The 72,089-nt window shown below is 28.8% G+C and overlaps 5 protein-coding genes across 5 annotated transcripts in view; 4 read left to right on the top strand and 1 right to left on the bottom strand.

Moving 5' to 3' along the window:
- LOC132933737 (uncharacterized) overlaps positions 1 to 2,158 on the bottom strand; it is a 2,567-nt gene extending 409 nt beyond the window's left edge. The window contains exon 1 of the mRNA XM_061000014.1: positions 1,919 to 2,158. Within this exon, the coding sequence (XP_060855997.1) occupies positions 1,919 to 2,158 (240 nt within the window). The remainder of the gene's footprint in view (positions 1 to 1,918) is intronic.
- A 5,187-nt stretch (positions 2,159 to 7,345) lies between these two features.
- On the top strand, positions 7,346 to 12,253 carry LOC132934697 (sorting and assembly machinery component 50 homolog). The gene is made up of 10 exons (XM_061001020.1): positions 7,346 to 7,766; positions 8,347 to 8,415; positions 10,059 to 10,160; positions 10,276 to 10,392; positions 10,458 to 10,669; positions 10,764 to 10,869; positions 10,942 to 11,217; positions 11,304 to 11,465; positions 11,544 to 11,664; positions 11,758 to 12,253. Exons 1-10 carry the CDS (start codon positions 7,746 to 7,748, stop codon positions 11,943 to 11,945), a joined length of 1,374 nt encoding a protein of 457 aa, XP_060857003.1. The 5' UTR covers positions 7,346 to 7,745; the 3' UTR covers positions 11,946 to 12,253.
- A 22,326-nt stretch (positions 12,254 to 34,579) lies between these two features.
- On the top strand, positions 34,580 to 35,140 carry LOC132934135 (uncharacterized). Its single transcript, XM_061000406.1, has one exon. It carries the CDS (start codon positions 34,580 to 34,582, stop codon positions 35,138 to 35,140), a length of 561 nt encoding a protein of 186 aa, XP_060856389.1.
- Positions 35,141 to 42,848: 7,708 nt separating this feature from the next.
- LOC132933801 (uncharacterized) lies at positions 42,849 to 45,017 on the top strand. Its single transcript, XM_061000079.1, has 3 exons — positions 42,849 to 43,026; positions 43,154 to 43,408; positions 44,514 to 45,017. Exons 1-3 carry the CDS (start codon positions 42,964 to 42,966, stop codon positions 45,015 to 45,017), a joined length of 822 nt encoding a protein of 273 aa, XP_060856062.1. The 5' UTR covers positions 42,849 to 42,963.
- Positions 45,018 to 50,399: 5,382 nt separating this feature from the next.
- On the top strand, positions 50,400 to 71,055 carry LOC132936482 (uncharacterized). Its single transcript, XM_061003216.1, has 12 exons — positions 50,400 to 50,743; positions 53,428 to 53,629; positions 54,335 to 54,426; positions 54,495 to 57,833; positions 57,894 to 58,091; positions 58,150 to 58,493; positions 58,576 to 58,671; positions 58,737 to 58,822; positions 58,886 to 58,991; positions 63,542 to 63,668; positions 65,046 to 65,133; positions 70,400 to 71,055. The coding sequence occupies exons 1-12, from the start codon at positions 50,707 to 50,709 to the stop codon at positions 70,488 to 70,490; spliced, it is 4,806 nt and encodes a 1,601-aa protein (XP_060859199.1). The 5' UTR covers positions 50,400 to 50,706; the 3' UTR covers positions 70,491 to 71,055.
- Positions 71,056 to 72,089: the final 1,034 nt, after the last annotated feature.

The following is a 72,089-nucleotide window of genomic DNA, read 5'->3' as shown; positions in this document are numbered from 1 at the left end:
TTTATAAAATTGATTTTACACGAGGTGTTATGTTATAATTAGGAGTAACTCCAAAGTCCCAACTGTTGGTACGCATAGACGAAACTAGGGTCAATTTTTTGAGGGGGCTAGAATTTTATCAGCAGTTTTATCGCCCCTGCGTCCCCTAACTAATATACCCATTGGCTACTAATCATACACAAATAAGTTAATATAAAACAAGGTAGTGAATTAAAACAATTTAATTACAATTATAAATAATTATAATATACCTCGACAAATTTTTAATTCAACTTTTACTCAAATAGTCAAATACAAAATATACTTATAAAGTAATACCAATTATATAAAATAATATAAAATCAATACTAATTTTCTATTAGTTGCTGACAATGTATCAATAATTATTTTTGTGTCAAGTTATTAGTTATAATATAATAAAATATTATATTATATTTTATATCAATCTATTAGTTACATATCTTTTGGTATTTACTATTTATAAATTTGAAAATCGTTCTTGTCTCATTATTGTCTGAAAACCCATTGAATAAAATAAACGTTTACAGGTTGCGCTACTAACAGATATAGTGAAAGCTACTTGTAGCAATTTATATAAATTTGTGTACACATCTTCAGTAACCACTTGTTTAATAACATCAATATCAAAATTTTCTTTAATTTTAACCCGGCAATTTTTGGCAATCAGCTATCTGCTATTTTTTACACCAAAAAACATAATTCATAACGAGTTAATGAAATAGTTTTTTGTATTCATATTGAAGCACAATAATTTTTTTTAATTAATTTCAAACGAACACGTTCTCTTCGGAATAGATGGAATGCCTCCACTGTATTCTTGCAGCTGGACGGTCCAAAGGTGCAGATGCGCCATTTGTTTTGATATTGTATTTTTTTTAACTTTGCTCAAAGACTTAATGGTTTGCGTCTGTGTGTGCCCGTTATCAGATCAACAAAGTTCTCACCATAGGATTCACTGTCTCATGAAAGTTCATATCCATCATTTGGAAATTTAGAAAGGCCCTCCCTCCAATCATCACTGTGTATAATTGACCCATTCAATACATTCAACTTCTCTTGTAATAATGCGGATTGTGATGTTTGACGGTCTCGTTTTGGAACAATAAAAATCAGCATTGTACAAAAATCTCTCCATCGACATAATTCAAATACCAATGGCCAATGGGCTTTAACACTGGTTATTGTGTTGGTATAACTTTTGAATAAATAGTGGTACATTTTTAATTGTTGTCTTAAAATTTTCGGTCGATGAGTATATTGTGTCAAAGATAATTTGTCTTAATTATACTAATAATAAATAATAATCATATATTCAAATCTTGCTACACCCAAAATATATTTTTAAAAATAAGTTCGGTCAATGTGACAAACACCACTGCCATGTAGCCGGTAGATCACTCACACGCGCTATAGGTAGATCATATACGTAAGATGTAACAACAGTACTATAATATTTTATCATATATTTATTGTTTTTAAATCTTGTAGTCTATATAAGTATGAATTTTATAACTAAAATTTAGCAAACTTATGTTATATCGATATATTATAGCTACTTACTAAAAACCCGTGAATGATTGAAAATAGCCTATCCTGGACAGGCTGGACAACAAATTCTACTAATTTGATAATTCTTACAACACAGTGTGGCTAATTACCTATCAACCTATCTATACACTAAATATAAAACAAAAAATTAAAATACCTAAGGTTTAAAATATAATAACGATAAACATTAAGACTGTATAACGTTTAAATATCCGAAAACGTAAAGCAGAGATACAATATCATTGTGAATTATGACTCATGAGCTAACAAATGTTATATTATCATGTTATTATTATTATTATTGTACCTACATATAATTATTACCATCCTACCTATTCTGGTCACTCACCGACACTTGTGCAGATTTATCCTCGTTGAGTATGTGCAGCATGCCCAGTAATTTCTTCACGTCGATCTTGTCCGAGATGTCCAAATTGGGCGGAGGGATGACCGCAGTCGGATTGTGATCTACAAGGCTGGCGGGTTTGAAATTCGTCAATTGGCTTAGCCGATCCACAGGCATGGTACCGACCTCTGCGAAAATAACGCACGTGAACATTAATTCGTAAATCATGATGATCGCAATCATAATATTATGTCTCCTTAGAAACTGAACTAGTACGTAACGGAAAAGCGTTTTTGCCAGTCCGGATATTATCTGCAGGTATAAACACCGAGTGAAGAACGACATATTATTTTTTATGTAAAATACAGAACAACGTGTTTCGATTTACAATTCGCCGTTCTTTCTATTGATTAATGTAGAATTAAACAAGTATAGTTGCTACAACTCGCATAGGCTAATAAGTTAGGCATAGGCACACTAATATGGAGAAACATTTATACTTCATAATAATAATTAATAACTATAATAGGATAATACTTATTACTTAATACCTATAAAGTATAGACTTACTTTTAATTTAATATAAAATAATATCATAATATTATGTGATACGTATAATATCATATTGAAACTTACATTTTCAAATCCTTCGAACTATTTTAGAATAGTGTTATAACCTACGCTTAAATCTCAATATTTTCATTATTACATTATTTTAAACAACTGCGTGGTAAAAAACGTCAAATGTATTTTACTAAAAATTCACAAATATCAGTTTTAAGTCAATTATCAATTATCAAATTAAAATATCAAAAATATAAGTAAGTAAATAATAATAAATCACAAATATCGAGGTATATGGTGCCTATAATATTATGCAATAAGTTATAACTGGTGACAAATTGGTATATCTCTTTCAATCTTTCCCCACTTAAATATTCTTTTACTTAAAAATCACAAATATTAGTTTCTATTCACAATTTTGTGAAAATAATAATCCTGACATCTGCTGTAGTTACATTGGCAATAAAACCAATTTGAAAAAATAAAATAAATACTTTGCTGTATACCTAATATGATATTTATTATGCTGAAATTAATTACAACTGCAGTGATTCTTGTGTAGGTATACCTTTAAAATTTTCATTTTGTCGTCATTACCATGTCATTTTAGATTCTGAGCGAAGTGATGAATGTATTGATTTTATAATGATGTGTGTTTTTTTAATTTTTTTAATTTTTTAATTTTCTGTCATTTACCTTTTGGGACAGTAAAAATGCTTGGATTTTCTTCAACAGTAACTTTCACTGATAGAAAAGTGAATCTAGTTGGTACTTTGGGGGGTCAAAAGTAAAAATGTCCTAGTAGTTATTTAAAGCGCCGTGAAAAACAAAAGAAAAATTAAGGAAAAACGGGAATTTTTACGCAAAATCTGTTTTTGAGAACATCGATTTTGGTTTTTGGTGTAACTCTAAAACAAATGAACGTACATACATGAAATTTTCAGTGGTTGTTTATATTTGCATTTTATATACACGATAAAATTTTAAAAATATTTTGATTTGTTTTGAACTGTTTAGGAACATTTTCAGTTTCCAATTTTATTAGTATTTTTTTCTATGGATGTCAATAAAACTTTATTTATTGGGTAAAAAAGCTTGAAAATTTAATACAAGACTCCTACTATATTGTTAATATGATATTTAAAAAATATTAATAAATCCTTAGTCACAGTTTTTATTTATAAGCATTTAAAGTTCAAATCTTGACAAAATACGAAAAAATCACGAAAATTAACAAACTATTTTGAGATGAGAATTCATAAAAATTTTTCTTTTTAAATCTAAGATTTGAAAATGTAATACAAGATTATCCATAAGTTTGTCTACCTTTATCAAAAAAAAAAAAAATGTGTATAAGAAAGTCATATTAAATTTTTACGAGCGTTTGAGTTCATCTTTTCACAATATTGGATATTCACTCGATTTCTCATGTAGCGGTTTTGTTATTTTATTGTTATTCGTAAACGAATAACTGTAGATACATGAACATTTTATTGAATGTTTATATTTTTATTTGCTATATACCATACAATTTTAAAAATATTTTGACTTTTTTTGAACTGCTTATGGACATTGTCAGTTTTCAATTTTTTTTGTTTTTTTTCTATGAATATCAATAAAATTTTATTTGTTGGGTTAAAAAGCATGAAAATTTAATATAAGGCTCCTGATATATCGTTCTAATAGCAGTTGAAAAATATTAAAAATACATTGGCGCAATTTTTTTTTATAAGCATTTAAAGTTCAAATTTTGACAAAATGTATCAAATTTATAATTTAATAATTATTTTGTAGTTAAAAATTTAAAAAATGTTCAACTATAATACCTAAGGATTAAAAATTTAAAACAAGTCTCCACGTAAATAGGTTATTTATAAATTACTTTATTCACAATAATATCATCAAATATACTTAGTAATATCATAGGCTGACTGACCGTTTTTCTTATACAATGATATTACATCATTGAATTCAAATTTAACACCATCCATTACAGTAACCCACTTGTAACCTACTGTACAGCAGAGCGACATCCACTTACCCACCTTTTTTTTACCTTCTATTTTGTTTGTGTTGTTTCTGAGTGGAGCGATGAATGTATTGATTTTACAATGATAATGTGTGCTTTTTTTGTTTTGTGAATGTGTACAGAAGTACAAGTAAATAGGTAGGATCAAAATAATGTTTAGATTTTCAACTTTAGTATCCTTTCCAATGGGAAAATAAATCAAGTTGGTGCATTCTGGATGTAAAAATTTAAAATCCCCCCCAAAAAAAAAAAATTAAGGAAAAACTATAATTTTTACGCAAAATCGGTTTTCGATAAAAGCGATTTTGGTTTTTGGTGTACCTATAAAAAAATTAAGGTCGATACATGAAATGTTCCTTGAATGTTTATATCAACATTTTTTATACACCATAAAATTTTCAAAATATTTTGACTCTTGTTAAGCTATTTACAATCTTCAATTATTATTAATTTTATATTCTGAGCGGAGCGAGGAAGCTATAGTGGTTTTACAATGATGTTTATTTTTTTTTATTTTTTATCCTGTATACAAAATGTCTACCAAGGAATGCTTCGATTTCAACATATAGTACCATATCTTTTAGCAAATTGGATCAAGATGGTACTTTCAAGAGGTCATTTTTAGATTTTCTCAATAGTTATTTAATGTCACAGTAAAAACTACTGACAAATTACGAAAACCACTAAAAATGAGTTTTTAATTTCTAACGCTTTGATTACCGCCAGAGCAAAGAATAAATAATAATAATAATAATAATTTTAAATATTAAATATAATATTAATTCAACTAACTGGCTATAATAATTAATAATAAATTAATAACAATATAACAAATCCAGACTGATAAACCGTCTCAGCTCAGAATCGTTTTTCTTATACAATGATATTATATCATTGAATTCAAGTTTAATACAATCCATTATACATTGACCCACTTGTAACCTACTGTACAGCAAAGCGACATTCACTTACCTGCTTTTTTAAAATTTATGTCGATATACAAATTTTTGCATGGTCAAAAAACTTTAAAACGTAGTACAATGTTCATCATAAATTGTTGTTGGTAGAAAAAAAAAAAAGTTGGTTGTAAATCCAGAATCATATTTATGAACGTCTGAAGTTCGAATTTAAAATTTAAAACATGGTTCCACGTATAAGTAACCAAATATTCAGCAAATAATAATCTTAAATATATATTATAATGTAGAAAGTTTTTTTATGGTCATTTTAAGTTCAAATTTGGACGTAATTAGAGATTTTAACGAAGAATAACGATTTTAGTCTTGTGTGTTATGTATTATAAGTATAGGTACCTATTACACTTTTTAAAATGTGTAAAACGTGCTAAAAAAATAATTGTATGCATATAACACGATTTCCATAAAAATTGTTTCTAATTAAAATAATTTAGGTATTGTAGATAGAATTTATGAAGATTTTATACGATATGGCTTTAATAAATACCTACCAATTGGGCTACGCATAACGAATATTATAAATTATAATAATATGTACCTATAGACATTGGTGTATGCTGTACCTATATAATAAACTAAAATAATTAATTTATAATTTTAAGATATATTCACCTATCTATTGTTTCTATACTATGTTTAACCTATATATTTATAAATATATTATTTTTAAGGTATTTAGTTTTTAATATAAGGTAGATAGGTATAGGTTATACCTTATACCGTCAATCGTCATACGTAAAATTAACCATACGTGTCTAGGTAATAATTACAATTGTTACAAGACCCCATAACCCAACAAACCCGTGTTTTATTATTTCGAACAGTTTAATGCCATTTTAATTATTCACAGTTATAACTATTTTAAGACAAGTATTTTTTTACAAATTTAAATACAAATACCTAGGTATACAATAGTCAATAGGTTGTATCAGAAATAATTTTGATATATTTTTGGAAATATTTATCTCGACTCCGATTGCCATAGGCCATAGTCAATGTATCTGTTAAAAGGCTTAAAATTGGTACCTATTACCTACTTATTAGATATAGTATCTACCTAGGTAAGTAGGATCATTTATTATGAATACCTACACTAGTACTAGTATACTTAGTAATACCCACAGATATATATAATTATATACAGTTATACTAATTACTATATACTATACATAGTTATATATCTGTGGTAATACATTGAGTAGGTATTCATAATCAATGGTAGGACGTAGGATGCACGTACTAAGAAACATATAATTTTACATTTTTACCATAATATGTATACCGAGAACAGAGTAAGCAGGTACGAAAAAAAGTAGTTATAAAAATGTTAAAAAGATTAGACTATGACTAATCTATGTCGGCGTGAACATAATATTACACCTAGGTAGGTGTGTTTTATGTGTGGTACCTACCCACACATAAAAGATAAACAAATGTACGACGATAAACGGATTACCCGGTATAATTTTGTAAGTGTGCCATACTATTATAATTTCGTCCTTGAGACGAACTCATAAGCTTAACAGCCAATTTTATTTTATATATAGTTACGGTGTAGGTATGCGATTTGTACGAGTAAGCATTTAAGTATATTATTATATTATTATAGTGCTCGCCACCGAACATTAGTTTTTAATATTCCGTACAACAAAATGGTGTGTTTATGACACAATAAAAAAAAAAAAAACGAGTACCTACACAAATTTAGGATTTACTAAAAAACTATTATTAAACTGATGTGGTCGAACACAGTTCATTATACGCGTTCTACCGTCCGTTGTCAATGGGGAATAAAATGATAATTAAATAATTAATTCGTATATTACAATAACAATAATAACATAAGTACTAGAGAGTAGGTAAACATTATCTGCTATCACAATCGCGGGATCGTTATCAATAAAATCACGTTATCAGTTAGTCGGTCGGTAGACAGTGTTTAGCCGTTCGTCGCTTATCACTGACCTGCTTTTTGACCTATCTCGTATCTTTCAAGAAATGTTTAGTTGTTAGTTTAAAAGCTTATATTTTTATGTTTTCATCATTGATCTTTTATTAGAAAAGTTCTATGATTCCTTTTAGAATTCACAATATAATTTAACATTATTAAAAATTATTTTTCACTTCCATTAACTAATCGGTCCCAGTTCATAATTAAATATAAATACTCAATGCCTTACTTTTTGTCTATATTTTATTAGTTGTAGGTACCTACCTATATAACAAATTTCTTTTAGCTATTAATCCATAATAATTATTCATGGGAAATCTATATGCAAAAGTAAGTAAAAATAATTTAGTTTTTATGGAATGTTTCTCTTGTTAATTTCTTCTATAGGATTAACTTCAGCCAATACCTATATTGGGTTTAATTTTAGTTACATTAAAAATTATTTTGTACAATAATACCAATCAGACGAATTAGATTATTACCTATATAATAAGCATTTATTCTATTGGTGATAAAATGCAGAATGTTGGAAATGTTTTTTTTTTAAAAATTGAAGATAGTTTTATATGATTTAATTACAAAATCATAGGTATATCAAAACAATTTTGCATACCTATTCTTTTATTATGTTTTTACATTAGGTACTCATTTTATATTTCTCGCAATCACAATAACATAATATGCCTAATGAATGTGTATTTTATTATTTATATAATTTTATATTTTCCTTAACTGATATTTTTTTGTATTATTTGTAGACATTTTTACTTATTCCCCAATAATTTTTAGTTATTAGGTAGGTATTACAATATTATTTCCTAAATAACCTATACCTTCTATGAGTTAATAAATAAGTAATACATTAATGATTTCATTGATATAAATTATATATTTTTTTTTTAATTTGTAGCCTTACCATGATTTCAATATTAATCAAAAGTTGTCACTACAAGATTTTAAATTGCTGGGAAATCAAGAAGTGAGTTTTTTAATTATCAACTATAACTATTTCATTGACAACATTGCTAACCCATAGTAATTAATCTACTAGAAGTCTCTGATTTGGTTTACTCAACATTTTATAAATTATAATATAAAAAAGTTTACACGTTGTATACCAATTTGTACTTCTGTACACATGCTGCCTAGTAAATTTTATTACCTTTGATATTCTCTTGTATGTTACCTGCTAATTAATAATAAGTTACTTAAATTGTTATTCTATGTATTTATTTAATATTTTATTGGTAAATAACATTTATAATAACACTTAAATTATGGTCAGTAACATTTAAGACTCACATCTAGGCTCTGTACATTTTACTGGTAAAAGTAAATTTAAGTAAATTATAGAGTATGTTTTTACCGTTTATTTATTTTTACCAACAAAATTGTATTATTATGATTTCAATGGTTGCTCTAGTAAATATAACGATACAATTGCGTAAAATAACAGTTAATTTAATGGAACGAAGATGACTCTTTCAATGTATGATATAATAGTTATTTAATTATATTTTTAGCTTACCTACATAATTAAAGTTCTATTGACCTTATTTGTTTAAAAAAAAAATGTTCATTTCAGAATTGTATCATTACAAACTAAAATAATTAATGCTTCATAAAACAATAAAATAACTTAAAAAATTGAATTTAAATAAAATGGGTACTATTTAATTATTGTATTCTGGCGGTAAATATGCCAATTGGCTGCATCAAAAAGTATTTACAGAACATTTATTAAAAAAATAAATTACATTGTTACTAATGTCTACTTATAGATTATATTATTATATTATTAAATACTTATCATTTTTACATTTTACAAATATTAATTTTCTACATTTATTCATTGTTTTAAAAAGTAGTACCTAGTTTATTTAATTATAATTAACAAACACCTATGTCCATCGAATGTATTGTAAAAAGTAATAACAAAAATAAACTATAAGATATTAGTTAATACCACAGTTTAATACTATCATGAATCGTGGTTAATAATTAATAGTTTATAGTACAAAAAAGTACTCAATTTCCGCCGCCAGGACCCAGAGTATAATGTGTCATAACTGATGACCATTGGCACAACTAGGGGGGGGGGGTAGGGGGCTTAGCCCCGCCACAAATATCCCTTATTGATTTAGATATAAGCCCCCTCTAGGTTATTTAAAATAGTTTTGTTAGCCCCCCCCCCCAGAATTTTAACCCTAGTTGCACCTATGCTGATGACCAATAAATGCCAAATATTTTTACAAAAATAGCATTTTTCAAATCAACAATAGGACCCAAAAATCTTTTTCTTTTAAATTCAAATTAACTAGCTAAGAAAATAGGTTTTAGGTCATAGTTTGGACTAACTCTTTAGCCAATACTAATAATAACATTGTCACAGTATGATAATATTTTACAATATTTAATTTACTTTACTTTATTACTATTAATTATCATATTACAATAATATATTGATTGGTTCTTAAATTAATTATACTTAACATAAATAAAAATTAATTAAAATGATTTTATTTATGGTTTTAATTAAATTAAATTAAAATTAATATACAATTAGTTCTTAGTTACCTAGTTTAAAAATAATCATTAATTATTATCTAAATATATTTACAGGCAAGAGTTGATCAAGTGCACATGCATGGATATTCAAAAACAAAAGATTTAATTCTTCAATCATCAATTAACTTAATGTTTACATCAAATTCTTTGAAAAATGTAAGTTTTCTATAAATACTGATACTGATACTTAAATGGTACCTTGTATACCTAAATAGTCAGATATTTTTACCATTTTAATATTTTATTTAAATTATGTGTTACCTTTTTTCAGATTATAAACAATGCAGAAATTGTTCGTAAAAATTTAATGAGCTTAAATTGTTTTGAAAATATTAGTGTTAATATAGATGTAAGTAGCGGATCAAATTCAACTCCAAATGGATATAAGGTATTTTTAAAATAACATAAAATTATTCTCATGTTTTATCTAATTTCTATTTGATGTATTTATAGGTTACTTTTAATGTACAAGAACTGACATTTGCATCTAGTATACTTCATTCGGTTGCAAGAGATAATGAAGGAATTGTTAAACTAGGTTTTAAGCTAAACAATATTTCTGGCCATGCCAATCATTTTAAAATAGAATCATCAATTGGAAATGGTGGCACTCAAAAATATGATGCTTGTATTTCCAAACATATTCCTGGAAGTATATCTTCATGGTTTGTATGAATTAAATTTAACTTAATTTAGCTGTACAATTCAGAACTTAGATTTCAATAAACTAAACAATTATTTTTTTTTTTAACATTTAAGCATTTCTGGACATATATTTAAAAAAAAGTCATACTGGAATACTGTACATGGTGTTTTCGATGAATGGGGAACTCTATTTGACTTACTATTTCTTTCACCTTATAAAGTTGGTACCTATACCAAATATTTTTGATATTATACTATAATTTATTAACTATTTCTTTTTAATTATTTTTAGAGTCATTTTAGTCAAAATTTACAGTATGAAGGTGTTATACGTGATATAAATATGTTATCTAAAGAAAGTCCATTTAAACTAAGAGAAGAATCAGGTTTCTCGGTTAAATCTTCTATTAAACATATAACTACAATTGATACAAGAGATTCCAAGGTTCTCGCTAATGAAGGCGTATTCTTTCAAATGGTTATGGAAGTAGCTGGTTTTGGCGGTGATGTTAAATTTTTGAGAAATTATTTTACTAGTCAATTTTATTCAAAAATCAGTAAAGATGTTGTAAGTTTATTATTTGCTTTTATTGATAATTATTTATTATTTATATGGAAACTGGAAATTAATATTTTTTAAAACTTTTTATGAAGGTATTTCAAGGCTCATTTGGAGGAGGAGTACTTACTGATTTAGGAACATTTAAAAAGGTTAACATGATGGATCGATTTTTCCTTGGAGGCCCTATGACATTACGTGGTTTCCAATCTCGAGGAATCGGGAACTTAAATGATAATGTGGTTGCTGGTGTTACGGTAACACATCTAAAGATTTTAAAAAATATGTTATGTGTAAACAACTATAAACAGTAAATGTATTTTATGATGTTACAGAGCTATTGGGTTTCTGCTGTCCATATTTACGTGAAACCACTTTTTGGCATGGAAAGTAACCGAATAAATGAGGCAATCAGGCTACATTTATTTTGTAATGCTGGGAATATATCATTCTTTGGTATAAAGTTATTAATATAATATAAATTATAGTACTATTAATTAATCAATATATTGTACATTGCTATTTTTAAAGTACATTTGTTATTTTTAGGTAAAGACACTAAATCCAGTTTGGAAAGAACATTTAAAGACTTCCGGTTATCAACTGGTTTCGGGGTAGTTGCTCGAATTGGTAATTCAATAAGATTTGAGTTCAATTTATGTTCACCACTTCAGTATTCAGCTGGTGATAGAATTGTTGATGGTTTTCAATTTGGAGTTGGAGCAAACTTTATTTAAAACAACAGGACCAGAATCTCTCTTTGTGCTAGTTACCTTAATTATAATAAAGTATGAATCAATCATATTGGTTTAATATAAAACTATAACTTATTAATTTATATAGTGTATCAGATACATCAGTATTATTTTACTATACCTAATTTATTGTTTTATTTATATTTAAATTTTTGTTTTTGTTTTTGTTTTTGTTTACTGTTTAATGTAATCAATATAAATGTTAAAACATGAATATTATAATTTCAAGTATAATGTACTTATTTAGATTTTGACTGATGTTGAATAATATAATAGAAAATTCATTTTTAGTTGTATTTTGTTTTTGTTTCATGACCTATGACGTTTTTATATAGTCTAAAATAATAATTAAAAAACTAAACCTGCCTACTTTTAAAGAATAATAAGTATGTTTTTTTTCAATTACACAAGTTATTTCAGTTGCTTAGGTATTTTTTATGAAAACAGTTTTATCAAAATATTAAAATATCACAAAATTATGAATAACAAATAGAAATGTATTGATTCAAACAACTCATATTTGTTCAAATTTAAATGTAAGTATTCTAAACTTTTATATTAAGTGGCAATCCGTAATTTTTTTACAATATTTTAATTATTAAGTTTTGAACATGCTTATTGGTACTTAAATATATAAAAATTTAAGTATCGCAAATAACAAACGTATAACAATGTTTTTACATTTAGGCTTTAAATTAGAAATAGTTCAGTAAGTCAATTATCGTTAACAATAAAACTAAGGACACAAAATAGGTTGTGCTGATAGCTGATAGGTACCAAAGTTGTTGTGTTATATCTATATGTTATTACTTATGTTTTGTACAAAAATGTGAGTGTTGTATTTTCTAAGTGTCTATAAATTGTTGATTTAATTATTTTTATTTTTATTTACAATGGAATAGAGTAAAATAAAAGTATATAAATTAATTAATTTGACTATTTATTAAAACTACATTGCTAGGCTGCTATTTTACAAATTACAGTATGGTAAAATGTTATTACTTAGTTAAACAAGCGACTTAAATCTGGTTTCAGTGTTGTAGATTTTTTTTTAAAAATTATTTATTACTTATAATTTACTTGGGATAATATTATTTTTATGCCATCGTATCTAATTAATGTTTTTGAATGATAAACATCTATAATAATAAAATATTATGACCAAGTGAGGTATCTGCAACACACAATAATTGAAAATTACAAATTTGATTGCTTAATCTTGATTAAAAAGTAATTTAAGATTTGATTACCTTAGAAAACTATTTAAATACAGTTAAGCTTTAAATTTATAAGAATACGAAAATTAGTTTTTATTTGCTATAGTCTGTCCGTCTCTAATACTCACTGCAACTTAAAATAATAAAATGGATTTTTAGAAGATTGCCTATATTGAATGCCTTAAAAACGGTCAGTTTCGAATCCCTTAGAATTGTAGGTGTTATTTGATAAAGGTCACGCCAGTAGCAGATCCAGAAGTTATTCGAGAGGGGGACGTGCAATTTTTCAAAATTATGAAGTAACAAAAATGTGGAGCACTGCCGTGGAGGAGAAACAAACAGAAATGTCAAAAACATTTTACTTTAATGCTGATTTTTTTTTTTTATCATTTTGTTTTCAAGAAGTAGACCCAGGATATGTGGCTAAGCAAAAATAAAACAACAACAGTTTTAATTTTTATCGAACTTGGCAATTTTTTTTATCAAAATATCCGAACCCTCCTTCGAAACTTTTGTTACCGACATCGGCCCTAGACAATAATCTTACGTTTAAATTATTGTGTACATAATAAGTCGAACCGCTTTTATTTAAAGATAGATTATTATTTATTCTATTAAATGTACAATTTGCCATGCAGTGCATTTGTAAGACTTGCGGGTTTCGGTTCCTCTTAATTGTTGGGTTCTATCGCTGAACTGCAATAATTTCATACAATGCTGAATGCTTAAATAGTCATGATTTTATCAATAATACATTATATTTATCATTCATGTTAATGTTTATTTATAACTAGCTATTCCGCCTAGCGTTGGCCGTGCCAAAGATTCGTTTTTCTTTAAAAATATACTTGTAAAAAATTGTATAAACCATATATAATTTTCTACTAATGATAATAGTAGGTAATATAATATTATGTAACCAATGGCATAGCCAAATAAACAAAAAAATATTATTTTTTCGTGAGTTGAAAAAGAATTCATGTGTGAGCTATATCTTCACTTACCTAGGTATAGGGATTGAAAAAATAAGCTATTAACATCTTCTATTGGTATACATTTGTATTGAAAACGGTCCAGTAGTTTTTGAGTCTATTAACTTCGGATTAAAAACGCGAGTTAAAAATATAGTGACCAAATATAAAAATATTACGTAGCCATTGACTTTAGCACCTCAACCACCAACATCAAATGATTTTAAATAATTAAAACATGTCATAAAAAATCGACTAACGAAAATTCAGATTCTATCATATAAAAACAATTTTTTTAGTTGTATAAATTTCATGGGTGATTTTGTAGTCGCGCGTGGTGTAGGCACATGATAGCGATTTTTCGTAATTTGTCGGTGGTTTTTCCCGTGGCATAACTATTGAGAAAATCAAAAAATGACCTCTTTAAAGTACCATCTTGATCCAATTTGCTAAAAAATAAGATACTATATGTTGAAATCAAAGAACTCCTTCTGGTAGAAATTTTGTATACAGGATAAAAAAAAAACAAAAAAGGTGGGTAAGTGTATGTCACTCTGCTGTACATTAGGTGACAAGTGGGTTACTGTAATGGATGGTGTTAAAATAGAATTCAATGATATAATATCATTGAATAAGAAAAACGATTCTGAGCGAAAACGGTCAGTCAGCCTATGATATTACTAAGTATATTTGATGATATTATTGTGAATAAAGTAATTTATATATTTACTTATTTACGTGGAACCTTCTTTTAAATTATTAATCCTTAGCTACAAAAGTTTTACTTTTAAATTTAATATATTTTGTCAAAATTTGAACTTTAAATGCTTATAAAAAAAATTGTGCCTATGTATTTTCAATATTTTTCAACTGCTATTGTAACAATATATCAGGAGCCTTGTAAAAAATTTTCACGCTTTTTACCCAACAATGAACAAATAAAATTGTAATGATATTTATAGAAAAAAAAATTAAAAAATTGAGAACTGACAATGTCCGTAAACAGCTCAAAAAGAATCAAATTATTTTCAAAATTTTTATCGTGTATAGAAAATACTAATATAAACATTCAGTGAAATTTACAAGTATCTACAGTCATACGTTTTTTATGAATTCTCAACTAAAAATACTTTGTTAATTTTCGTGATTTTTTCGTATTTTGTCAATATTTTAACTTTAAATGCTTATACATAAAAACTGTTACTAAGGATTTTTAATATTTTTCAAATGTCATTGTAACAATATAGTAGGAGCCTTGTATTAAATTTTCAGGCTTTTTTACCCAACAAATAATATTTTATTGATATTTATAGAAAAAAAAACTAAAAAAAATGGAAACTGAAAATGTCCGTAAACAGCTCAAAATAAGTCAAAAATGTTTTGGTGTATAGAAAATGCTTATATAAATATTCAGTCAAATTTTCATGTATCTACGGTCATTTGTTTAAGAGTTGCACCAAAAACCAAAATCGATTTTCTTAAAAACAGTTTTTGTAAAAATTTGTAAAAATTCTCGCTTTTCCTTAATTTTTCTTGTGTTTTTCACGTCACTTTTGAAAACTACTGGGATTTTTACTGTTGAAGAAAATCCAAGCACTTTTACTGTCCTATAAGGTGATGACAGTCACAAAAAAAAACACATCATTGTAAAGTCAATACATTCATCGCTTCGCTCAGAATCTAAAATAAACACCATCGTAAAACCACTAGCTTATAATATAAAAACACTAATTTCTACTAATTTGCTACTATTGCTATATTATAATATTGTGTAACCAATGGCAACAATTTATACCCATTAAAAAAAGGCCTTTCAGGTCTTCCAAAATTTTCCAATTTCCGGAAACTTTTCCAATTTTGCTTTCCGTAAAAACTTCATTCGGAATATTACGGGAATTTAAAAAAAAAATAGCCAAATCCGTCTAGCCGTTTTCGATTGATGCGATTACCAACGAACAACGAACAGCTTTTCTTTTTTTTATAATATAGAGAAGATTAATACCGTTAGTGCAAAAGAGCATACTAACAAACCGTTAAATTAAAAAGTATAGGTATACAAGTGGTTTTAACTTTTTCTCGACCATATTGGCATATCATTGTTCTATATTTTATTAATTTAAATTTTAAATACGGCGAGCATAAAAATATATGCACTAGGTCACCAGCATTAAGTATCTGACCATTGGACAGCTGATTGCAGATCACTTTATTTTACTTTTGTGATGTCTGAGGTAGCTTTCTGTAAACCTTAATAGATGGCGCTGTATATACGCATAAATGGCGTTGTATACTAATTGTATCACGTACGTTTATTCCTGATGGGGCCTTTACTCTTGTGCCTTTAATAAGGGGCAATATTTAGGCAATATGCAGTTTCGCTACCGCCCGTGGCATTTGTGTTAGTCGTAAATGCTGATTAAGGCGCTTGCTGCCTGCACACTTTATTCTTGTTTCGTGTCCTGCTGTGTTTTTTTCGCCGAGTCATCAATCATGGTTTTAGTTGAATACGATACAATTTTTAAATATAATATTATAATAATATTATGATTTACTTCAAACAATTCAAACAGTTCAGTGTTCTGGTTCTCGGAGACCGGAGTATTCACAATTCACAGATTTCACGATTTCGGTTTATTAGATATTATTATTTATTTTTCATAATTATTTATGATATTATATAATATTATTACATCAAATTATATCACATTTTTAAACATTTAGTTACCACGCGAGGAAAAACTTGAAATATTTCAACTCAACAATTACATTTGATTAGGTAAGAATTGTGCGATATATTCCTATGGTACAGAAGGTAGTATATCAACATAATATTATGGTATAAAAAGTATAATTCCACGAGTCAAAAGGTCCCTGTATAAGTCAGTATGAGAACACGAAGGAGGTCCGCAGGCGTCTTTAGTGTGAGAATGGTATGTTGTATGTTATGTATTGTTGTATGCGGCAGCAGTTCTCAACCTTTTCAACTGTGCGGACCACCAATTATCTAAAAAAAACGTTGAGGACCACTTACCTAATATACAGGTATAAAATATAAGCACACACACACACAAGACAATAGAAGAAATAATGTAAAAATCTCGATGTTAGTCCCAATTGAAATTTGCTGGCAGCTGGCCCTTGGCATCGACTCTTGACCAACGTGCCCGGCCCATGGTTTGGGAACCGCTGATATACGGAGTACCGGACTACCTACGCACGTACTGCCGGTATAACCAAAAATGAAAAGAACGATTTTTTGCTCAAACACACTTTACAGGAAATACTATTACGCCTATCGTACAGGTTTTACAATGATGTGTTGTTTTAAATTTTTTTTTTTTGGTTTTGTGTCCGTTGTCGATTTTTGAAGTATTAAAAATGGTTTGATTTTCATTTTCAGTAGGTATCTTGTTTGATGGGAGAACGAATCTAATTGATGCATTGGGTAGGTTTAAATCCCCAGTAGTTATCAAAACGCCGGAAGAAAACAAAAAAAAAAAATTAAGAAGAAACGTGAATTTTTACTCAACATCGTTTTTGACAAAATCAATTTTGGTTTTTGGTGTAACAAACAAACAGTAGACATATGACATTTTCAGTAAATGTTTATATTAGCATTTTATATACACCATACAATTTTAAAAATATTTTTACTTGTTTTGAGCTGTGTACAGAGTACAGACATTTTAGTGGCCAATTTTTTTAGTTTTAAATTTTTAAAAAAAAAATCTCCATCAGAAAGTCAAATTAAATATTTTTGAGTGTTAGAAGTTTAAACATTGGATATTCACTCGATTTCTCATAGAGCGATTTTCTTATCTTGTTGTATAAAAAACCGTAGGTATTTAAAATTTGCATCATATACTTAGTTTATCTTTTTCTATAGGTACCTACTTGTAAAAAAAAAAGGTTGCACTTAAATAGTTAATTCTGTAACCATAAAATCTAAAAAATATACATAAACACAGTTTTTGTTTATAGATATCTTGTAATTTTATAATATTAATTCAACTTACCGGCTACCGTATTAATAATAAGTAATAACAATATAAGATGTAAGAAATGTGGTCAACATAGACCAGTGGCTGTCAGGGGAGAATTTCATACTAAATCGTCCTCCTCCTTAAAAAAAAAATAAATACCATAGGCTACTCGCTACTAATAACATATAATAATCCGGTAATATATATAATATAGGAATTATTTTTTTGAACTAAAAAGCATAATATAATATTATTTTCGATAATATTGTGGTTTTTTGACTACACAATACCATCATAATATCATAACAAGTTATTGTTGACGAGGGTTGATGGCCACACACACGTCACACACACTACACACACTACCGTGCGCTGTCGGTAAAATGCCACCCCTGACATGATTTACCGCCACCACAGCGGCGCCACCAAGACAAAATAATTTTGTCGCCAGTGTCAGTGTGATGTGTTTGTGCGCCGTGGGAAATTTAATCAGACTGTTGAAGTATGTTGTTTGCGTATCATTAATCTTTCAGGAAAAGAATTTGGTTGGTCGCTTGCACCGGTGGAACACATAAACGCCTAAACGAGATAATCAAAAAATAAATCGTATCGTACAAAAGCGCCAAGACCCTAACTAGATAGGTACCTGACAAATTTATTATCTGATTATGACAGAGCGTCATATATAATATAATATAATATATTATAATAGGATTATATTGATGATTCATCATTCATGTAAGATTATTAACCAATTTCGAGTAACCCATACCGAAAATGTAGTTTACAAAAACAATTACAATTCTTATTTTATGCATTTTGTTTAAAAAGAGCAATGGCCAATGGTTACATACTTGCATTTTAGAGATACATTGGTTCTAGAAAATATCATTCAGACATTTGAGCTGAAATTCCAGAAAAGGAGGTTGTGTACAAATACTGCTGAATCATATTATTAAAGGCATTTAAAACACCAATTTTGTGGTGTTGCTCAGTTCATATGATAGTAATTTAAGTCTAACTAAAATTACAAAGTAAAAATATATTTAATTATGAACTCTCTTTTTTCAAACTAAAAATTAAGGGTGAGGGCATAATTTTACAATGCAAGAAATGCCAGAATGGAAAACAAGTCGAATAAAATACCTGAAAAATGTGGGAATAAAAAATCAACCAGTATAAATAGATATACTGTATTATAAGATATATTATCATTTTATTATTATAATATTATTGGTCATGATTATAATAGTTTTAATTAATATTGATTATTGAAGATTTTAATTTTTTTTAAATACATTTAGGTACTATAAAATATAATTAAAAATCCACCCATAGTATTATATAAAATATTAATATTGGTACAAATTATATTTCTTTTTTATATCATTGGTACTTTTAATATATTGTATTAGGACATTGGGTATACACCTATTTTATGTTTTATGTTGGGCTTATGTCTAAAAATTGTTTTTGGCGTAAATGATAATATTATGTAATTTTCACACTTTTGGCGCTTATATCATAATATTATGGCTGTTTGTATCGTGTCATAACAATTTAACCGCAGTAATGACTACAATGTGTATTCATTTTAGTGTGTACCTCTTTTGACAGTTTGACATAAACGCATATAGATATACCAATGAATTATAAATAAATTATTATGTTAATACGAGTATATATTATAATACCTCGGGTCTAAAAATAATTATAGTTTGAATAATAATAATATTATATTGTTTAAAATTCGGTTAGTTTTCGGTAGCCGGTTAGTTGAACTAATATTATAAAATTACAACAAAATAACTAAAATCGTTATTCTTGGTTATTTAATACGTAATATGTAATTTCCTCCAAATTTAAACATAATATAACTACGAAAAAAAACTGTGTTGTTATATTTTTGAGATTTTTATTTTATACAGAATAACTATTTACGTGGAACCTTGTTGTAAGTTCTCATTCCTTAGCCATACAAATTGGACATTTTTTAAATTTTTAACTAAAAAATAATTTTTAATTTTCAAATTTGATTAATGTTGAAAAAACTAAAAAAATTGAAATTTGAAACTGTTCTTATTAAATAGCTTAGAACAAGTCAAAATATTTACCCAATGAAAATGTCATGTATATACGGTCATTTGTTTTAGAGTTACACCAAAAACCAAAATCGATTTAGTCGTAAACCAATTTTGAGTAAAAATTCCCGTTTTCATTAATTGTTATGTTGTTTTCCCGGCGTTTTTGAAAATTATTGGGAATTAAAATTTTTATCTCTCGAATGCACCAACTATATTCACTTTCCCATCGAACAAGATACTGTTGTAGAAATTCAAAGCAGTTTTTTGCCCCAAACAGTGGTGACAGACAAAAAAAAACACACATCATTTTAAAATCAATTCATGGAATCACTCTTGGAATCTAAAATAAATATTATTTAAGGAAATATAATATTGGGATATCTAGAATAACCAGCTGACATCACTGGGCCGGGCTCGATATGATCGCCTATCTTACGCGTGTTAAAGTTATTCGTTTTACACAATGATTTACAAACCTTAAACTTTTTTTTTGATGTTTTATTTATGTAGAAATATCTGTTTTTTGTACTCAAGACAATAGATGTATCAGAATTTTAATTTTCAATATAACGTTTAGTTTTTTTAAAATAGTATTACATACGTACATACATTGTATCTAGTTACAATAGGACAGCGCGACGATTTATTTTGATACACATTTTAAATACATATTACAAAAAAACACTTTAGAAAAATGGACCACCATTTTACTAACGTTTTCAGTACATAAAAACATACCACAAACTTACAACAAAAATTAGAAAATTTACTTTAAAGGTAGGTAAATTATTGTGTGAAGGGAGTACCTAACATATTTACATGTATAATATTATAGGCAATAATTATACTGCGAGCTCAGCCAATTGACATCAAGCAACTTCATTAATAGTCATCATATTCATCAATCATTGAATCTAATGTGAATAGAAAAGTTTAATCTATACCATTATTTTTAGAATTGAACATGCATTGATCTTAGAATGATTATATTTATCCTATATCCTATATAAATAAATGGACTATCGAACACAAAAAAAAATGTTTAATTCGAACCAGTATTTCCTGAGATTAGTGCGTTCAAACAATCAAACAAATTCTTTAGCTTTACTCACGATGTAGAGAAGATATCTCCTCTACATCGTGGCTTTACTTAAATATTAGTATAGATATGTTATAGATACTAGTGATAATGCACGATTAAATTTGGTATCATAAATATTATTTAAGTTAGAAAAATTGTTTATTATTTAATAATCAAATATATCTATTTTTAACTGTTCGTAATTTTCCCCTTACTTATAAATATGATTTTACTATAAATAGATGCCAACTCAAATAAAATAATAAACATTTCCAAATATAAAATATCGAAATAGTACGCTTTAGTTTAATGAAACCTTGTCGGCAGTACATTAACATACCGTGATTCATATTTTATTTTGAGCATTCCATACCTATAGTTTTTTTTCCGTACAGCAAAGGTATTCATTAAAAATAATGTAGCAAAAATATCCATATTGAATAGAACCATAATGCCTATACATTTATTTAAATAGGTATAAATATAGTTAGGTACATAAATTATATTTTTCTTACTTCCTAAGACTTAATTTCACAAAATAGTTTTTTTAACACTTAGGTCGTATAAATTAACGAAATTAAATACAACAAAACAATATAAAAAAGAACATACTTATTATATTGTATTTAAGAATAAAGGCATCATTTAAATTTATAATTATTTGCGAGGCTCATCAGGCCAATAATGTGTATAGTATTTTTTATTAAACTAAAAAAATAAACTTTAAAATACTACAAAATAGAAAATGATACATTTTCGAAAATAAATAATTCTTCTTAACGGAGTAGAGATTATTTCGATTAAGCTTCAATGACTCAGTGTACCAGCGTATCGTTTAAAGAATGACGCTAAATAAGAGCAATCAGCGATAGGGGGACTAATCATAAAAAAACTCTTTGCCGCCCCCCACCTTTAATCACTGGAAATAGTTCGTTTTATTGTAATGTGAAAATAGTAGTACCTTTTGGAAAAAACGTTGTCAACCAAGGACTGGAACCTTTAGGATTTTTCCGGTTCTGGTTCCGATTCCGATTCTGGTTCTTAAAATTACAAAATATGGGTTCCGGTTCCGGTTAATTCCGGTTCTAACCGGTTCTTAAAAATTACCTATTGCTTATTAGGTAGATTTTTTACTCATTAAGTCATAACTTGGCCCAATCTTATAAAAGATACTTTTACAATTTTATTTAAATATAAATACAAATACATCCATTCAAAAAGTATTTAAAATACATTCCAAATACTTTTTTAATTTTACTCAATTTATTTCAGTTTGCAAAATTAATTTTATAATTGCTAATTTAAAATAGTGTAATGTTAGTTTGTTACATTCATCCAGATATTATTAGAACTTTTTGAACCTCCTTCTTAAATTTATACTGGAAAATGTAAACTAATAAAACTGGCTGTATAATAATTTTGAAATCATGTATTATTAGGTGGGTAATTAAAGAATTAAACAGTTATTAATAAAATCAGAAATTAATTTAATAATTTTAGTAGGTAAGAAATTATTAATTTAAGAAGTGTATTCAATTTTCAAAAATTATTTTAATTGATTAACAATAAGTGTACTGGGTTTAGGTCTTAGAAGTTGCTAATAACTAATAAGCAAAACTTAAAATTACAGTGTGACCATAAGATTAATTCCAGAACCGGTTCTTTCGGTTCCGGTTCCAGTCCCTGTTGTCAACATTTCGTTTTGTTCTAACTTTGATAATGATATAATCAATTATCAAGCATGATAAAATAACATACTACGATGGCATCGATCTAAAATATTGTCGGACTTGGCGCACATCATTGTATCCAGATCGCCTTATAATGCACTATGTTATATCTATTAATCATGACAACCAATGAAAAGCAAGGAACTGGATACTGAATACTGATGGTAGGTGGATAAAGAGTATGAGTATCATTAAATAATATTGTCATTATACCATGTTATTGTATCATAATATTATGATTTAACAAGAATAATGATACATTTAAAGAATGTTTAAATTCTTTAATTTACTAAGATTAATTCATTGGAAATAGTAGGTTATTTTGGTGTAACTGCTATTTTTGCTATAACGATTTTTTACCAAATATAATAATTTTTTCATGTATTTAATACATAAATATTTATAAAATGTATTGTTACGTCCAATATCCACAGATGCCGCTGACAGTTTGTTTAATAAAAAAAAATGTTTCATTTGTTTTGTGACATCCATCGATTCCCCATTATGTTTGCAGTATAATATTTTATGTCCAACTCAATTTCCTTAAAAATAAGTTCAATATGTTTCGTGTAGAATCTAAGAAACAATATAAATTAACAATGTCCGTCAATAACATGTCTTATAATTATTTAAAAATAAAATTCTTACAAATATACAAATAAAATAGAAAGGTCTCTCTACAGTCTACATATATACTGTATAATACTGGTCTTAGCTAATATAGCCCCTTATCTTAATTTAATAATAGACTGGGTAACTTAGTATATGTATAATATTAATCCTCTTCTAGTCAGCAGCAATGACATTATATACTAGTTTTATAACATATAATTTTCTCTCATGTTTAAAATATACTGCTAATATGAAATATTGTAACCGTTGAAGGACGGATGTTGCCGCGTCAAGATGATATTCGGCTATACTTTGATTTTTTTCAAAAACATGCCTTACCAGAAAACTCTTACTCCTCGTAAAGTGATTCGATTTCAATATTTTAGATTCTGAGCGAAGCGATGAATGTATTGATTCTAAACTGATGTGTGTTTTTTTTTTATTTTTTTTTTTATTTTTTATTTTTTATTTTTTTATTTTTTTTTTATTTTTGTGTCTGTCATCACCTTTTAGGACAGTAAAAGTGCTTGGATTTTCTTCAATAGTAACTTTTCTGATAGGAAAGTGAATCTAGTTGGTACGTTGGGGGGTCAAAAGTAAAAATTTCCCAGTAGTTTTCACAAGCGACGTGAAAAACAAAAGAAAAATTAAGGAAAAACGGGAATTTTTACGCAAAATCTGTTTTTGAGAACATCGATTTTGGTTTTTGGTGTAACTCTAAAACAAATGAACGTACATACATGAAATTTTCAGTGGTTGTTTATATTTGCGTTTTATATACACGATAAAATTTTAAAAATATTTTGATTTGTTTTGAACTGTTTAGGAACATTTTCAGTTTCCAATTTTATTAGTATTTATTTCTATGGATGTCAATAAAACTTTATTTATTGGGTAAAAAAGCTTGAAAATTTAATACAAGACTCCTACTATATTGTTACTATGATATTTAAAAAATATTAATAAATCCTTAGTCACAGTTTTTATTTATAAGCATTTAAAGTTCAAATCTTGACAAAATACGAAAAAATCACGAAAATTAACAAACTATTTTGAGATGAGAATTCATAAAAATTTTTCTTTTTAAATCTAAGATTTGAAAATGTAATACAAGATTATCCATAAGTTTGTCTACCTTTATCAAAAAAAAAAAAAATGTCTATAAGAAAGTCATATTAAATTTTTACGAGCGTTTGAGTTCATCTTTTCACAATATTGGATATTCACTCGATTTCTCATGTAGCGGTTTTGTTATTTTATTGTTATTCGTAAACGAATAACTGTAGATACATGAACATTTTATTGAATGTTTATATTTTTATTTGCTATATACCATACAATTTTAAAAATATTTTGACTTTTTTTGAACTGCTTATGGACATTGTCAGTTTTCAATTTTTTTTGTTTTTTTTTCTATGAATATCAATAAAATTTTATTTGTTGGGTTAAAAAGCATGAAAATTTAATATAAGGCTCCCAGGATATTGTTTCAAAGGCAGATGAAAAAAATTTAAAATCCTTAGTCACAGTTTTTAATTATAAGCATTTAAAGTTCAAATTTTGACAAAATACGGAAAAATCACGAAAAATAGCAAATTATTTTGATGAGAATTCATAAAAATTTTTCTTTTTAAATCTAAGATTTGAAAATGTAATATAAGATTATCCATAAGTTTGTCTACATTTATCAAAAAAAAAAATGTCTAGAAGAAACTTAAATTAAATTTTTATGAGCGTCTGAAATTTATATTTTTACAACATTTGATTTTTACTCGATTTCTCATGTAACAATTTTCTTATTTTATTGTAATTAAAAAACGAATGACTGTAGATACTTGAAAATTTCACTGAATGTTTATATTAGCATTTTCTATACACCATAAAATGTTGAAAATATTTTGACTCTTTTTGAGCTGTTTACGGACATTGTCAGTTTTCAATTTTTTTAGTTTTTTTTCTATAAATATCAATAAATTTTTATTTGTTGGGTAAAAAAGCGTGAAAATTTAATATAATGCTCCTGATACATCGTTCTAATAGCAGTTGAAAAATATTAAAAATACATAGGCACAATTTTTTTTTATAAGCATTTAAAGTTCAAATTTTGACAACATTTATCAAATTTATAATTTATTAATTATTTTGTAGTTAAAAATTTATAAATTTTTAACTTTTATGGCTAAGGATTGAAAATTTAAAACAAGGCTCCACGTAAATAGGTTATATATAAATTACTTTATTCACAATAATATCATCAAATATACTTGGTAAAATCATAGGCTGACTGACCGTTTTCGCTCAGAATCGTTTTTCTTATACAATGATATTATATCATTGAATTCAAATTTAACACCATCCATTACAGTGACCCACTTATAACCTACCGTACAGCAGAGCGACATCCACTTATCCACCTTTTTTTTTTTTGTTTTTAACAGAAAAACTTCTTATAGGACACATCGGACTTCGATTTTCAAATTGTTTTTTCTAAATAATTTAAAACGATTTTGAATATGACCAATTTTCACAAATAGGTACTTGTTATATTATTATTTTTGTTCTGTGGAAAATCGTCTCCTTTCTAACAAAATAAAAAAATGAATTGAATAAGACCACTCTTCAAGGCTTAAGAGTTTTTCCTGTTTCGGAAGAGTTTCGTAATTGCTATTGCTATTGCTATACATTGATATATATGCGGGCCTGCAATAAAATTATTATATTTTACAAGGCTATAACTAACACAACACCACAGGCGGCGGTGACGAGATTGCATATTGCCTAGATGTTGCCCCTTATTATATTGACACGAGTAGAGCCCGTAATTTAGTTTTTTACATCTAAATAGGTAGATATTTAAACTAATTGATATTAAAAACCCCCAAAAAACATTATTGTCTATAATTTATCAACGAATGATTTTAATTTAAAATAATTTTTCAAAAACATGAAGAAAAATAATGATTTTGAGTGAATGCGTTTTTCTATGTTTTTGAGTGCCAGATACAGATAACAAAAAGTACGCTGAAACCTTAAATCAATAAGACACCGGTAAAATTTGTATAGGTAATCTACCATAGATAATTTGTATATAGGTAGCAGCAGGTAGGTATAACGACTACAGGTCAATAATGGGAAATCGGACGTTTGATCGTGATTAAGTAAAATCATCAAGGCTGGCCAAGTTAATGATTTTTTTTAACTCGTTAAGTTAATTTTAATATAAGAAGCAGAAAGGTAAATCAAAAGTTCACTATAAGGTATATTTTTTTATAAAATCGTTAAATTAAAAATTAATGAATAAAACAAATTAACAAAGTTAAAAGTAACTTAATTAAAATTAGTAAGAAAAATAGGTTACCCACAAAATTAATGATGATTTCGTAATTTAGTCGTATTTGTAGGAGGGGGGGGGGATTGATTCAACTATATAAATCATAATAATATGTGTAATGTTCTTATTATAATAATAATAAGTCATATAATATGTGGGCAAAATTACAAGCGAAGTACTTATCTACTCATTTTGTTTTTTGCGCGTATACCAGCACCATGCACCATTACATAGGGTAATCGTAATTTGTAAATTTATAAAACTCTAATATAAGTAACCAGTATAATATAACTCATGAATATTAAACTACTTTTATGACTAAATACTACATAATACACAGTAATATGTATATTCTATATAGTTATCAATAAAAAATAATCATTAATCATAAGCTATATTAATCTTAGACATTTCTATGACTTATGAGTTATGATTATGATACCTATCTAATATTTAAACATTACTGAACTTAATTTAACGTTTATACTTAATTTTCATTTTTAACTCATTAAAGCACAGTACCACTACCAATCAAATACCAGTCATGTATTCATGTGTGAATGCAATTTCAATTACCAAATTGAACGCACTATTTCAAGTATTTTGTTTTATTTCGATAGCTAATTTCTACAGCCAAACTGAGTACGATTATAACTAACATTCGATTTAGTTTATAGGTAGGTAGCCTTTATTCTCCAACAGTAGTATAATAGGAACAATGCCGGGACTACACATTTTGTGTTAAAACCATCATTTGGGCCCTAAATATTTTTTCAAAAAGTTTGTTCCTAGTGTCAACAAGATATAATTACCAGAATTTATATTATGAAAGGTAATCTAGTAGATATTTGATTTTAACAGTTTACAATTTTTTGGCCGATGAATGCAATTCGGGAAAATGTAAGTTGGGTCCCCGATTATCTTTTTTTGTTGTAAACACGGCTGGAAATTTCAATGCAACCCAAATAGTTCTCAATCCATTGTTTTCATATTCCCAAACGGGTCCCGTCGAAAAATGTTTCACTAATACCTAAATACCCAAAATGGAACAGGTATTCGATAAATATTTTTAAGGTAATTGACGTAAGTACTGACTAAAATACAATCTGAAACGCAAATAAATGCTCGCAGTCATATCATCAATACACATAGCAACAAATTTATTTGGCTGATAATAAAATTATATAAGTAGGTACCTATTCACAGAAACGAACGAAGAAAATAATTAAAATCATGTAGGTACCTACATTATATTATACATTATAAATTAAAATTATTTTTCCTTTACAAAACAATCTTCATCACTCTCATTAATCAGTAAAATCCATGTTCAAATATAGACTATACAAAATACAAATCAAGCTCAATGCTCAAATGACCTTTGGTAATAATTCTAATGTCAAAACTATAAAGTGTACTTGTGCTGAATTTGGCTACAAAATTGAACTTAAATGACTTGAGGTAATTTTACGGTAAAAAAGATACCAATTCTCAAACGGTCGACGCCCCAATAATGATAAACAGGTCAAACGTGTTTTTATAAAAGTTAAAATTTGTTTGAAGATGAATAGTAGCTAGTACTAGCTATAGGTATATGAATAATATATATCACAAATAATTGTAGCTAAACGGATGGAAGGAATATGATTATAATATTAAAAACTAAAAATCTAATTCAATTTAATATTTGAATATAATATAATTATTAGATATGATGTTTGAATCATATTATAAAATATTATATGTATAAAAAACACCTATAGTAATTGTGTTTACCGCAATGATTACAAGAAGATGCCCCATAGTCATATCAATTGTTTATCTCCTTGGACAGGAAGTTTAACGTTCATATGTATTTTAATTTAGAGAGGTATAGGCGTAGTCAGTTTATTCTATTAACGTAGGTATAAAATGTTAAGCTAACAAACAAGCTAAACTTTATGGTTTAACTAGCCATTATATATTAGATATATAGGATATATTTATTTTAATCGTTTGACGTTTACCTAGTGTATTTAGGGTAGGTATACCTATAACTTAACCTAATAATTTTGATAATTTCACAATAATAGCACATGTTTAAGATGAATCGGAAATGTTCTTTTAGTTATAAAATAAACCTTAAACATAATAATATTTGATTAACCAAAATTTTTTGGAAGAGGTTATCACTTAACGGTAACCTGTAATTTTGAATCTAGTACCGGTAATTGGTTACCGCTAACAACAGGACCGGTATAAAAACGGTAACCGGTATCCAACAAATTGTCCTAATCTAACCTAACCGATTCAATTAATAACGGTTTCAAGCCCTGGATAAAACTATATTTTATTTAGCCTAAATCTAGTTCTAAAGACAGTATTGGAATTTGCGCTATGCCCAAATACAACTATTACATAACCAAAGTTCCAAAACATATTAAAAAAAATGTGGGTAAGTGGATTTCGCTCTGCTGTACAGTAGGTTACAAGTAGGTCAGTGCATAATGGATCGTATCAAAATTGAATTCAATAATATAATATCATTGTATAAGAAAAATGATTTTGAGCGGAGACGGTTTATTATTCTGGATTTTTTATATTGTTATTATATTTTTATAGCCTGTAAATTGAATGAATACTATTATTTTTTATTCGTTGCTATGGTGATATACAAATCGTTAGAAATTAAAATCCCATTTTTAGTGGTTTTTCGTAATTTGTCGGTAGTATTTCCCGTGGCATTAAACAACTATTGTGAAAATCGTGTAAACATTTTGTATACAGGATAAAAAAAAATAAACACCATTGTAAAACTACTAGAATCTTAGCTCCGCTCAAAATCGAAAATGTATAGATCATTTTGAAAAACGTAATATACCTACCAATAAATTATATTTATATTTTGAATCTTATTCAAGACATTTAATACTTCCACATCATTTTTAAAGTATTCAAATTGAACTAATAATGATTGTGTTAATATGTATACATTTTTAAGTCACTTTTAGCTTTTTTATGTAAATTTATTATTTTTTGGTCTAATGAGGAACGAAAATCGCAACCGATATTTATATAATTATATCCGTTTTTATTATTTGTCGTTACATATTTAAAATGTCATAAAAATGTTAAAAATGTGTTATTTCAAATTCTAGTTATTGTAAATTAAACATAAAAATAATCATTTATGCTACAATAAAATATTTCAACGTTTCATCATAGATGGACTTTATTGTTTTTAAATGTAATAAATATAATAATACTCTGCAGTAAATTTATTTGAACAACTAATGAATAATGACTAATCATTAATGTTATAATATTGGTCAAACAAATAATACTTATGTTAATATGTTGTGCGTATATAGTTAACCGAGATAGCGAATCAATTATCAAGAGCTCGACTAGTTTTTATTAGAAGTTCAATGTGCACATTAAAATATTATTTTTGGTATTCAAAAACATTTGAATAGTATGATTTCATTGAAACTATAATAATATGTTGGAACCGATTAGAATATTTGTATAACATTATAAGTACATAATCATTAACCAAAGCCATCTCATTAATATAAGATAAGATGATTTGTAATATAAAGAGAAGCATAGCTCTCATGTTATCAAAAATAAATAATGTTATTTATTTATCTATGTATAGACGAAAAGAAAGAATGATATTATAAATTATTTTCCATTTCCAAACATTTGTTTTGTTAGTATTTATTACTTATTAGTTTTTTTTTTTATTATCAAATCTTTTATACTAATTCTAAGAATAGCGTTTCTTAGAGGAAGTTACTTGATTAGTTTTAAATTATAATGTACGCACATTTTTAAAATATAATGGTACTCATTTTGGTATTTACCAAGAATTGATAAAAATAAAAAATTGAATTCTTAAAAGCCATAATAAAACTAAATATAATACATATATTATTTACATTGATGATTTTTGTTTGTCTCTTATAAATTCAAAAACTACTTGACCATTTTTAATAAAACCTCAAGGCTGTATTTAAAAATTATTCACCCCGGGCCATACAATTCTGCACAATTTTTTGACCAGCCCCCCTTCCCCGGATGTCCAGTGTAAAAATAAATATTATAAATGCCTAGATAAAATTATAAAACATGACTTGTGTTTTAAATAAAGGAAAAAATTCACTTTAATCTCCATGCGTTTTTCTGATTTTTTATTTTTGAAACATGTATAGAAAGTTAAGAACGATGGGGCACAGACAATTTGTAGAAATTATTACTTAATTATGATATTATTTAATATAACTTATATTCTTCCGATGTTGTCGGTTTTATGTTTTTATGCATTCGCACAACGTTGCGGTTTACTGCCGCGCACCGGTGCCTTTAACGAATTTTGATTTTTTTGTTTTTAAGATCCTACGTATTTTAACGAGTTAAGAACAGCACATAATAATATAGTATAATATACTAATAAAGTATGACAAGTAGACAGTAGTTACTCGTTACGTCTAGCTACTAGGTCCGATTACCAAACTTGAGGTCTTACAGATAAAAGTTATTCATTATTATAAACACCGAATGAAAATATTATATCTTAATGTAATTTTTCCACCACCAAAAATTTTCCACTAGGGGAATTTGCCCCTTTTGCCCTCCTCTAAATGAGCCACTGTAGAAGCTATATCAATAGATTAGATTCCTCGAGACTGTGTTTATAGCATTTTTTTGCAACCCCTATAGGTTATTATGGTGGGGTCATAAAAATTACTACTTGAGTTTAGTTTGGGCTCACGAAAATCATCATTGGTTGCAGATTGATATTTTAATAATAAGTAAATATATGCCATACATTTTTTACATAATATATATTTGTAATATGTATTATATACTTATGAACACAATTTATTGGTACCTAATTATAATGATTATATTAATGATTAGATTTCTTAATTATGGACTTATTTTTGACGTAAGCAAATAGAGACAAATATAAATTTTAACGATGTGTCTAGAGTTAAGAAGTCGAAAATTATAAAACCAATCACTTTGTATTTGTGTTTGTATAATATATTTCAAGTCTCAATTGAAGTGAAACAGAAACCGATACAGAAAAATTCAAAGATAGATTTATTTTAACCCGTGGGATGTCGGGTAATACGGCTAGTAATAATAATAAATATAGTATTACATAGTAGTACTTATAGTAAAAAGTATTATTATCATATTATAATTTTCTTTTAAGTCGTAGGTATTCATAGTAATTTTGTCAATGTTTAGAACGCATTTAGAGATCGACTGATCGTTGATTAAAAATACGATAAATAGATTTAAAAAAACGGCATAAGCCGTGCATATATTACAGTTTAGGCACCTGTATGGAAAAACATTTCTAGGCGAGGGGGTTATAAGTTGCCCTATATTCTCCCCTCCCACGCTATATATATATATATGCCTGTTAGTAGCTGTAAAAAGATAAATTGATTTAGTTACTGCATATATTATAGTCGTAACGATTACTATAACGATGGTTAAACAATAATAACGAAACACGCAGTATTATATTATGTTATATTATATTATATTATGTTATATTATGTTATATTATATTATATTATGTTATATTATGTTATATTATATTATATTATATTATTGTTGTTTCCGAATTCTCTGTATAAAAAAAAAACACAAGCAACTAACAATAGTCAACTCTGAGTGCTCTGACCTGCCACATTATTATTTAGGTTTCTATTATTATTTCTATACGAATATACGATGAATACGATTATAATATTTACAATATGTTCAAAGTTTAAAAATAAAACAGTATACGTTTATAGTTTACCTATAATATAGGTATTATATAGGCCTACACTATACTTGTAGATTAAACACGTATTGTTATAATGAAAAGAAATATTTAAATAGAAAGCATAATGTTACCTATATTGTATAGGTACCTGCTAACCTACCTATTATAGAGAATTTATATAGCTATGGTAGGGCCCCACACACTATAAAAATTAAATTGCCTATAAACTATATTTCAGCACATTTCCATACTGGCGGAAGTAATATACTATTGTAGTTTCAATCTTCAAAGTGTAATACCACATGAATTAAAGCAAAAAATTCACAATTACTTAAGAATTATTTTTTTCTGTAGAGACAATTGAGAGAAGTAAATAAAAATTGCTGAAAATTGTATGCAAGTACTCATATATATTTTGTTTAAAATTGTTCATCCTTTTAGATTAATCCGAGCCTATATAAAATTATATTTCATTAAAATGGCTCTAATTCGTTTAAAATGTTATTTATACACACAAAAAATTATTTTAAAAATAGGTATCCATAAAATCGTATTTCAGTCTATAGGTCTATAATTATGATAAACTATACGATACAAATATGTTAGGCACCAATACAACATTTATTATGCAATTAAAACTGTTTATAAAAAAATTTAGACATGTCTAAAAATTTCCTGCGACACAATTACGTGTCAGTGACGTCACTTTAAATTTGGAGGTCAATATTGAAGCTTTCGGCATATACTCCCTTTCTCCGTGACCACGCATATCAAGGACATGTGTATTGACTGACAGCTTTAAGATGTATATTATGCATAGTAGTAAATTACTATGTGGACAATATTATTATAATTAAGGATTATTTTCGAGCATGCTACTACGCTGCAGCATATATAATATACGACCATCTGGCCGGCCATTACGATACAAATAGTACTGGGATTAATAGCCCATAAGAAATGCCCTAAAACATATGCAAAAACACCTTATAAATCTTAAAATATGCTCTATATAAATGCGTTTACAAATGTATTTCTTACAGTTTATACAATGATATTAACGGGATGTGTTGTACAGTAATCAATGTTTTATTATATATCATAATATGAGTATTGCTATCGCCTCTTTAATAATTATTCATAGATAATATGAAAACGATGGTCAACAAGTATTGCATATCTATACCTATATATACGATTAAACTACACGTTCGACACCTTCTGACTATATTTTACGTCTTCTACTATTACGCTTGTTTGTATCACACCAAATAATTGTGTGTTACAATTTACGTTCGCTTCAAAAATGGATTGTTAAAAAAGTTGAACTTCTCAAAAAAAGCAAATACATGCAAAATATTATTGAAATAATTTGCAGGATTTTCTAAAATACATTCTTTTACTCATACAGAGCTACGTTTATAGCACCAGAAAGAATATATTGCATTATAATCCCACCTCTAATCATCAATAATGACGTCATACGAACTAAAATACGTAAAAAGACGTGTTTTTGAAATTAAAATTCCATAATTTTAAATACAATTAATGTATAAGAAAAATATATTCCTAATATATTTCTATGTTTCCCCATGTGGAATCCTCAAATACCTACCTTTGGGCATTTAAGCCCGAACCGAGCTACTATACGCCCCCCTATGGGCCTCCGCTATACGCATCCCCGCATACAATCAATAAATCATATTATTAACAATAATAAATCTATGTAGCTAATGATTTTTGACAATGATTTTCCAGTCGAAAAATACGATCAAAATTATTATTACTATTAAACCGCAAGCAGTTGTCCGCGGGGTAGTGCGTAAACAAACTCATGTCGAGAAATAAAACGACCTGTGACGAAAACCGGCCGACCGCCGAATTCGACCGGTTTGAGTTCCGGGGCGGCCGGCTGATCGTCGGCTGCAAGTGTACCAGGAACGACGGGATGCAGCACGAATGCGAGCGACTGAAGTGCATGGCCGACCGGCCGCCGTGTTTAACGTACCCGGCAGCCACTTGCCTTCCCAGCCGGCCGTGTCCGCCGCGGCCACCACATCTTACTCAGGACAACGGCCACCGTGACGACAGCCGTGCCGAGTCGCAGGCGTCGCATCAGCCGGTTGACGGTGGTGGTGGTAACGGTGGCAGCGTTGGCGGTGGTACCGGCGTCGTAGGGACCGGCGTCGGAGGGACCGGCGGCGAGCGCTCGGCGGGACGTGACGCGCGTTACCGACCTTTCAACTCGCGTCGCATGCGAAAGTGGGCTTCCGATCAATACGACGACCGTCCCGCCCTCAGAAAGTTTTTCCGACCGTGCCGCGTCCACTGTGAGCAATTCCGGCCGGCCACTGACATCTGTGCACGAGACGTCAAGGCGAAAGTGATTTTATAATGATTCCGTACGGTATAATATAGGTGTGCGGCAACCGTTAATAAGATTATTTGTAATGTATTATCGTCTTCGTCCTATCGAATTGATTGGTTTTTTTTTCTCAAGTTACAATTATTGTAAATGCTGGTCATTTGTCGAGTAAAGACTCCTACAACACATGAAAAAAATACAACTTGTCATAAAAATTACCCCACGCGGATAAGTGGATATAAAATAATTATGTAACAGATAATTCCTGTATAGGGAATATTACAATGATATACAAATTGAAATCGTCTCAAATTTCAGTTTTTTAATATAATTATTTAGTCTACTGGTCTGCTATAATTTAAATGCATTTATTGATATTTCCAGTCAAATATGAAATAGTGTCATTGCAGTGGTTAAATAAGGATTTACAGAGAATTATTTCATAAAAAAATACAGTAACCCAAAATGCAATAAAATCATATAAGTGGTACCTAATTACAATATCTACGAATTACGTAGGATTCTTAACAAAAACATCACAGTACGGACTATTTGGGGGTTAAAACCCCCAAACACAGTAATTTCTTGATCTGGCTACTAAGTATCACACTGTCATTGTGTGTACTTTTACAGGTGATGGGTTTCAGCGGATTAACACGTTTGTTAGCGCCTATCTGTACTCTGACACACGCAGTGCCGTCCTTATGGGGGGGGGGGGGAGGGGCAAGCAGGGCCCAGGCCCTTGTCCTCGCGCTTTTTGATTACATTAGGAGGCCTCGCATTTGAAAAAAGTGGTAAAATTGGTTTAAATATTGGTTTTTGCCTTGGGCCTCGCAAATTCTAAGGACGGTCCTAGATACACAAGGACGTGTTTAACAACGTGTCATCAATGTCGCTGTAATATGAGCTGTTCACATATTTTAAGATTAGTAAAAATTATGATAAGACTGGACTTTGACTGTGTGACGAATGACGATCACATATTTCCTTTTATACGTTATATTATAATAATGTAAAGCAGATTAGTAATATAAATAAAATATAGACACGTATCATATCAATCTATTGATTTATTCAATATTATAAATTATTTAAACACCAGATTAATATACATAGTAATATACTAATATAGTATATTATATTTTTTACTTAACACATACTATAACAAAATCTGGTAATAATATAATGTACGTGTAAATTATCAAAAATTCACAAGTATAGTTTTCTATAAAGCGTTTTAAGTTGATTTTTTTTATTCGTTAAAAACTCGAAAAGTGGAGAATATTTTTAAGTGAAAAATAGTAGGGAGGATTTTAAAAACTATTTATACAGTTGAATGTTGATTAAATAATTCATAAAACAATTTATTTTGAATTGTGTTTTGATTTTGACTGTTTAAAGTAATAACACTTTGGGTAATTCAGGCACACTAGGCAGACAAGGTACTCTCAACTTTCAACATACTCCAACAACAACGTTTAGATAATTTAGTACGACAGTACGGTGTGTTGAATGTTTCAGGTTTATGATGATAATAACATAACATTATCATACAACTTTTTTAAATGTCAAATTTAACATCACTGTTATCTAAACAAATATATACTTACTATTCATCATCTATTTTATTATTTTATTATATTATTAATATATATTAACTAAACTTATAGGCGATATGTGTAGAGTGATTAATATATATATATCGGAAGGAGGGCTATAGCATATAACAGAGAACATTTCTGTACCCGTGTATCAAATAAAATTGTTAGTATTTTATTTGCCCTGCGTGTCACCGAACTTGATGAACTTTTTTAAACTTAAAAATTTCTTCATCCATAGCTTGAACGATAAAAATACAAGTTCAGTACTTGAGTGTGTCACTAAAATAACGTGAGCATGTCATGCCCCGGAAGGGGGCTAAACAACTTCCAGGGAGGATAATTTCTTTAACTTCTCCACCCCATTATACGCCAATGTGTAAATTATACTTACAACATTCGTTGTTGAAAAATTGAAGAGTTGCTGTATTTTTACATTTTTCAAAAAAAAACACAATATTCACTTGGATTTTACACTGTTTCAAAAAATTAACAAAACATTTAATTTACAATTATTTTTAATTTAGGTTTTAAACAATCTGTTTAAAACATTGTGTTTTAAACATAACAACGATGGAAAATTGGGACATTTTTCTAAAATGAGAATAACTTGTTGTTGGCCACACGGGAAGATGCGGTTTGTTTCACTAATCAAAGCTAATATATATTTGTTAATACTAGTTTTTCCGTATAATATAGGGGGTAGACTGTATTCACTTGAAAGATTGATCACAATCAACATAGTCAATGAGTATACAACTGATAATGAAGAAATTGAAAATATAATAATGATAATGTTTTTTGAATAATTAAGAACATTTTATAAATACGAGATGACAAAGTCGTCATCATTAGAATTTTTTTTAAATTTCGTACATATATATTCAAAAACCAAAGTGTAATATTCAAATTCAGAAAATCATAGATACATAATGCAATAACATTAAAACGGAATAGTTTACATACCAACTCGATTTTTATCGTTTACCTGTTGAAAATAGGGGGATTGTTTTTACAGTGCTGCCCGTGTTTTCACACACATAGTACACATGTGTTTTATATTATACTATCTACTTGTTTTTTGTTTTCAATCTACCAGGGTGCAGAAGTTTACTATACGTATATGTAGGAAGGGTCGGATTAAGGTTTTAACCACCTGTAGTCTATGACATTTGCCCTCTTAATTAATTATAATTTACTAGACTGATTAGTATTTATATAACGGGTATTATAACACTAGAGTATATAAGTGTATAACGTTTTAAAACGCTCTATACTCGAGGCGATTTTGTCTCTCGACCCACCGAATTTACACCCTACCCAATTGGGTATGACCCCTAACCTAACTTATATAATATAATCTTTATAATTTATGAAAAATAAGAAGCGACCACAATATTAGTATTTTTGGCCTTATTAGTTATTATAACTATTAAAACAGACAAATAGACAAGCATATATACTAAAAAAAAACAATATCTTATAACAGTGCCGTAGCCAGAAAATTTTAAGGCGGGCATTAAATTTTTTTTTAGGTTTTGCAATTTTAGAATATCTAATTATGACTTCTTTGTTCATAAAGTGTATCTACTCTTTTTATGACTATATATTTATTTTAACAACTGTGGTATCTACCTACATTTAATGTAACAATGTACCAACTAGCCGCTGCGGCTGGCGACTCTACTGGTCTGTGAGCAGTATGGTGCGGCCGGTCGATGCGGCCAGCCGTCGCGAGTAGCAGCGGTTTGGACATCGTACCTTAATACCTGCGCTTTTAACCTATTATATAGGTACTATCAATATAAAATACAAATATTCAAATATACTTCGTATAGTATGTTTTTTTGCATATCTATATAAATTGAATTTCAAACCCTTAAATAAATAAATAATTGTACATTTAAAATCATATACATTCACCATATTGATGTTTTTTAATATCTATATTAATTTATATACCATATTGTAAAATATTAATTACAGATCGTGTATTTAATAATAAATGTTAAAAAAAAATGTATATACCTATATCTATGTTATAAAATTATGACCATAACTTGTTACTTACATTTAATTTATTTTATAAACTCTCATTTATTATTATGTCTATTGTAAATATAATGATTCAAAAAGCATTATATTTTAAGAATATATTTAACTTTTATGAACAATATGTAAAATAAGAGCTTAACAATACGCATACAACTATTGGGTTACTGCCTACAATACACGATACATTAATGCCATTGCTATTAATACATTCCTGCCGTTATACTCGATCATGATGGTATATTTTGATAAAACTACAAAAGTACAAAAAGCAGTCACTCTATATCATTATGATTTATTAATAGATTAACGTATGAAAAAAACTGTTTTCTATATCTTATTTGGGGATCATGAATCGTATTTAGAAAAGAATGATTTTTTTTTTTAATCGGATTCGAAATCGAAATAATCTGTATTATGGCATAAGTCGATAACAAAACATAAAATATAAAATATACAACATTTTATCTTGAGTGGTATAATGAGTGAATAAATAAAATAAATACGTGAAATAAATTAAAATGCGACGTCATTTTCTACACAAAAATTATATCCTCAAAAAACCCATATAATATTCATTACTTTTTTATAATATATATTATTATTTTAATTGAATATTACAAAAGGTTGAAAAATATGATCGGAAAATTCTATTTTTCCAATTTTAACTGTAGAGCTTCTTTTATGTTATATTTTTGTGAATTGCGTACAAATTATTTTGAATCCCCAGATTCTGTCAACAAATTCATTACCTGTGCATTTAAGTTAGTGGTTAACGGGGTTACAATAAAAATATTAATTATTTAAAATACAAGGTTATTGGTTAGCATACTAATTTTATTTTAAAATTTCTTGTAATAAGTATCTAATAGGTAGTCATAATACTATGCTTCATAGTAGGTACATTGTTTTAATTCCTTCATTGTTCTGAATTATGCGTAGGTGGCTATACTGGCTATACTTGATCTTTATACTAAAAAAAATATCAGTCAGTAAATTTCGTCCCTTAAAAAATGTCATAGTCATATACTATGTAACTTGGGGCTCGTGACTTTTAAAACATACGTAATAAATTACGCCCCAGGTATATTTTAAATGTACGTAAATTGCAGCCTGTGATATTCCGATTTCTGTTCGGCTGGACAATTTAAAAACAGGTAAGTATTAATCTTTGATTTATGGATGTAGATTATGATTTATATTAACTAATATAATTATGTTACTAGCAGCCAGTATGTATTTGATCGAAGCTCTTACGCACGAGATTTTACGTTACTACCTACATTTTATTTCTATAGGTAGTGTGTATTATTTTTAATTTAATAAAAATGGATATTATGAAAAGCGAAAAGAATAAAACATTGAAAGTAGTTGATTGTTTCAAAATCCTTTTCAATATATTTAAAATATTAAATATTGTTAAAAATGATTGAGATTTTTAATTTTTGTCACAGATATATACTACTATACTATATGATCGACTTTATATTCTACTGTGTATGGGTTTTTGAAGCCAAAGGTTGGGCAATGTTTACAATCTGGTATCAATATTATAGTATATAATAGTTAGAAGATTGATAACATCGATTTGTAAACATTGCCTAACCATATAGGTTAGGGTATAGGACGATTGGCTTCAAGTATGGTCTCCGAGTCAGGCATCTAGTATTATAGTATAGATCTGTGATTTTTGTAGAAGCCAAATACTATTTTGATGTAATTTGAAAAATGTTATCTTTTAAAAATAATTATAACATTTGTTTAATAATGGTTTGCTTTTCTGAAGTGAGCTCCGTTTCCGCAGGGCCCTACATTTAAGCGCTGTACTGTGCATGTGTACTGGTTACTGTTTACTGGTTGCACTGCATGCCCTTGCGCCAGCCACGAACATAGATATTCAATGAAATGTTAAATTCCTGATTTTTATACTTATTACTTAGGAGGGTGTTAGCACACTGTTTTGTTTGTATTATGATCGTTATGATCCTCAATCCTTATTTTAAGTCATCATAGAAAAAAAAATTAGGAGAACAAAAAGCAATAAATAGTAAGTTCTATATTGTAATGTTCATTACATCACCCCCTTGGCCCTTCGTTATAAATTAAAATCGGAATTTGAATACCTATACGGCTATACATACATGCATGATTTAAGCATAAAAAAGATGCGGACATGTTTAATAAATCACACTGTATAACTAAAATAGAAATATTTTGGTATTTATTATAATTGAAATGTAATAATTGGCTCTTTTATTGTTGTCGTCACTCGTCAAATTATTTACTGTTAAATTAAAATATATAGTGTTATTCTGCAGACGATTTTAGATATTGCGTCGCTCTTGAATTTTTGATTAGTTCTTTTCTAGTAATAATAATTGTATCAAATATTAATATTAAATTAGTGAATTGTTATTTTAATAATAATTGTATCAAATATTAATATTAAATTAGTGAATTGTTATTTTAATAATTATTTATAAATAAATATTCACTATTTCATACAACGAACGTTAACCAAAAACTAACAACGCATAACTATAATAAATAATAATAATATAACATGTAAATATTGAATATTATATTAATTACAAGAAATCCTAGAGTAATTTTTTTTTATTATTATAATAGTATATTCTGCCTAATTATAATTTTTATCAATATTAATTATCCATTGATTGTGTAGAGAATTTTGAAACTAATTTATATATATTTGTGTCGTAGCTCATTATAATAATAAGAGATAAATAAAAGTTATCTAATTAAATACTAATTGTTGGTATAATAATCATTAAATGTCGATATTGGATTTTTACGTACATATTATATTCAACGTTATTATTAGTGTAAGAAACTGAAAACACGAAAACATATGTTAAAGCAGCTCGTATTGAAAAGGAGAGAAATAAAATTATCGGTTTATTCTAACGGATGGTGTAAGTGAAATGGACATACGGTCACTGCAGGTATTTGGTGGGTAGGAAACTATAGGAACCCACTAACCCGAACAAAAGAAATTGTAATATATAACTTGTGAAAAACGAAAATACATCTAATGGCTATTTTTTGAACCGAATGTTGATAATACAATTGATGCAAAATAATATTTGGCTTGAGTACAATATTATATACTAATGTTGGGCGCTGTTTTACGTTTCCCTACCGCTCTGCGTGTGTTGAGATCGACCACAACACAATTTATTATTATATGGACAACGGCCGACGATGTGCGGTCGAAATGTTTTTTTTTTGGTAACAAATTATATTGTATGGAGATCATACACTGCGATCGTTGTGTGAAAATCACGTATTCTAAGAATTTTTGGGTAAACTCGTGTGCCGAGAAGTGTCCTTCGGGTCGGACACCCGCGGCGCCAAACAAGTGTGAACTGTGCGTTATTCTTGGTAGGTACCCACCCATTATACGTATGGGCAAATACAGGACGCGACTATAATATAATATATAGGTACGTCTCGCCCCTTTGGTATTCGGACCAAGTCCGCAGCCCTCAACAAAAGAAGACATACCAGCAATTTATTATCAATATAATCCACCAGCAACTCAACCCCCTAGTAAGGTACCTAAGTATATTGTCGTACACTCGTACAGTGGTCGTTGAGTTTTATTTTATTATTATTATAATGCTACATGTACACGCTACACATCAACATGTAGAAGGGACCCGTGTATTGGTAGTTCATTATTTAGTGTGTTAGTGTGCTATTACTTATTTATATTATTATTATTATTATTATAATACACACAAATACACAATAGAATACAAATGTATTTTGTCGATAGTCCGTTTGTTCGGCGGTCGATTAGATTAAACATTGACTCTAAGGAGTGAGGACTGAAATGATAACCCCCAGCGCACCCTGCCTGAACTCTGATGTTAACCTTCCAGTTCTCTGTGTAATCAGCTCACAGCTGCTCCTGCTGTAGTATTTCACTATCGAGCGATCCCGCGCTCCGTTCGGTACTTCGGTGCGCGTCCTCCACTCGGTCCCATTTCCAATAACATTTAACTATCGGTTTCTCAGTTACTGATCGTTCATCCGTCCGTCTCAAACCCTCCGTAGATACATCTCACGATCCATCGTATACATAATATATTTACTAATTTATTTCGTGTCGTAATCGTATTATATTCGCATATATTATATTTTATTATATATTATTGGAAATCTAGATACATCAAAATGGGATGTGTATCCAGCAAGAGGAAAACTGGTTCGACTGAAACTACTTCGACTATGTTCAAAGTGAGTACCTACCTACTTACTGACAATATTGGTGTAGTTTAAAATATATAATTCATTTTTTTTTGTATAATTTTTTTCTGAAAATTTTTATGAAAATTAATGACTGTTGTATGAAAACAACTTACAGGTTACTAACATAGATTACAGTGGTAATGAAATAAATCACGGTCAGATTGAAATCACTGATAGTGATTTGGTAATGCATTATGCAAATGAAAAATCAACCATTTCATGTCCACTGAGCACAATCCGACGCTACGGATATGAGGATTTTATGTTCTGCTTCGAGGCTGGTCGTTTGTCTCCCTACGGACAAGGAATATTTGCATTTAGAAGCAAAGATGCTGATAAAATTTTCAATACTATCAAAGCACATCTACAGGTATCATCGGTTATTATTAGTATTTTTTTAATATGAAACAACTGTTTTTATTCAAAAAAAAAAAATCTATATAATATTCACTTGTAATCGTTTAGGACTGCTGTAGGTCTGTGCGTTTTAAAACTGTGAAATAGGAGTATAATAGTATCAATAGATGTATTCGTAATTTATTTCTAGGGTATTCGTTTAGCACATAGGCGTATATGAGGGAGAGCTTTGCAGGCTTAGACCCCTTTCTAAAAAAAAAAAAATGTCTTATCTAACATAAACTTAGCTTATAGTGGGGTATAACACCGCCTATACGTGATAAATCTAATCCCCAGATTTTTTAACCATATTTACGTTCATGCATCAGATGGAATTAAACTTACTTTTTGTTACATAATTCCGAGAATACTTTTATGAAGTAACTAATATTTTATTTCACTTATGTTATTGATTAATTTTGAAGGTATATACGTGCGTACCTTCGTATCTAGTACTTGTATAGGCCATAGGGCATAGGGTATACGCCAAGTCAGTAAACCTATGCTAGGGTATACGTCGTAGCCCCATACACCACGTTTACAACAGGGGTACCAATTGGTGGATGGGGGGGGGGGGGGGTGCAGGGTGTCCTTTACCACCCCTGTCTTTTTTTGTGGCCTGACTTTAAATTTACAATTGCAAGGATAGGCAATGGATGGCCTATGCGTAAAAATTAAAATAAACAATTATTAAATATTATAATTAAATATTGTATTATTATAATATGTTAATAAATAATAAATATATTTATTGCATTTAGAATAAATTACATTGGTTAAATGTAGGAAGCTAATAAATAACTTTATGTCTATACCAAAACTAAAAAAAAATTGTATATTATTATAATTGATTAATAATTTGAATTCATAATGTGTAATATGACCCTTCAACAGTTCAACTCCATATGAATGTTTGTTTGTTCGTCTTCTTTATACTCAAAAACTACTTAATATAATAAGAATCTTTAATACATACCTAACACCAATTATTACATTCTTTTCCTAGTTAAAATTAATAAATAGGTAAATAATATTACGTCTACCAGCAACTTTTAACTAAGGAAATATTTTTATTTTAGATTTCAAATGACATAAATATGGCTGAAGATATGTCTTCTGAAGTGCATTTTTATTCTGGTCTTTCACGGCCAAAAGCATATCAATACGAAGAAGAGGTCTACGATGAAGTCAGATTTAGTGGACTAAGAAATCGCAATCAATCAAATGTTGAATCTCCATACCTCGAGCTAAACCCTGACAGATCTTACTGCGCTATTTATGAGAATGTGCTGAATACCAATCAAAATAATGATGAGTTGGTGGGCAGTTCTGATAATGATAATTCTTATGCATCTCCTAAAGAAGTAATTACTTATACGGAAGTTGAAATTGCTGTTTGTAAGCCTAAAAACAATAAAAATAAGAATGAGTTGCCACCAGTCCCTCCTAAAAGGGAAATTTCGGAGTATACAGTGATAGATTTTGTACGAACAAGTCACTTGAATAATAGAAATTTGTTCAAATGTACTTCTAATACAGGTACCAGAAGAACTAGACATGATTATGGAGTGAGTACTCCTTAATATTATCAGAAATTATTACATTTGATTGCCTACATAAAGTGTTTGATATCTTTATCAAACTCAGCGTTTTAAAGGTTTCTCTTTAATCATCGAAAACATTTTGTTCTAATTAAAAAATCAAATTTTTGTTTCATTAAGTTTTATATTTTCACTCAACATATTTTTGATATCCAATTTTAAATTTAATTTTTATGGAAGATGCTTTCAAACAAAAATAAATTTGTGTTATAAAAACCAAAATTTGAGCAAAACTTTCCCAAACTATATTTGCAGTTTGTGATTATTTTATCATAACATTCAATTTTGTATCATATTTCAGAATTTATCTGAATTATATTAACTTTAAAGTTTATGTATATAATAATCACCGTACATTCCAAATACTTTTTATGTATTCTTACATCATTATTTTATAAGCATACATAATTTACTAAAAATGTATTGAACCACAAAGTATAATAATATGTTTGTGATAAATAAGATTTATTTTTTTCATTTTAACTATATTTTGGTATGATAATATGTTGAATTTTATTATTTAAAATAGATATATTGTTGCATTTAATTGTTTAATATATGTTTAAGTCTAATTAAATAAGGTAATTAATACTTTTGAAGTACAATTTTAGTAACGTACTATCAAATACTCATTACTTGTTAGAAATAAACATGAAATGTAATTTAAGAAAAAGAAAATGAATTACAAATAATAATAACAATTATTTTTTCAGTAAGTTTATTCCTACTGAAAAACTACTCTATATACATTTTTTCTGTTATAAATCTCATTGTACTTGATTTTAAGATTGTACATACAGTTTTATATAATAATAAGTTAATTCATTTTTAATTCTTTACTTAAATATGAAAATTTACTGTATGTAAAATTAAAATTGTATGCCAAAAGTTATGTTGCTAGCAATAGCATTTTATATAAATACATTCTTTATATCTAACTATAAGTAGTTAATATTTATTAATAATTACTACTTGGGTATTTAGAATATTAATTATAAAAAATCTTGATGAAAGACTTATGTATTAATTGGGAATAGTATGTAAGAAATAATTTGTCAAATATGTATGTCTAATATATATTTTGTAGATCATACGTATTTAAAGTTATGTAATACTGTAATATGATTTTTAATTTTTTCAATATTTATTGATTATAATTTATAATAGTTCATATTCATAAAATGTATCAGATTTATTTTTCAAACAATTATAATATGAATGTTTAGTCTGGGTTTATTATGTTACTTTTATTTATAAACAACATTCTTACTATTAAATATTCATCATAGGTTATGATATATTTTTCTATAGTACTTCATAATTATTTATACTTATAAAATATTAAAGCTTAGTGTCATTTAAAAAGCTTATTTTTGTTTGAGTTGGCACTTGGCAAACATACCTAATTTACTAACCCGATTGCTACAGTTCCACAGTTTATAAAACACTTTATTAAATATAATCCTGTAATGAGTTTCACAGACAAAGTAGCTGTAAACCCAGCTCTATATATGCGTACTGTGTACATTTCAAGTAAGCCATCATAACTTAGAGATACCATTATTAACCATAACATATTTGTATCTGTTTTATTTAGATACTCTTGTTTAAAAGTAAATTTTTTTATTGCTCTGTGCGAATGAGAACCACCATTGAACACAGCAATAACATAAATTGGCCTGGAAAAAAGAGCCAAATATGGCACATTTACCACCACTTTAGGTATCTAGTACCTGCGATGGCATACAATTGTCATTCTGAACCGCCAGAAAATCTTTAAGTCCTACTCACAAAGTTCTGTAGCAGTGTTTATGTTATGGATATGATATAATTTACAACACAAAAACACAGTAACACCTTGTTAATAAATAACGATAAGATTAAGAACAACTAAGTTAGTAATAGGTATTACAACTTTTAAAAAAGGTAACTTACCTTTTTATATTGACTAAGTCATTGATGAGTTTGACAATAAATACTATTTTGAATGTCCGATACGAATGAGAGGATGCAGACAATTCAGTTTGAACTTTGAATTATTTAAAATATGAATTTTACGAATTTTCTTTTGAAAGTTTGTATCTAGACAATACTCTAATAATATACAACTACCAATAATGCATTATGGAAAATAACGTTTTTAAGTAAAATATTAGATGGTTTTTATCGTATTCTAGAAAAATTGGTTCTTGGGTATATTGTTTGAATTAAGAAAAGAAAGTCAAGTGAAAATGTATCAGTACCATAACAAATTAAGTCAAATATAAGTCACTGCACCGTCCATAGTAGGAATCTTCATCCGTCATCGCTTCAAAGTGTATGTTCGGTGAAGATAGGAATGCCGTATTCATATTATAATTTATAATTTATATTATATTATATTTAATATCAATGAGTATAAACGAAACTACGTACTTAAGTATAATGTAGACAATTTTTTTTGGTATTTTATATTATTATACAACTATATATATTATATTTACACGTATACGGTGATAAGATATAGGCAAGTAGTAAGTACCTAATAGCAATAAACTGATAAGAATACCTATCGTTCAATATTACAATCGACATTCGACAGGCCTGCTGCTGACTAGAGCAGAGGACAGACTAGTAGGGCACTAGCGTAGCTGGGATTTTTTCAAAGGGGGGATATACAATTTTTATAGACATTCTGTGAACACAGTTTATTATATAATATATTTATATTATAATATACATGTTGTATTGTGTACAACATTTAGTCTCCGGGAGGGGGATATGACCCCCATACCACCCCCCCCCCCCCCTGTAGATACGCCACTGCTGTAGTGCGTAGGTAGTAGCTGCTGTTGGACACAAAAGAAAAAGAGGCCTAGCACTGGAGAAAGTAGGTATTGATAAAATAGGTAATCTATAAATCTTTTTCTGATTTATTAATTCAATTTCGATGAGATACACCGCTAAGGCGCTAACGCTGGTTTAACGAAATCATAATTTTTAGACAATCGAGTTTCCTAATCATTATAGTTTCTATCTTATCTATAATTTAGACTCTGATCGCCCGTCTGTACGCGGTAGTGCGGTACACAGAATAAAAGACAAAATAGATAGGTATGTCAGCAACTTTTTAATACGCATCGTGTTCACCGACCACTCCTCGTCCCATCTATTAGCTGGTTCGCCGCTCTATGCTGGCCGGGTAATTTGACGGCCAATGAAATGAGGCGAACTACCTACGACTACGGTTGGGAAGAGTGGGATGCGCTAACCGCACTACGTCTCGTATTGTTGCTGACATACCTAACTATTTTGTCATGACAGAATAGATATTATAATGTACTACAGGTCAAACTGCGGCTCGCGTCGTGGACACGCACGGCCAACGTCTTAACATTTTCACTAATATTATAATAGGTACTATTATTCCTTTACCTGCTCGTCATATTATTTTCAATTACATGCGTGACTCACGACTCATAACGCTGCCCATCCCTGTAATATACTGTATATTTTAGACTTTTATTCAAAATGATTCAATATTATTATTTAATTGTTTTATCATTTTATGTCGCATTTTTTTCTTTAGTGCAAGAAACGAAAAAAAAAAATAGAATTATAAAAAAAAATCAACGGTGTCTTTTATCAATTATCATTCATTCATTTATAACTTAGTGTATAGTTATATATCTGAGGGATCATCTTAGATATTATTATTTTGGGGATCATTTTTATACTATCATGAATGGAGACATATTGTTCATCGCACCCATGTAAACAATTTGACGACATGGCCAATGTTGCGCATAATAATATAGGCAAGCGACGGAGACACAGTATTTGACATAGACCTATTAATGAACATATATTTATTAATATGTCTATGGTATTTGATGACTGATATCATAGGTCTGACATTAAACATTATCTGCGATCTACACTGTGCATAGGACTTGAAGCCAACATAATGGAGAGATAAGAAAGCAAACAGCGGCATACTGATGCACATAATACCTACACAGATTTCTATATAGTACTAGAAAGGTAGGTAGCAAACTCCCGCCATGAATTGAAGCTTCAAAGTCGGTTGGCAATTCTATGATATTTTATATGCCAAAAAAGATTAATTATGATTTATTTTGTACTGTATTTTATTATTTCTAAACCTGTAGTTTAAAAAAAAAAATATTTTATATAACTCATTTTACATTTACTATTTTATTTTACCATTACAAACGCTGTTACTCCTAACCTAATTTTGTATAATAAATGAAATGCTTTGCCAACCGACAAAATGGCGGCCGTCCTCAGCTGAGCTTCACTTGTAACAATGTCCTACGTGAACGCTGCAAACGCGGCGAAAAACAAAACGGCTTGATTATTGCCGCGTTTGGAACAGCAGGGTCAGAATAAAATTCGCCCGCACTCTCCGCGTTCAACGTGTTCACGTAGTACAGAGGAGTTCCTTATCTAGTGTAGTATCATAGAACAATAGTATAGTACAAGGTGTACATTGATACACCTCGGTATAGAAGTCTGTGACATATTATATAATTTATCAATTCAAATGGATGAATGATGCGATATTTCTCTTCGCGCATGCGTAATTTATAATCCGTCGAACGCCGTGTCCAAAGTAAATGCGTCCGATGCGTAGAAAAACAAAACAGCTTCGGCCGCAATTGGAACAGCATGATCAGAATATAAATCGCAGTATCGCGCGCACTCGCCGGATTTACTTTAGACAGCGCGTAATATCATAGATAATAAAGATAAATATTATCTATGTCTAATACATTATACACACTTATATTATATTATAATACTTATATTATACAGATTTGTATAATATATAATATATATAAATATAATAATAATAATAATATCCCTGTTTCACTAATATATGTCTTCAATTATTTGTCCATTCATATAGTAGGTAATCTAAGATAACCATAGACATAAATTCATTGGATCATAATATTATGATAATAATCATTTAGGTAATTAGTTCAATGTTCATTGTTCACCATCGCTATCACTGTACCTATAACGTATAAGCTAATGGACAGCGCATTCCACTCCGCCCTGCCATCAAAGCTAGGCGTTCAAATAACTATATAACTGAGAGAGAAGGAACATGAAGTAGTGAAGGAGCCCGCATAAAGAATTGTATACATTTTATTATTTAGTTTTTTTTTCTCGCTCACTCCATATCATACCCCTGACTTCTCGTTCACTGATCAGTAAAATATGTAGTAAATGTCAAGGATGGCATATAAGACGACGCTACGTTATTAACTTATAACGTCTTTGAGTACTACGTCGTACGCACTCGAGCGCACAATGCGCAGGCGCACAACGAATCGATCGATACAATAAGCAATTCCATGACGTACCTGGGCGAGTGTCGGGCGCGGTGCGTGACGGGTGAAGACGCTTTAGGTCTCACATTTCTGCGTGTCAGACTGTAGTATAGAGATTTACATATAGTGTCGTATATTATAAATCAGTGCTATGGAGTGACGAAGCCATTAGAAAAGTATACTACGACGCCATAGAGTGACGACGTTATCAGACAAGTATACTCCGACGCTACCGGCTACGGCGGCGTGGGGACAACTACTGTCAACTAGTGCCTAGAGCAATCTTAAACTAGACAGTAAACAATAAACACTAAAAGCTAATCAGGAACATGATGGAAGAAAACGAAATCTTCGAATTCGATATTGGTAAGTGTTCATTTTGTAACAATAACCGTACGGTGAAGTTCATGTCCAGGTTTGGTATATATTATGTTGCTGATTACCCATTCAATTGCTTGGACGATGTGTAAAGTGTTGATATGCTTAATGTAACAAAACAATTCCATGCACTGAAAACTCAATACTATAACGACCTAGGTATATTAATGAATTGTCAAAATTAAATCTAACAAGTTTCCACCAATAGTGGCTCGTAAGTAAATATTCTAGGGAGACTTAAATTAGCTTCTACAAATATTAAATGTAAAACGTTATGACGGCGTACACAGTGACTAACGACGACACGCCCGTGATGGTAGCATTGCGGCACGGCTGAATAATATAATGTCGTGAACCCAGTTTCAATAGCGTCTATAGTATGCGGCTTATTTCCCCCCCGGCCTTACATGTTACGATTGCAACTGTCGGGTGGCAGTTTCACTGAATTGGCGACTGTCGTCCTAATAACTAAAATAATATTTCCATCGAAATCACTATTTATAAGTTAGATTTTGTAGCCTTCAATAATAATAATAATAATTAATAATCAAAGGAAATGATATTATAATATATTTTTAATAACTTCAATACATTTTTATTTTGAATTAATTATTCATTTCAAGTAGCTGGTTTTTTTAAAGGGAGACTCAGTCTCAAAGTCTACCCTGACGTGCTGCCCCTGGTTTTAACTATAAGTAGGTAGCTACTACTATTTATGTTGCCATAATATGGTATTAATGAACTACCTATATAATGAATGTGTTTCATCATCAAAAGCAAATATATCTCGAAATATATGCTACACTGACTTCTAAGAAATTTTAATGAGTGAATGGTGCTGTTCTCATATACTCGTATAGGTACTGGCTGATTATAGCTTTGGTAACCTTTACTCAACTGGATTAGATCTTATTTGTCATTTATACATCATATTTATGTTAATTACATGGGACTTAATCACTAATCACTGTATCTGGTATTCCTCAAACAGCTATATACAGGTATATACAGGGTTGGGAACAATAGCAAGACTTCTGGAAAAATAAACATTTGAGACTCCACAAAAAAAAAATTAATTTATTAAATGTTACTTTTTTCATCTATAAGCATAAATAGATTTACTTTAACGCTTCAGTCTATTATTTGAATTTAAGATACAATAACAAACTATTAAGAAGTATTTCAAATTCAAAATAAAGATAACAATAACAAAATTACCTAATTGATTTGTATTACCTGCTTAAGTACTTTTATATGACTTCAATGACAAATTCTAAAATATATCATCATATAAAAAAAATAATACAAAATGTAAATAAAATAATTGTATTATTCAAATTAAATATAAGTACATGTAATTATAATAATTGATTAAAATGCATCTTATATGCTGTTCTGTGCTCAATTGAAAATTGTATAGCCTAGTTTGATAGACGTTCTTGAACCATGGTGGAAGCTGTAGTAATTGGCATTGTTAAAACGTATCCTCTTAATGTCGCTTCTAAATTTAGGTATATATCTTGTAGAGAATGTTTTTGTATGTATTTTATAAAGAGGTAGCAGTTTTTATTATGTTACAATTAAGTTATTATTTTAGAAGCTTGAAACTTGAAATATTGAGCTTCAACATATAACTATCATTAAAATAAATACTGTATAACAATGCTAGATCATCCGACCATATTTTTATATCATCTACCCATTTCCATAGTCAATAAATTTTGACCAGGCAAAAATGAGAAATTTGAAGATATTAGACATTTTTTCAAATTGCCATTTTAGACTTGTAATAATATAGAATCCAATCCTAGAAATTGATAGCATTGTAGATTCACAATAGTTTCACTCATTTCATTTGACTTTAAGTCATATATTTTCTATTTATTAGTCTGGTAGGTAGTTAGGAAATCAGTGGGTTTATTTATAATATTAAAATTGCAATTGTTTTAGCATACTTTTATATTTTGAAAACCATTTTATTGTAGGTGTATTTTAAATGCATTCAATTAAACTTTCTAAGGTAGCCATATAGCTAAATATAATAATATGATAGTTTATGTTCAGTGTATGTGTATAGTTTATTTAAATTTACTATTACCTTAGGCTTTGAAAATATTTAAAATTTATAACCATTTCACATTCTATTTTTATTTTTGTTAGCGTGGGAAACACATTGATATTCCTTGCGACTCTTAATATGTGTAAAAATGTAGACATTATTATAACTAATATTAATTTTACGGTATAATTCGGTACCAGTCATTGACAATCATCGATATAATTAACATCAACAGAACAATTAAGGTTTATTTTAAAAATGTACGTGTTTAATTTATGACACAGTATTAATCAACATCCATCTAATAACAAGTATTAACAAATTGAAATATTTTGGCTAGGATTTTCAATTTCTTATATTAAATAAGATCATTATGTAAAATTGTGCCCCTGGCTGGCACCCACCTCGCCAGGTCCTTGGTCCAGCCTGTGAATACAAGCGTCATATTTTACCGCTTATTTGGACATAATTTAAAAACATTTCGTAGCTTTTAATTGCATATAAATTAGATCCCTAGCAAAACCCCAACTTCTCTCAACATAACCAAATTTAATAAATCATGCATAAAATGTTGTTTATTATTTTTAAATTGTAATGTTTTATTTTTAATTAGGTGATAAAGTCCTTGCTTACTACAGTGGATTGCTTTACGAGGCAACATGTAAAGACCGGCGATTTTCGGACGAAGGAGTAATTCAGTACTATGTTCACTACAAGGGTTTTAAGAAAAAATGGGATGAATGGTCTGATTATGATGAGGTGTTGGCAATTAATAAAATTAATTTGGACCATAAGAAAAATATAGAATCTGTTCGGTAATTGATTAATTATTACTACTCATAACTTATCATTAGTGCTCAGTAATTGTAGGAGTCTCATATTATTCTATATGCTCTCAACTTATAGAAGTCTAAAATAAAAACCCAAGCAATACAATAATAAGTTAAAAAATCTGAAATCTTAAATGCATATTTTGTAGATTTTAGGGAGGAGGTGGAATACATATTTTTTGATTTTTATTTGTATATTGTGCATATTTAATACTTTCTAAAAAATTGATCTTTTTCATTCATAAGCTGTGTATTCCAATAATAATATTGAATACAAAGCTCAATATTAATAAATTGAATGCAGGTATTTATTGTTATCGTTGCAGTAAACTGTTAATTTAACGACAACAGTGCTATGTGCAATTTAATCTCTATCGCTCTAATATTCCGATTCAACTACCAGGTATTTTTTTTCAGTTCAATAAAATGTAAAAATGTTAAACAGTTTTCGGCTGTATTTGAAATATTATAAATTTATTTTTTTTTCATTTCTTTTAGTGAAAATTAATAAAAAAAAAAACAAATTAGTCTTTTTTTGTAATTTAATAATTTTAAATTTTGATAAATATAAATATTTTTAGCAATTTGTCATTTTTCTTGCATATTTTCCATTTTTTAGATTCTTAAATTTCTGAGCTCTACTTGTCGCCATTTATCTAAAACAAATATCTATAATATTTTTTAATGTAGGAAAACTTGTGGATCAAAACGAGTAAAAAAATCTCAAGGACCAAGGAAGACAGATAATGGTACTTCCGCAAAACAAGAAAAAAGAAAACGAGGTAAGTATTTAAGTTCAATATTTATTTTGTATTTCATAATTGTCATTGTTATGTTTTGTTAAAACTAGGCAGGCCAAAAAAAAATGTAGAACAATCCGCTGGGCCAGCTTCAACAAAATTTGTAGAACTAGCTACAGCAAAATTTGTAGAAAAATCTTCAGCAAAATTTACAATTCCAGCTTCCGCACAATTAAAAAACCTATCCGTGAAAGTAATAGACATACTAAAATATGCAGAACCTGCCACATCACAATTTGCAGGGCTAGCTTTGCCGCCATTCGTAAAACTAGCAGTAGAAAAGTCTGACACGCAAAAATTAGCAGAACCAGCTACAGCACAATTTGTAGAACCAGCCGTTGAAAAATCTGCTGATTCAGCCATACTAAAATTTGAAGAACCTACTACAACACAATTTGCTGGGTTAGTTCCGGCACAATTCGCAGAACTAGCCGTAGAAGATTCAGACGTACAAATATTTGCAGAACCAGCTCCAGCACAATTTGCAAAAAAATCTTCAGCAAAATTTACAGTGCCAGCTTCCGCACAATTAAAAAACCTATCTGTGAAATTAATAGACATACTAAAATATGCAGAACCTGCCACATCACAATTTGTAAAACCAGCTGTAAAAAAATCTGCTGAATCAGCCATACTAACATTTGAAGAACCCACCACAACACAATTTGCTGGGCTAGTTCCGGCACAATTTGCAGAACTTGCCGTAGAAGATTCAGACATACAAAAATTTGCAGAACCAGATTCAGTACAACTCACAGAACCAGCTGTAGAAAAATCTGCTGAATCAGCCATACTAACATTTGAAGAACCCACCACAACACAATTTGCTGGGTTAGTTCCGACACAATTTACAGAACTAGCCGTAAAAGATTCAGACACACAAAAATTTGCAGAACCAGATTCAGTACAACTCACAGAACCAGCTGTAGAAAAATCTGCTGAATCAGCCATACTAACATTTGAAGAACCCACCACAACACAATTTGCTGGGCTAGTCCCGGCACAATTCGCAGAGCTAGCCGTAGAAGATTCAGACATACAAATATTTGCAGAACTAGATTCAGCACAACTCACAGAACCAGCTGTAGAAAAATCTGCTGAATCAGCCATACTAACATTTGAAGAACCCACCACAACACAATTTGCTGGGCTAGTCCCGGCACAATTCGCAGAGCTAGCCGTAGAAGATTCAGACATACAAATATTTGCAGAACTAGATTCAGAACAACTCACAGAATCATCTACAGCACAATTTGCAGAACCAGTCGTAGAAAAATCTGCTGAATCATCTATACTAACATTTGAAGAACCTACCACAACACAATTTGCAGGGCTAGTCCCGGCACAATTCGCAGAGCTAGCCGTAGAAGAATCAGACATACAAATATTTGCAGAACTAGATTCAGAACAACTCACAGAATCATCTACAGCACAACTCACAGAACCAGCTGTAGAAAAATCTGCTGAATCAGCCATACTAACATTTGAAGAACCCACCACAACACAATTTGCTGGGCTAGTCCCGGCACAATTCGCAGAGCTAGCCGTAGAAGATTCAGACATACAAATATTTGCAGAACTAGATTCAGAACAACTCACAGAATCATCTACAGCACAATTTGCAGAACCAGTCGTAGAAAAATCTGCTGAATCATCTATACTAACATTTGAAGAACCTACCACAACACAATTTGCAGGGCTAGTCCCGGCACAATTCGCAGAGCTAGCCGTAGAAGAATCAGACGTACAAATATTTGCAGAACCAGATTCAGCACAATTCGCAGAATTAGCAACAGCACAATTTTCAAAACAAGCTGTAGAAAAATCTCCTGAATCAGCCATACTAACATTAAAAGAATCTGCCACAACACAATCCTCAGAACTGGCTGTAAAAGAATCAGACAAACAAATATTTGCAGAACCAGATTCAACACAATTTACAGAAGCAGCCGTAGAAAAATCCACTGAATCAGCCATACAAATATTTGGAGGGCCATCTACATCACAATTTGCAGGACCATCTACATCACAAGTTTCAGGGCTAGCTTCGGCACAATTCGCAGAACTAGTAGTAGAAGAATCTGACATACAAAAATTTGCAGAACCAGATTCCGCACTATTCGCAGAACCAGCTGTAAAAAAATCTGTTGAATCAGCCTTACAAATATTTGGAGGGCCATCTACTTCACAATTTGCAGGACCATCTACATCACAATTTGCAGGACCATCTACATCACAATTTTCAGGGCTAGCTTCGGCACAATTCGCAGAACTAGTAGTAGAAGAATCTGACATACAAAAATTTGCAGAACCAGCTGTAAAAAAATCTGTTGAATCAGCCTTACAAATATTTGGAGGGCCATCTACTTCACAATTTGCAGGACCATCTACATCACACTTTTCAGGGCTAGCTGCGGAACAATTCGCAGAACTAGTAGTAGAAGAATCTGACATACAAAAATTTGCAGAACCAGCTGTAAAAAAATCTGTTGAATCAGCCTTACAAATATTTGGAGGGCCATCTACTTCACAATTTGCAGGACCATCTACATCACAATTTTCAGGGCTAGCTTCGGCACAATTCACAGAACTAGTAGTAGAAGAATCTGACATACAAAAATTTGCAGAACCAGATTCCGCATTATTCGCAGAACCAGATGTAAAAAAATCTGTTGAATCAGCCTTACAAACATTTGCAGAACCTGCCATTACACAATTTGCAGAACTAGCTGTAGAAGAATCAGACATACTAGAATTTGCAGAAAAATATTTTGCACCATTCACAGAACCAGCTACAGCACAATTTACAGGACCAGCTGTAGACAATTCTGCTGAATCAGCCATACAAACATTTGCAGATCCCGCCACAACACAATTTGCAGGGCCAGCTTCGGCACAATTCGCCGAACTAGCCGTAGAAGAATCAGACTTACTAAAATTTGAAGAACCATATTTGGAACTATTCACAGATACAGCTACATCACAATTTTCAGAACTAGCTATAGAAAAATCAGCTGAATCAGCCATACAAACATTTGTAGAACCCGCCACAACACCATTTGCAGAGCCTACTTCTTCACAATTCTCAGAACTAGATGTAGAAGAATCAGACATACAAATATTTGCAGAACCCCCTACAACACAAACTGTAGGCCCGGCTACAGATCAATCTGTAGAAGCAGCTGTAGAAATATCCACTGAATCAGCCATACAAACATTTGTAGGGCCATCTACATCACTATGTGCAGTATCTGCTGTAGAAAATTCTGCCAAATCAGCCATATATACATTTTCAGAACCAGATGTAAGATCAAAACGAGTTAAAAAATCTCAAAAACCATGGACAACAGAAGATGCTTCTTTCTCAAACCCGGCAAAAAAAATCCAAGGTACGTTTAATATTTATTTTGTATTTCATATTTATCATTGTAATATTTTGTTGAAACTAGGCAGGCCAAAAAAAAATGTAGAACAAGCTGCAGGGCCATCTACATCACAATTTGCAGAACCTGCCGTAGAAAAATCTGCCAAATCGGCCATACTTACATTTTCAGAACCAGCTGTAAGATCAAAACGAGTTAAAAAATCTCAAGAACCATGGACAACAGAAGATGCTTCTTCCTCAACACCGGCAAAAAAAAAACGAGGTATGTTTAATATTTATTATATTCAATATTTATCATTGTAATGTTTTGTTGAAACTAGGCAAGCCAAAAAATAATGTAAAACAAGCTGCAGGGCCATCTACATCACAATACGTAGAACTTGCCATAGAAAAATCTGCCGAATCAGCTATACAAACATTTTCAGAACTAGCTACAGCACAATTTGCAGGACCAGCTTCAGCACAATTCGCAGAACCAGCTACACCACAATTTGTAGAACCAGCCGTAGAAATATCTGCTGAATCAGCCATACAGCCATTTCTAGAACTAGCTGAAGGAGAATCTGCAATCTCAGTTGTAGAACAATCTATCCAAACTGAAGAAAGTGAAGCAGCTGTTCGGGCTGTTGAAAATGTCGTAATAGACATTATTCCACGTTCGAGGGTACCTCTTATTACAAATAGTTTAAAACATAAAGTTAAAAAATTTGATTTGGGTATCTATTTAAATCAAATTTTTATTTTAGCAACAGGCCATTGAATTGATGAAGGAACTCAAACTACCATTAGTTTTCAAAAGAACAATAGATTACGACCGTATAATGCACGCCAGATTCCAAAAAGTACTATACATTTTATTTTTATATGTCATAGTTCTATCATTTTAATATCGATTGTTTGGTTTTAGGTATTAAAGTTTCCAGAGGTAAACTCTTTCGCACAAACAATCTATACCTTCACTCAATCATCTTATTTTATAGATGATGTCCAAAAGTAATTATTTAATAGCTACCTAAATTTATTATTAATAATAATTTTATACTATATTTGTTTTAGAAAAAGTTCAACGATGTTCTGTCTTACTTTAATGAGATATTTTAATATTTGTGTTCACAAACGTCTAATATACCAAGTCGAGAAAAGATTCTACTTATGGAAGAGGGTAATGATAAAAAATTGATCATGTAAAATGTTTTTAATACTAGGTTAAATTATATTAATAATTTCCATTTTTAAATACTTCTAACTTTTTAAGTTCTAAATTGAAAAAAAAAATTTACTAATCGATCTTGGCGGCGTGATAAATGTATTGATTTTACAATGATGTTTGATTTTTGTATTTGTGTATACATATTATAGTTGACTTTAGCATTTACTTGACGTGTTGGTATAATTTGAAAATAATAATTTTGGTATGCATTCATCAGCGTTTCCCAACCCTTTTCACTCACGGCACACTAGTCATAATCATTTTTAGCCGTGGTACACTTGACTGGGGGACAGCCACCAAAATTTTCCTCACATTGGGCACCCAATGTTTTCAACGCTACCGGTGGTTTTATTTTGCTTCAAATTTTGTATCAGTCCATGTTTTATATAGATGGCTTTTATATAGATGGCTTTGTAAACTCTGGGTCCCCATTGGCAAATGCGGGGATGGCCTCTTGTACATACATTCATGGTCACTGATAAGCTGATCGTTTCCAGTCCATTATATCTTATTCCATAACTTAGATATATAATCAATATACTTTTTATTAGATTTTAAGAAATTTGTAGAAATTACAAAAATTTTAAAATGATTTTTTAGTTAAAAATGTAAAAAATGTTCCATTTTTACAGCTAAGGCAGCAAATATAATAGCATTTTGCTATATACTATATAATAAGTACTGAAGGTGTACTTCATTGAGTAGGTCTCTATTATGGATGTATTCAATTTGAATTCAGAAAACTAATCATTTCATACTAAAAACGATTCTGAAATGTAGTTGATCTGTCAGCCTATATTTCTAAGATATTTTGTTACATATTTATATTACTCTTAGGAATATATAAGGCCTAACTAATTTTTAAAATATAAATTACATATGTTTTAATTGTAATTTATTTCATATAAATAATATCAGCTGTTGATAGCATTCAAGTTATGGGCGCAACCATAGCTACATTTTGGGGGGTTGTTAGAATGATGTATACTAAACTCGTTGGGGCCTTTGCTCTCCACATCACCTATCATACATTTTAAAATATTAGTAACAAAGTCTTGTTATAACTCCAACATTATTACCTATTTAATTTTATTTCTTATTATACTTAAAAAGTATATAATTGACTTATTATTACAATATAATATTTTACAAGTTGCAACTATATAACAAATCCAAATAACAGATGTTCGATTATTATTTTAAATCTATTTTCTTTGTTTTTGTGCTGTATGTAATCCAAAACTGATTCTGTTTTTCTTTTATTTGAAATATCCCTCATAATTTTTAAAATGGACAAGTCTGTTACCATTTCTATAACATAGATTTACTTGACCTCAGACCTCAACCAATTTTTAATTTGTACTAGAAAAACTATGTTCACATGGTACAGAAAAGAAAACCTATTGGAATTATAACTGAAATTTGAAATAACTTAATTATGTTAGGAAACACTCTTTTTGAAATGTTTTTTATTTTAATAAAAATATCAAATAAAAAAAGGTGGATAAGTGGATGTTGCTCTGCTGTACAGTTGGTGACAAGTGGGTCACTGTAATGGATGGTGTTAAATTTGAATTCAATGATATAATATCATTATATAAGAAAAACCATTCTGAGCGAAAACGGTCAGTCAGCCTATGATATTACCAAATATATTTGATGATATTATTGTGAATAAAGTAATTTATATATTATAACCTATTTACGTGAAACCTTGTTTTAAATTTTCAATCCTTAGCTATAAAAGTTGAACATTTTATAAATTTTTAACTACAAAATAATTATTAAATTTTAAATGTGATAAATTTTGTCAAAATTTGAACTTAAAATGCTTATAAAAAAAATTGTGCCCATGTATTTTTAATATTTTTCAACTGCTATTGTAACAATATATCTGGAGCCTTGCATTAAATTTTCACGCTTTTCTACCCAACAAATAAAATTTTATTGATATTCAGAGAAAAAAAAACTAAAAATTGAAAACTGACAATGTCTGTAAACAACTCAAGAAGAGTCAAAATATTTTTAAAATTTTATCATGAATAGAAAATGCTAATATAAACATTCAGTGAAATTTTCAAGTATCTACAGTCATTCGTTTGTTAATTACAACCAAAATAAGAAAATCGTTACATGAGAAATCAAGTGAATATCAAATGTTGTAAAAATATGAATTTCAAAAGCTCATAAAATTTAATTTGACGTTCTTGTTGACATTTTTTTTTGATAAAGGCAGACCAACTTATGAGGAATCTTGTATTACAATATTCAAATCTTAGATTTAAAAAGAAAATTTTTTATGAGTTTCTAACTCAAAATAATTTGCAAATTTTTGTCATTCAGTATGTATTTTGTATATATTTGAAGTTAAAATGCTTATAAAAACAATTGTGATAATGGATTTTTAATTTTTTTCATCTGCCTTTGAAACGATAACCTAGGAGCTTTCTATTAAATTTTCAAGCTAATTTAACCAACAAATAAAATTTTGTTGATATTTATAGAAAAAAAAACCTAAAGAAAATGGAAACTAAAAATGTCCGTAAACAGCTCAAAATAAGTCAAAAATGTTATGGTGTATAGAAAATGCTAATATAAACATTCAGTCAAAATTTCATTTGTTCAGTCAACGGTCATTTGTTTTAGAGTTCGATTTTCTCGAAAACAGATTTTGTGTAAAAATTCCCGTTTTTCCTTAATTTTTCTTTTGTTTTTCATGTCGCTTGAAAACCACTGGGAAATGTTTACTTTTGATCCCCCAAAGTACCAACTAGATTCACTTTCTTATCAGAAAAGTTACTGTTGAAGAAAATCCAAGCATTTTTACTGTCTTAAAAGGTAATGACAGACACAAAAATAAAAAAAAACACATCATTATAAAATCAATACATTCATCGCTTCGCTCAGAAACTAAAATCTCACATAAAATAAGGAAATTATTCTTTTATCACATTATTTTTCGTATTTTATAGCAAGGGCTAGGGAGTGCTGAATTAGTTTTGGGAATGCTAAAGTACTAATCCCTGAGGTTTTCTATAAGTAATTTCTATACCCAACTGAATTAAAATTTTAATTTGTTCGTTAACACTTTAGGGTAAAATTTCAGAAATTAGCAGTTTCTCGATACTTATAAATATTATTAAAATTATAAAAGTGAATGATAAAACACATTCATAAGTTAATTAAATGTACTCTGATTTTGATTTTAACGATTCTCATATCTTCCCGTTAAAGAATGGGTAATAGCTTGCTTATAATGTTTGCATTTATTGTTACAGGTCAAATAAATAAATTTTAAATATTAATATCATTATTAAAAACTAAAACACTATAATCTCCTGTGACTACAGGGTCAGAAAAAAAATTACATTTGAGCCATAATGTACAAACTTTGTAAGATCATTCGATATATACACACAAAATGTAGTATCTGGATAAATTTGACTAATGTAGTATAGTCTGACATGTAAAGCATACTTCCCACCAAAAATCACAGTTTTTCACCACTCGGCACTGATGTATACAGAATTATGAAATACTAAATAGTGTTAATAACTCTTTAATTAATACATTTTTTAACCTTACTCATTAAATGGCTTATCAACAAACCAAACACTTGAATTTGAATCAAAAATTACACAAATCAGTGCTGTAGAACTTCAGATATAGCTATCCAACAAAATAACCCCACATTATAATATTATGATAAAGATAATAATAATATTATATAAAGTGACAATTAGTAGTATCAAGTCACTACAAATAAAATAGTTTGAACTACAACAAAATATCTGAAATTGTTATTTTTCATTAAAAATGTCCAAATTTATTAAAAATTTGAACTTCAAAGCCTTGTAAAATACAATATTAGGGCCTATGTATATTTAATTTGAAATAAAAAAAATTTCTATAAATACCTGTAAATGAGATTTAATATTCTTACAGTTAAATTATGTCTAGAAAAGGATAATTTAGGTGACAATTAAATGTTTCAAGTTTCTAAAATTGACATTTTTTGAATATTTACAAAATAATCATTTAAGTTTATGTTAAAAACTTAAAAAACAAATTATATCAACAATACATTCATCGTATAGAATTGCCCAGAAATATAAATAAGAATTTAATGTTTCTTTCATAAAAAAACCTAACGGTTGGTACCACATGCTGATTGCCTTATTCCTTATCCTAAGTTCTCATTTAGTTATAAATAAAAAATATGTTTTATACACTTTTTTTATTTATTTTAATTCCACATTAAATTTAGCAATATTCAATACAATTATAATGAAAGAGAAATAACAAGCTTAATTGGTATTACATTGATTACAAATGCCAATATAATTGTTATACCAGCTATAGTGTGCTAATTAGCCTTATTGCAATATTAAAAATAAGATTTTCGTTCTTAATTATGAAATTATATAATTTCATATAATAATTACATAAACATTTTTTTTCGTAAAAGTTTTGTTTTATATTGGGTATATTGTCTGTTTTAGGGCTTGGTATATTTTCAGAATAAAATCAAAAGTGACTCAAAAATTAACCATAAGTTTAAAAATCAACTAAATCCCAAATCTATTTGGTGTTATTTGTATGGTCCCATGTATCTACTAAGATTTATTGGTATGTATCAAACACAAATACATTATTTTATGTTTAACCTTAAGGACTTATATATAAATTTGTATTACGTCTTTACACAATTTGATTATATAGTTAAATGATAAATATTATTTAAATAATATTAACATTCTTATTTCATTCTTTATTTGAAGTTAATAATTTTATTTTTCATATTTATAATTATGTTTAATATTGGGTATTGAGTTGTCCATTTCACAAAAGTTTGCAAAACTTCCCAGGAACAAAATGTCTTAAAGTTGAAGCTGGTGCGTTTTTAGTGCCAAAATGGCTTATAGAAAATAAAAACTGTCACCCCCTGTAAAATAGTTGGATTTTGTTAATTATTTTTTTATTTAAAAGAAGAACATTTTGCAGGTCAGATCAAAGCTCGATTTTCAAAACTGTAACTATAGAAGCAAAAATATGCATTTGAATAATACACAATATTTGTGAATTTTCATACATATTTTTAAGCACTATATAAAGTAAAATGAAAATTTGGGCTTTGATCCAACTTAAAAAAAGTCCTCATCTTTTAAATAAAAACAAATTATCAAAATTCAACATATCAACGAGGCATAATATTTTTTCCTGCGAAGTCATTTTTGTTGATATAATACACAATTAGGTATCGGGCAGAAGATGAGTAAAATAGGTTTAATGAAGGTAAAAGTAAAATATTATTTTCAAATTTTATTGAATTGAGGGAATATTGAAAAGGGCCACTTTCCTGGAACCCTATGGGGATCGAATGTCATGTATTTTTCATACGTTTTAGACCAATAAGCGGTGGTAAATTACACATACTTCTGAATGTCCGATTTTAATTTTTAATATATGTATGAATTCTTTGGCAAAAAACCTAGGCTTTCTAGGAAGTCGATTTTCAATTTTCAATTTTAAAGGTCCATAAAATTTGGATATTTTTTTAAAAAAATCTCATGAAATAATTGCATTACATTTGTATTTATTTTGGGCTTTTTGCGTTTTATATTAAAAAGTGGTTCCTACAAAGCCTAGTCTAGGAGCTTACAAATTCAACTTTTTTTCGAAATTACAATCAAACTTCAGGAATTATGTTTAATTTACTACCGCTTTTGGTAGTTTTTGTAGAAGAATATATTTCGTTTTTCTCGATTTATTGACATGTGCGTGTGCGTGTGAGGGTGGCACACTGCGTAACGAGTAAAAGACATCGAAATTGCCTATACGCGACCGCTTATTAAATCACCGCCTTCAATCCCCTTAACTATAAAATAAGTTATCAATTTATTTGATAATTTGCTATTCAAAATTTGTTAAGTAAAATTGAATAAAATTAATAAAAATATTTCGCAATACATTTTGTCATACGTTACATTAGCATTTATTTTTCAGATGCTTTACCAAAAATTTTGTTATCAAATTCGTGGTTTCCTGACTACGATTTAGAAACCTTTGTTCATCAAATTAAAGAATTGATAAGGTAAGTTATTGTTTTAGATTTTTCATTTAAACAAACAAAGTTTAAATTATTTATAATGACAACCAAAGAACTAGAAAAAATAAAGTAGGTACGACAACCAAAATATACAATTTCATCAAGAAAAAAATGTTTTGTCATACGTATATGACAGGTGTTAAAAATATTTCCAACTTGATTTATTAACTGCACAAAATTTAACGTGTGGGACAACATTTCTGTTCTAAGAATTGATAGGTATGACCATTATTCCAAATTCAAAGGTTATTTTGTCCGTTTTGTGATGCCATGTAAGATACAGGCGATATAAAAGGCAAAACCTATGGTCACAGTAACTTATCAGATTCATTACAATAACACTAGCCCCTACTTCCTATTTAAAATGTTTTGGCTAAACATGACTTAACTAGTTCAACCCATCTGCTCTCCCAGTATTTCTTCTTTCTTGTAATTTTTGTTGTTTCCTAAACTAAAATTGCCATTGTAAGTGTGACCTCATATCTAAACTCTATTCTCAATGGTTCGAGCAAAAATTTTGTATTAGATTAGGCAGTCCGTGAGAAGAAATAACTGGACTGCCAAAAATATTTTTTTTAATGCTAGTTGTCTGGTTATAATAGATATGTTATCTATTTTTATGATGTATTCGGAGATTACGATGGCCTATACGGCTATAATACAATATACTTAAACAGTTTTACACATATATAAATTATTGTAACCTTATTAATAAAAAAAATAAAAATTTTATTTTAACTGTTATACGCCCAGACAGTTTTTCAGTCAGGCCGTTTTGGCCGGTGCACACTGGGCATCTGGGCGTCTTGCGCTTGAAAGTGGCCGTGGGTACTTGATTCTTGTGCAAGCATGTACAATTTTAACTTATTGTAAGATGTAACACTTAAGAGAACGGTTAGTGAGTCGTGAATGTTTTGACTGTGTATATAACTATTTAATTTAAAAATATTTTTTATTTTTATACGCTGATCATCAAAGTTTTAATAAGAAATCGAGAATCTGTGGCTTACAATTTCAAAACATTTTAATATGTTGTATTTATTTATATAATTTGAAAGAGTGTCAATACTTTCAAATAGATAGCGTTTCAATCGCTAGATTTCTCCCACTATAGAAATACCGTTGAATAACTTGACCGCAAATATTAACACCGTCACCAGTCCATACTATCTTAGTTCATACTTGTAACCGAGGGTGGTATCACAGAATAAGCAGAAGGCTCACTTATGAAGAGCGGTTCACACTACACCGTGTCGTGTAAAATAATCACGGCTACCACAGTTACCAAACGATACCGTATGGTTGAATATATTCAACTTTTGACCGTGTGGTTACATTTATGATCGGAAAATTGATAACTAAAAACAAATGAATAATTTTAAGTTCAGAAGTTGAATAAATTCAGCTATGGTATCGTTTTGGTTAATGTGGTATCGTGTGATTATTTACACGACACGGTGTAGTGTGAACCCGGTTTGAGACGAATGGATCATAGCAGGAAAAATGTCTCACTGTCCATGACGTCATTACGCCGTATTGCCGTTTATCATTGTTGATAACAGTAGACAAGCATAATATTATACAAAACGCGTTTGCGGCATTTTTAAAAAAATGTTTTTGAATAGTAAGTTTTTTTTTCTGTCTAAATAAGAAATTATTTAGTAAAGGTAGCTGATATATTCATGCTTTTTTGTAGAATATGTGATATTATAATCCCTCTTAATGTTATGCACATCTTTTTTTTCTAACAAATGAATTCGTTTTAAGTCTCCTTGAATTGTTGATGCTCTTATATCTTCTAATACTCTGTTGACAGGAACACCCATTGCCAATTTTCCTAAAAATAAATCATTGCAATATTATACAGACCAAAATTATATAAATTGATATAATATAATATAATTAATATAATTTTATAAATTATAAAATTATATTTAAAAAAAACTTACTATTCAAATACATTTTTTTAAAAATGCCGCAAACGCGTTTTGTATAATATGCTTGTCTACTGTTATCAACAATGATAAACGGCAATACAGCGTAATGACGTCATGGACAGTGAGACATTTTTCCTGCTATGATCCATTCGTGGTTTGCGAGCTCAAAATCAGTGAAAAATGTTTGGTATATCAGTGTAGCCCGGATTCTAAAATAATTAAAAATTCTTTTTTGCTGCTGAAACTGAGTTAACACTATTTTGATGTTATCATTGTAGATAAAGAGATAACACGTGTACAATAAAATTATGTACAATATTTATTGTATCAATAAGTTGTTATATAGTACCCACGATTTAAGATATATCTTAAACCGTGATGGTACCATAGAATATTCTGTGGTTCAAGGTGTATTGATAAGGTGTCGTCACTTGTTTAAATACTTGATTGAAAATTTTGCTACTGATAGTCGTCACCACCGGGAGCGCTATATGTCCTAAAGAGGCCGATGAACGAACACTTAAGTACACCAAAGCCATAGAAAATTGAAAATATATTATGATTTAAGGAATAAAATTAAAAATTTTTCATTGCATAATGACTTCAATGTTCTAAATTATTTGCATGAATGTATACTTTATTTTTATCAAATACAATTATTAATATGATTAAATCATTTTTTAATACATTATCTTTTTATCATTTTGAAATTTCCTATTACAAAAAAATATATGAAAAATGTAAAAGTTAATTCACTAAATGATCATACATAATGCTTTCAAAGTATTACAATTAAAAAATAATAATTATTAATTAATATATTGATTTCAAATATAATTCATAACATGTTGATTTTGAGTTTAATACTAGTATTCATATTACCTATGTGTTACCAAAATGCATATATTTTGAATACCTTTTTATAAGCATTTATTACTCAGTTGTACCTATCACCATTGATTTTATAATATATTATTGTATTTATAGGATATTATAAAATCAATGCTATTACCTATATATTATTATATATTAAGAGAGATCCTGGGGATAGAATCATATCTATATGCTAAATGGTTGATAGATTTATATGGTCATCCTAGATCAGTGCTTATTTTCTTTAGACTTTAAGCGTTAGGTTAGGTTAGGTTAGGTTAGGTTAGGTTAGGACAAAATTTAAATATTTAAATTTTAATACTATTATTAATATTTTTCAAAAGTATATTAAAACATTAATTTACTATACAGTTTAATAATTAATCTATGTGAAATAGTACATGTAATTTTAGTATATACCTAATCTAGAAAAAACAATTAATAATTTTGATTAAGGAGGCCTTGACAGTTTTACATTAAATTTAGAGAGCCTCTTGACAAAAAAATTTGGGAAGCACTGTACTAGATTATACTGTAAAATATTTAAATATATATAACTAGCTGTCCCGGTAAACGATCATGTTTGTAATGTTTCATTTCAGTTTAAAAACTTTTTATTACATTTTTCACTGTTTATTTTTCTAACATAATTAGTAGTTATTGAAGAAATATATAAACAACATTTTTGACAAAGGTTTATTGCTCAATACACAGTCAAATATTAACCAAATATATCATAACACATTATGTCAACACGAGAATGATATTCGCTTGCAAAAGAAAAAATGAGCAGGTTGCTAAAAACAAGAAAACACCAAAAAAAACTAAACAATTTTTCAAAATTAGTTTGAAGTTTATAAGATAACTATTATTGAAAACCTTATCATATAATAAAATATGCAAAATATTTTAAACATGTTTTTAGAGTTTTTTATGCACACTAGAAAATAATACTACACTCTACCAGACTACTATTAAAATTAGGAGCAGAATCATAATAGTTTTAATTTAATTTAAGAATTGTAAGAAGGATGCAAATTTCCAAAGAAGTGACTAAATTTACATATAATTGATGTCTACTCGTTAAAAAATATTACAAATGATTAAAATGCAAAATAATGTAATGTATTATTACAGACTCCAATTTATTATGTCGACTCGATTAAAAAAAAACTTATTATGATTCAATGTTTTTGTAAATTACTTCAATTTAAAAAAAAAATTGCATTTTAATTCTCAAGTTTTAAGACATTTTGTATTTAACAGTATGAATACACAGGCCTTCATAGGACAGGAAGCGCACTCTGGTGACTATAGAACTGTGGTAATATTTTCAATCAAGAGTGTATACGTATAGGGGTCCAGAGTGACGATGCCTTATCAATACACCTTGCTGTGGTTGTACAATTGGCTATTATCTCTATACAGCTTCTCTGATATCCCAACAGGTGTTGCAAATCTATCCCCTATAACCATAAGAACCCATGTAATTTTGGGAAAGTGAGTCTTCTGGTTATTCTGTGGTGGTATCTTCACTTTTTATGATAACAAAAATTATTGCGGGGGACGGAGTGGCCGAGCGGACTAAGGCGTCGGCTGCGACGCAGCCGGCCCGAGTTCGATACCTTGGCCGCGGGCGGCATTTTTCTTCGGGCAAGTCACGGTGTCTGGAGAACAAGTGCCGCCATCCCCCACCCGGGCATGGCAGATACCTACGGGTGCCCAAATTAAAAATTCTGCCAAAACAAAATCACGTGTAAAAATCTACAGTACCCCCCCCCCCCCCCCCCGCTACAGTACCACAGGCTAATGACCTGAGCAGTCGAAGCCTTAACCCTAATAAAAAAAAAAAAAAAATTATTGCATATTTCGAAGATAATTTTTATTTATTGGGAAAACAGATTAAGAAAACACGCTCTGGTGGAAACAATTTGTACCTTCCGATTCGGGATGAATAGATATAGGTTTATTTTGGTTATTTTACTTTTTATAATAAATTAATTTTGGTATCGAAACTTTATACACTTTTATAGCTAACTGTATACGTTGGTAAGTACAATGTCTACTAATATTATCATATGCATTCAAATACACTTCATTTAAAGCAAAATACATGCAAAATGTAGGGAAAATACATACAATCTCCCGACTCCTTGTAAAGGGGAACCCGCCTAACCATCAGTACGATAAGCGTCGACAGCGCTCCCAGTGTTAATCTGTCTTCCCAATTCTATAAGAAGAATCAAAATGGCAGCCTACTATGGTGAAACAGTTTTTTTTCCAAGTGCGCTCCATAGTATATAGTTCAGTGGAGCTCAATAACTATAAGTCCGTACACTATTGAGGTCGGATTAGAAATTTAGAACCAATTGTAATAATAAATAATATTATGTAGTATGTACTAATTAAAATAATTATAAAATATATTATTTTTTTTTCAGGTTTTTGGCTGATAATTTTGATACTTATTTCTCTGACACTGATTACATTGACACTGAAAATTTACGAGACCAAATATTATTTAATTTTTAAGAAAATTCAATTACATTATAAACTATTAAATTAGTTTAGTTTCATAACTTTTTATTAAGACATTAAGATACACAATATTATGTAGATATATTTAATTCCTTGTTTATATTATGTAAAATATTAACAGGCACTTATTGATTATTCATTAGCATTCGTAGCTATTAATTATTACAAAAGATTTTCATTTAGTTTTTTATTAACTTTTATTTTTATTGTTATGTTATTATTTATAAATTATAATTAAGTAAATTATGGCATGGCTAACATAATAGTATATTTATCCATGCGTTTAAGTACATTTTTTCTGCAGCGTCAAAAAGTGGAACAGCACAACGTTTCTATATATTACGTTTTTAAGCCTTTATCTGTTGACCGTGGTCCTATAATACTTCCCTCCCACACTACACTCAAATATAATTATTCTACTGGCATTGTGGTGGTAAAATATTTGTTTTTGTACTGGATAACTACTAATTATGACGATTATTTTAAGACTGATAATCTTAAGATAATGTGATAAAAATTAAAATATAGAATTCATAAATATAATGATAATTTTAATACAATAAATAAATATTTTATAAAATAATTGTATTAGTTATTATTATTATACATTAGCATTGTTTGTTTGTACTCTATTTATCCATTCCATTTGCCTACTAATGAATAATATTCACTATGCGATTGACAGCTTGGTTTAATGCGTAACGGATATTATATACTAACACTTTATGTTAAAAAGAATCTGTGGTAATTTAGAGAAAATTATTAGAGATATAATATATAATATATAAATATTATTTGCTTAATATCAAAATATTCACTTACCTACACCAAAAAAACTTTTTTTACTTTTATCGGTATTCTTGTCATATTCTACCACATGTTATTTATATGTAACTAAAATATTAATAAATACATAAATGTAGAAATTATATATAGTATATAGTATATATATGTATATATATTTCTATGGCTTGGTGCAAGAAAAGCCAATGTCACATTTTGACTAAATGGAGCTTATTTGATCTATGTCATTAAAATTGTATTATATTACTTGTGTTAAAACAGTCAATTATGTCTCTTATTATGCTGTATGACCAAATTAGTTTTGACATTAGCCACTTTGACAATAATTTATATAATATGGGCCTCTGTCGACATTGGTCATTTTAAAATCAATTAAGATTTAAGAGGCTGACGCGTCAGATGGCCGGCATAGAAAATTTTCGTTCGCTAGTTTCAATAGTATGGCAGTATGCTATGAGTTTTGTTATTAGAGTAAATTGACCAATTATCAAACTTTTTGCTGACAACATTATCTGTGTTCTCTTGTTGCTTTTTTAAAAATTGGCAAATTTGTTTTTTTTTAATTTCTGAATATTATCAAATTATCTACCTATATTAAATAATAAATAAATCTTAATTTCAATAATTATTTGAACTATTCAAATTTTTTTAAAAATATAATTTAATTTAACTATAAAATACACGTTTATTTGACGTTAAAGAACGTAATTTGAAGAAAAATTATAATTTTGTAATGAAAATTGTACAGCTATGAAGAAAAAAAATCTTGATGTTGATGCAATAATGTGT

Source organism: Metopolophium dirhodum, chromosome 1 (assembly GCF_019925205.1).
Source record: "Metopolophium dirhodum isolate CAU chromosome 1, ASM1992520v1, whole genome shotgun sequence".
NCBI classification, from domain to species: domain Eukaryota; kingdom Metazoa; phylum Arthropoda; class Insecta; order Hemiptera; family Aphididae; genus Metopolophium; species Metopolophium dirhodum.
Note: the sequence above shows the minus strand (reverse complement) of the source record. Positions and strands in the feature narration are given on the sequence as shown.

Excerpts from the sequence above, each read along its gene's own strand:
- LOC132934697 (XM_061001020.1), top strand. The coding sequence starts at position 7,746 with ATGGGAAATCTATATGCAAAA. Across the intron at positions 8,416-10,058 it reads AATTGCTGGGAAATCAAGAA|GCAAGAGTTGATCAAGTGCA; the intron begins GTGAGTTTTTTA and ends ATATATTTACAG. Across the intron at positions 10,161-10,275 it reads CATCAAATTCTTTGAAAAAT|ATTATAAACAATGCAGAAAT; the intron begins GTAAGTTTTCTA and ends ACCTTTTTTCAG.
- LOC132933801 (XM_061000079.1), top strand. The coding sequence starts at position 42,964 with ATGGGATGTGTATCCAGCAAGAGGAAAACTGGTTCGACTGAAACTACT. Across the intron at positions 43,027-43,153 it reads CTACTTCGACTATGTTCAAA|GTTACTAACATAGATTACAG; the intron begins GTGAGTACCTAC and ends AACAACTTACAG. Across the intron at positions 43,409-44,513 it reads CTATCAAAGCACATCTACAG|ATTTCAAATGACATAAATAT; the intron begins GTATCATCGGTT and ends TTTTTATTTTAG.
- LOC132934135 (XM_061000406.1), top strand. The coding sequence starts at position 34,580 with ATGTCGAGAAATAAAACGACCTGTGACGAAAACCGGCCGACCGCCGAA.
- LOC132936482 (XM_061003216.1), top strand. The coding sequence starts at position 50,707 with ATGATGGAAGAAAACGAAATCTTCGAATTCGATATTG. Across the intron at positions 58,672-58,736 it reads TGCACGCCAGATTCCAAAAA|GTATTAAAGTTTCCAGAGGT; the intron begins GTACTATACATT and ends GTTTGGTTTTAG. Across the intron at positions 58,992-63,541 it reads GATTCTACTTATGGAAGAGG|GGCTTGGTATATTTTCAGAA; the intron begins GTAATGATAAAA and ends TGTCTGTTTTAG.